The sequence below is a fragment of the Chlamydotis macqueenii genome, chromosome 1, assembly GCF_036417535.1.
Source record: "Chlamydotis macqueenii isolate bChlMac1 chromosome 1, bChlMac1.mat, whole genome shotgun sequence".
NCBI lineage: Eukaryota > Metazoa > Chordata > Aves > Otidiformes > Otididae > Chlamydotis > Chlamydotis macqueenii.
Genome location: NC_141556.1, coordinates 121,949,371 through 122,021,459, shown reverse-complemented (window position 1 = coordinate 122,021,459; position 72,089 = coordinate 121,949,371). Strand labels below are relative to the sequence as shown.

At 41.4% G+C, this 72,089-nt stretch overlaps 1 long non-coding RNA gene across 1 annotated transcript; it reads right to left on the bottom strand.

The window, feature by feature from the left end:
- Positions 1–14,386: 14,386 nt before the first annotated feature.
- Positions 14,387–57,052, bottom strand: LOC147602263 (uncharacterized). Its single transcript, XR_015261033.1, has 3 exons — positions 56,942–57,052; positions 55,345–55,449; positions 14,387–14,440 (listed from the first exon to the last, which is right to left on the bottom strand). It is a non-coding gene; the product is annotated as an uncharacterized LOC147602263 (long non-coding RNA).
- Positions 57,053–72,089: the final 15,037 nt, after the last annotated feature.

Here is a 72,089-nt window from a genome sequence, read left to right as displayed (position 1 = left end):
GTGGTCTTCAAGAACAATCACTAAAAAACCAAAAGTGAATGGGTGCTTTAGATACCTGGCAGGCAGACAGTCTGCCTACGGGTGGTCAAAAAGTTTCATGGCGAACAGCATGGGAGAATTTCCTCAACTCTCCTGCTGGAAGGCCCCCTTTGACCATGGCAATCATTACGTTTGCTGGCCAGACAACCTCCTTGCTACCTTGCAGAAGTTGTCCTTCCCTTTGGTCAATATCACACACTACCCAGCTTCATCCAAGCCTCAGTGTAGTTGCTAGGTAGTAGGAGAGCCCAGCCAACCCCTCAGTGCTTGGTGAGAGGCATATTCGAACACGCCTCATATGGACTATTGCAGCCTTAAAAGCATCTCACAGTCTTACGTCACAAGCAGGACATATGCGAGGGGGACCAAAATAACTCAGAATATTGCTTTGCAATAAAACACTCAGGACTCAAGACTTATTAGACAACAGCATCCACTGAAATCACTCTGTAAAACATAGCAATAGAAACTCTCCAATAAACCTTCAAAGCCCCTCAAAACATGGCAATAGAAACTCTCCTGCAAAGAAATCAGTGCCACTCTGTAGCCATCAGTATTTTGAGACTGCTTACTGGTATGGTAGTATAACAAGTATATAAGAAAATTTTTCTTTATATTCACAGCCTCAAGGAAGGTCAATTCTACACTTTTCCCAAAACAAAAATCACTGATATTCGCTAATTATAGCTTTTACTTACAATGAATAATAAGTTCCAAGTAAATTGTCAGAAGTCAGCCAGAGAAGATGCTGAATCTCTTACTCAAGGATAAAACCAGCATCTTTACCATTATCTGTGCTTCGGGACTGGTCATCCTTATTTATGACACAACGGTATAGATAACCGCAGGTGGGTTTCTTTTACATTTCTGGTTAAATTATTTCTCAGTTACTGTGCATAAACCAAACTCCTCATATGCTCCTACTCCTTATTTTGACATACAATGGCAGAGATTAGCAGGACTTCTGTCTTTCCTTCAGAAGATATACACCGCTTGGTAAAGTTAATTCCCAGGTTTTGATAGCAAATAGCTACCGTTTCTTGCAGGTGTTAGATAGCTTCAGAAAGGAAAAGAACACTTTTCTTTAGCAAAAAAAAAAAAAATTAAAAGGTCACTCTGTATCAATATAGCTCAGAGCAGTAACATTCCCAGCTACTAAGCAGAAAGCTCTCACATCCTGGTCCCAGATACTAATAATGTTTTGAATGTTATTATTATATATAATATAATTTAGTATATTTTGCTATGAGGCTTTAAACTAGTTGCTAGCAAGTATCTTTGCTACCTGCTCTTCTCAACTAGCTCAGTGTCAAATTCAAGAGGGAGCCTACCAGCTAGCTACTTTGGCTAAAAAAAAAAAACCAAAAAAAAACCCACCCAAAAAAAACCCAACCAAAAACCAACAGATTAAGTGTAGAGAGTAATTTTTATCCAAGTACAGAAAAAAATATACTTATGCACTTGGCAAAAACATCAGGGATTTATCTAAACACCACAGATTTTGGTAGAAAACCTGTAAACTCAATGGCTTAAAATTAGTACATAGATTACTAATACTTATTTACTTCGATGGCTTAAGAGATATTTCTGAAAGTAATTATTGAAAACTGAAATTCTGTTTTGCTTTCAGAAAAGTCACACATCCTGTACATTTCTAGAATTGCTGAAACAGTTCAAGAAAAATTGATGGGAAATTCCACTTGAAAATGCCAACACTTGCAAATACAATTTGAAACATGGGATGAGAACATGATCGAAACCAAAGCGCAAACAGTTCTCCATTATTATATATTTTGTTTCTCCAGTCCTATGAAGGAAAACTGTAGGAAGGTTGTGAGGGTACATGGACGACTGAGGAAATTGCAGTTGTAGTCAAGAGCATAATACGCCACCAAACTCATAATAAAATATAGAGCTTTTTTTTCCCTCCACTGCAATTTCACCCCCCCCCCCCGCCCCGTCCTGTTAAGTTTAAAAGGCAGTCCAAGACTATGATTTTTGGTGAGTTCGGAATGGATGCACATGTGAGCGTATAAATGAACCTGTGATTCCTGAAACCTGTTATTTGAAATTTGTCTTAAGGCATGTTCCAGGAGAGGTCTTAACACGGACGAGAGGCAATTCTGATCTTGCACCTTACACACAGCTAACAGGAGGTGTTTGATTTGCATGGATTAGTGAAGCCACTGCAGGCTCGTCTGTATGCGTACAATGACTTCTGCACCCCAGAATCACATCCAGAGGAGGGTCACGGTACTAATGTACACAAAATTAATTTCACACCTCCTAAACGACAAGGCAAGTCTTACCAGTGTTAGACTGTAAGCTTCTTGGGGCTGAGACGGTCTCGTCTGTCTCTCTTGCAGAGCATTAATCATGCTGTGGGTGCTTACGGCTAATAAAACGCGTGTAAATCTATTCTGATGTGGTTTCTTGCCACTTCAGACTAGAGAAGAGTCACACACACACGCGTACCCTCACCTCTCTACCTAATGATACACTAATGTGCCTAATTGAAAAAAACAAGTCCTGATAGGAACAGAAAGACTTTGTTTTTGTTTATGCCACCCAGACAGAGTCTGTGGCTATACATTGCAAATAGTTGGCAAAACCTAAACCGCAAGTATGCAGCAGCACTGTGAGTAATAAAGATAATGTTTGTATTTTGTTTATGAAGAGCCCTAACCAACACAATAAAGCAAGCGTACTGAAACCAAACAATACTCAGATCTTTAGAAAAACTTCAGAGGATCCAAATCATGTAATTTAATCACTCTGTTCTTTAACAATCTAAACATCACTCAAAATTTACAAGCAGTAATTCCATGTAAGTTCTCTAAGCTGAAAAATGGGATGTAGCCAGTCGCCCTTTTCTGTCCCAACTATTGAAGTTCAAACAAATCAAGCTCTATTACCAAGGGAAAAACAAAAAACACCTTACAAAATTCCCCTGCCCCAAAGGTTGAGAAATGCTGTGTTACTCGGCCAACGTGGAATTTCTCCGTACCTGGAGTCACGTGAAACGTACAGATATCTCATAGTCACTTCACTAGGATGAGCAATCTCCATACAACCTTGACAATACACCACCACTTCCACGTGAAGTGCATGGATAAAAAAATGTATTCTGTATTTCTAAAAAAATCCTAGAATTCAGAAGATTTTCCCACTGAAAAAAAAAGAGTAATAGGAAAGGGAGAGATGCTGAGGTAAGACTTTCTACTAAAAGATACATTCCCAATTTGGCTCAATACTGGATGCTAGATCAAAATGTGATTATTGACAAGCATGTTGGTTTTAGTTAGGACAATTTAAATAAATTTTATTTCTAGATCTACACTTGCCAAAGGCTGGTGAGAAAGAGCTTCCTGTCACATCAAAAGTAACAGCATGTTTCCTGTCCTCCTCTTCATCCATCCTTCAACTTACTGCAGCAGGTAATTCTGGAGCCCCTTTGAGAATGGGAGCGTATTCAAGCTTTGCGGATCAGCACTCTCACCCTGCATATGGGGCTCAGCTGACCGGGAACTCAGAAGGCGATCCCCTTCCCGCATGCAGAATTTGCAGGGTTAGGAGGCAGGGTCATAGCTCCTCCAAAGTAATTCACCAGTTCACTCAACCAACAGTGTATTTTGGACTGCAGGCAGGTTGCACTAAAGAGTAACTGCAGGGTGGGAGAGTGTTGTTCGCTACGACCAGTGAACTAACAACAGTCACATCCTGCTGAGCAGGGCTGCATTTTCACTACCCTGTTAACATGCTCCCAGCAACTCTGCGGAGGTTGAATTCCTTGACCATACACAATCAGAATCAATTTGAGAGTGCCCCAACTGGAAGACAGATGGAAAGTCAAGGATCCAACTGGTTCCTCCCCATAGGGTGCACCAGAGGCAGCTTGGACAGCTGCACATCACAGATTGTCCCTGAAAAATGTTGACCAAAACTGCCAACACAGACTTTACAAGGCAATGAAGCAGAGCCTGGTCCTTACTACCACTCTCTCCAACCCCTGTGTGTCACATAAGTGTTCAAAAGAGCCAGCATAATCATTCCTGCAAGAAGTTGCCCAAGGAAATGAGGGGAACCTGGCCCAGATGACAGACTTCACCTAGAAGAGATAGATGTACAGCCTTAATCCAAGCCACTGTGAGCCTTCTCCAGCACAGAGCTGAGACGCTTGGTTTCCTAATCCATGGTTCTGAGCTTCCACAAGCAGCCCAGACCCCTCTGCAGATGCTGCCAACCAAGAACCAAAACCAGGGCTGCCAGGTGACCCAGACCTCCCCAGTAATCAGGTGCTTAACCAGGGACCATACTGGCCTGCTGCTATCTGCCTGAACAATCAGCTCTGGGTATGTCTCCCCATTTTATACCTTGGATGCTATGACACATGACTGTGGCTGAATATCTGCTCTGGTAGAATCACAGAATCATAGAATCATAGAATGGTAAGGGTTGGAAGGGACCTTTAAAGGTCATCTAGTCCAACCCCCCTGCAAGGAGCAGGGACATCCCCAACTAGATCAGGTTGCTAGAGGTAGAACCTCTTTGCTAGCAAAACACGACCAACAAATGACATCTTGAAGAGCTACTGCACACACATGCAGAAAAGGCAAACAAAAAGCACTCCAGCAATACTGAATCTTCTACTCAAAGCCATCTACCTTGTCCTAAGTAAAATCTTCTGGAGATCTGGCTAGGAATGGCTTGGAGAAAGAGCAGAGATTGCCTTATCCTCATGCTATCCCTTTTGCAATCACCACTGCATGGGAGGTTGGGTTGGCTGGGTCCTTGCTTACTGATTTTCTCAGGGAGAGCCTGTGCAAATATGGCACTGGAAGATAACATCCCTTGTCTGATGATCACCCTCCCCTACATAGGGAAAATTGTGAAACAATCCTGTGGAAATTCTATCAACCTGTAGCTGGAGAGGAAGGACCAGCAAGGGATGTGCGTGCTTGTAGGAGAGAGCATGAACAGCAGAGCAGCAACTAAAGACAAATAAAGAAAGCTCCAGGAGTAACTAACAGGTTTGCAAGGATGACTTCTCTGCTTCCATACCCCTAATGCTTTCTTTCTCTTACACACCCACCCTCTTTTTCAAGGGAGCATTGCCACAACCATTACTGCAATTAAACTGACAAACCTGAATCATTCCTTAAGTCACTGGGAACTCTGTACAATCTTCGAAGCATTTGTCTGGCTGGTACTCCAAAAAGCACCACTTTGGTTAACTTCTCATCAAAGCTCTTTAATCCGTGTTTGCTCAAATGCCTAAAGATCTCATTCACAGACCTCCACTGGGAAAACACGTGCAAACAGTTACTAAACCCTTCAAAAGCAGACAAAGAGCGACCAGCGTATCTTCTTTCCTTCATCTTAGGGACATCTTCAGTTCTGTTATTGAACGCACCCTGCCCCCAATGCCCAAATCGCTCTCTTTAACAAGGGAAATCCTTCAGTTAAATCCCTTCCAAGCCAACTCCAGGCGTTCCTGCACATGCGGTATCAACGCTTGGTGCTCACCCACGCTGGTGGCCACGAAGGGCGTGCTGGCCACAGATTCAAAACCTACACATAAGGAGAGGTTGCATATTTAGGTGCTCTGCTTCCACCGTCCTGCCTCACAGCAGCCCTCCCGTGACACAAATGCAGTGAAGTTTGGCAAGAGTATACATACCCTACCACACCCAGGAATCTTTTGATTTCCTGCAAGCTCTGACTGTCCTGAATTTAAGTCCAGGACAGCTAACCACTTACACGCCTCCACAAGTAAATGTTCTCGGAAGCAGGTTAGCTTAAAAATATACTATAACAAACTTATTTAAAAATATGTCTTCTCAGTCAAGTCTGAAAGACAAGTGGTGCTGCTATGTTAAAGTGTTCCTTCTCACATAGTAGCTTAAAAATACCTGATGAATTGCTATTTTGCACTGTTGTGTCTAGAGCCAATGTTGATCAGTCTTACCTCTCAGACACTGAATGGACTGCACAATACTCTTCTCAGAGGAACACTACCTCATTTTTAGATTTTTTTTTTTAAAGTCTTATTCAAAGTATGAACGATGAGGTTATTTTCTCATCTTAAGAAATGATGTAAAACCTCCGGACATATGGTAGCATTTGTATACTTCCAGGCAAGCAGTGATAACTTTCAAATGTTACTTCCCCTCCTCCTCCACTACATGAAACAAATATACTGGAGCCCATTTAAATCTTAGTAACAAACACATTTAGGAGAGACTAATTTCAGTTAAAGTTTCCAAATGTCAGATGTACGTGTTAAATAATTATATTAAAAAATAAAGAGCAGATGAATTCTCATTCTCATCATTGGTTGATAAAGTGCCTATGTTTTTCTAATAAGGACTAAACAATTTCATGAGGCAACGCTTGTGCTTAAATTAGCAACAAATAAACACTGTCAGCTCATACTTATAGGGACATATGACAAGTGCCGTTCATACTAACTCAACAGCTACCAGATTAGAGGATTGCTGCTGCCTTGTTCAGTTATGTAAGTATCAATCCACAACTGCTTCACTTTTCTTTTATTAGTTTAAGATCCACAGCAGGGCTCAATTTTTGAATAAGATAATGATTACAAAATGGCTGAAGACTAAGGGTAAGATTTTTCAGAAGCAGAAAGCCAACAAATCCCAAAATGAAGGAATGGTACCACACGTATCGAGGTACTTCATTAGTAGGAGAAGCCATATCTTCAGACTTTGCCTGTTGTTTTCCTTGGAAAAACAAAGCTGCATTCCCCCAGCAGCTTTTTGCATTTACCAGATTCTTTCCTATTTTTGAAAAACGGGTATGTCCTCCCCAAAAGCACATAGCAGAGTCGTACTGGAATGGTTCAGGCGTCCTCTCTGATTGAATGTTATACTGTCATCCGTTATTACTCAAGGCTGGTCATAATGTGCATTAACATTTATAAAGTTGGAATCTATTCAGCCTGTCCACCCAGTAGCTGACTAACTGGACATTATTCCTTGAAGAATAAGCCTAATAAAAAGGGAAAAGAAAACAACCTGAGTACTGTAACCCACTCTATGCCTGTACTTTGTCAAACCCAAGCAGTGCTAATACTGACTAAATTGATAAGTATTTCATCTATAACAGCTTCTAAGCTTTTTACAGAACAAAAAGAGCGAAGAGTAGGCAATTAACATTAATCTGCACTTTCATAACAGAAAAGAGAACTTCAAATAGGCAAATGTTTTCTACTAGTTAGAGGCAAATTCTTGTTATTCCTTTAAATAAAAAAAAAAAATGCTGCGTGCTTCAGGGGGAAACAGGCACCAGTAACAACAAGCTGTTCACCACTTTAGAGCCAAACACTCGCAAAAATACTGAACACGGACTACAGTCAGAGCCGCAGCAAGACACAAGAAGAACTAAGAACACCAAAAGGGACAGAAACCCACCTTTCTCCACCTTAGCCGAGACTAATTACCCCAAGGTGTTACTTACAAGGCTCCGCTTCCAGAAAGTACTTTTACTTTTAATTTGTATGAAGCTAATGGGAAATCAAAAGCGTCCAACCGCAGAAATGCCCTGCTCCCCCACGGGAGTGGGGGGGTTAATGCGGAGAACCTTTCCCTTTTGCCCAGAACGACTCCTGGGTTTCCAGCCAGGGGAGCGACCGGTGCCGGGCCGGGCCGCCCGCGGGCTCCAGCAGCGCTCGGCAGGAACCCAAGGGGGGAGAGGGGGGACGGGGGGGACCCTGGGCTGCACCTTTAAAAGGTGTCAGCGGAACAGCGGAGGGAACCCTGCGCTCCCCACCCACCCGCGGGTCAGAGCCGCCCACGCACCGCGCCGCACCCCACTCCACCCATGGGAACCAGGGCGGCTCTGCGGGACCCGGCCCGACCCGACCCCCCCACCTCACCGCCCGCCGCCCGCCGCCCCCCGCCCCGCCGCTCCGGCGGGGGCCGCCCCGACCGGTCAGCGCGGCCTCGGCCCCCGCGGGGAGGGGGAAGTTCCCTTCCCGTGGGCCCGGTGCACGCCAAGGGCCTGCGTTAAAGCCTCTGGCAGAGCAGACCAAAAACAAAGAAACCCCAAAGCAGACAATAGCCACCACCCCCAACCAGTAAATTCCCATGTTAACTTGCTGGGCTAAACTATTTTTTTTTCCAGACAGATAGGGTTTTTTCTTGGGGGGGAGGGGGATTTCCCTCCCTATTCTCAGGAAACATTTACATCAGTATCTACGAAGCGTTTTTTGGAACTTCTCATCGGTCTCCGAAAAGAGCATTGTCTTCAATGAAGGAGAATATTCATCTTTAGCACGTAACGTGCGTCCTGTATCAGACAAGGGTTTGCACGGCAGCCACCCACAGTGCAAAATGTTTGGTGACAAAGCTTTAACTCTGTGGCTCGTTTTTCTTTAAAGGGAGAGGAATTCAGTGAGAAGATGAACAGGCTGGGCTGTGGGGAAGGCTCTTTCAACTCCATCTTCAGAGTTCTCACAACAGCACTCAGTAAAGATTTCATCCTATGGGAGACCTTTGAAATTTAGAGAACCACTGAAATGAATTTCTTCAATCTTGTTTGGAAAAATACACAGTCCCATACATTTTTCACATGGAGTGGTCAATAAGAGAGCCCATCTAACCGTTGCTCAGAACCAACTGTAATGTTTGAGCATGCACGGATTAACATACAATTAAACCCATAATTGGCTATTTGCAAGATTTATTGCAGCACTTCAGATCTGGCCTCTCCTCATGAGCAAACTTCCCGTAGGTTTAGAGAGAACAGGACTGTGCACCTCACTCCGAATAGCAGCAATTGTAGCTCCTAAGCAGCTCCTAAGCTCCTAGGGCAGTCTTATTCGGAAAAGAGCAATGAATTTGTATCACAGATGAAATGTAGAGGGTTAAAGGATTAAAACTTCTCTATCATGCAGTGCACCCTCAGATATGTAATAATTACATAAATGAGGAGAAAACATTTGGAAAAGTGGGTCTTGAGCTTCTATTACTATGACAGAAGAAATGATGTGCAATAAAAACAGGCCTCTATATTTTTAAGAAAAAAAAGTCCTTAGGAAAACAACATCTTGAGCAGTGGCAGTGTATAGTACAAACTATATTAACTTGTCATAATATGTTGCTTTTGTTGGTTTGAATTTTGACTGAATAACAAACTAAATATGAGCTTCAGAATATACAGTAATACTGAAGAGCCTGGAACACAGCCCTTGGGAAAGCACCCCCAACGTGGATTTTCTCATTCCTCCTGTTAAGCTGTAAATGATTGCCAACCTCAGTTGCAGGTCACCATTTTGGGGCTTACCCATATTCTCCTCTTAGAAGTGACACAAAAGTGCAAACACAAATAAATTCATCAGAAAAGGCGATTCACCATAAAGCTAGCTATGATCTGAATGAACAGGAGAAAAAAAAAAATTCTCAAGATCCAGTTTGCTTCATTTAAATGGCAGCATTTTTTTCTTCATTTCAGTCTTATTTAGCTTTCCGTGAGCAAGTACTGAGCCCTGATGTTGCTGAAGAATTCTGCACATCATTAGCATCACTTACTAACTCTTCGTATTTCCTCGTCTTTAGCGATTTTATAATATGGGACATTTATGATGCTTGTTATGGCACCTTCTGTGTTCAGGCTCAGAAAAATCCTTCTCATCGGCTTCCACAGAGCGCAATCTGCTGTCGCTGGTCAAAGTGGTGCATGTGGTGGCACCGGGGAGAAATGGCAAGCTGCCAGCGACAAGTCCCATGCAAGCAGTTCCATACATCTAGGTCTTGCACTTTATAGGGTATCCACTTTTATTCTTAGGATGCTCGAAAAGCACAGAGGCATTTTAATATCAAACAAAGTTTCTTGCTTATGTCTTTTTCACGGTGAACCGACTGAATATTCAGTCCATGTAACTGAGGTTTAGAGCGTGTGCTGCAATGACAGCTTTCAACTGAAATACAAGTGTGTTGTGGCAGGACCTTCACTTCTGAATAATCATTCATCAGAAAAAGTGATTAAGTGTTAGAGCTCATGACTATTTTAGAAGCTTATTACTTTTATCAATGCATATAGTTGTAAGAGAATTTTTTTTTTTCTCAACTGCTAAGAGGGAAAGCAAAATAGATTTGGGAAATAGCTCACATATACTGATGTTAAATACTAATATGAAACACTTGATTTAGGAGGCTTTAGGTATTTCTAACATTTTGTTACAGTCCAACAGATTCCAGGAAGTTTACAAACAGCATTTCCCAGTTGTCCAGCCATATGAAAAATGATTCTGCTGGTATGCTTTTGCATCAAGACCAAGTTTGGTTTGCTAACAGTGATGTCGCATTTCAGTAAATCAGAGAATCACAGAATGGTTTGGGTTGGAAGGGACCTTTAAAGGTCATCTAGTCCAACTCCCCTGCAAGGAGCAGGGACATCTCCAGCTAGACAGATGATTAAATAGAGACTACTTAAGCGTCTTCTTTTATTGTGTCGGAACAGTATCAGTTTTCATCAAGCTGGATTTTTTTTTCTAGTAAGACTTTGCACACCATTAATCACCGCTTGCAGTATACTGTATCATGTAATCTGCGCTAATACAGAAAACATGCATCAAATATTGGGGAGAAGCAAGAAATTAGAGGAAGGTTGAACTTGCTAGAGCTGCTTCTAACAGCCTCTTTTTTTCATTTTCATTTTCGGGGGCGGGGGCGTGAAGCCCAGCACACCACTCTCCAATTATAAAGCCACCAACTTCGGGATGGTGCCGGGAGAGAGGAGGAGGGGGAGGCCGAGCCCCGAGGGGTGCGGGTCGGTGGGGTGCAGTACCGGCGGCCCCCCGCCGGGGGGCGACCCACTCCCCCCCTGCCCCCCCCGCGGCTGCACGCCCCGGCGTGCGGGGAGAGTTGCGGGAGGCCGGGGGCCGTGGGGGAAAGCCCGTAATTGCTCTGCTCGGTTTGCAGCAATAACAACGGCTTAAAGCCGTAAGCCTTCGGACTATCTTAAAATTAAAACAAGGCAATAAACTACCAAATAATACGTCTAAGAGGATCTTAAAGACACAAGAAGGATTTTGCCTGGCAGTAGTAAAATTTCACGAGGTTGTTTGAGTTTTAGTAGGCAACTGAAGCCTGAAAAGATTCATGTGAATAATACCAATAAGGTCTAAGCTTCTTAGTTCCTCAGAAGTGGAAAATCCTACTCCAGATGTCTGATGCCTGCCTTCCTAAGTCTGCTCATAACTAGCAAAGAGGGGAAAGAAGAATTTTGGTTTTAAGCACCTAAAACACTGTCCAACTAAATAGAAGTGGGAGACAACACTGAAGTAATGACTGTTTTGGTGTCAAATTAAGCCCTGAAATACATGTATAGAGATCTTACTAAAATGAGTAACATCAGGGTCTGCCCTTTATCTAGTAATCAAAAACCTGAATTAAAAAAAAAAAAAATCTGTGGTCTTCACTCTCCAAAGTTAATAAAAACAAACTACGAGAGAATGTATAGTAAAACACTTCATTACAATAAATATTTCATTAAAATAATGTGATTCAGCTATTCATTCTTGAGATTTTTCTTGATATTCTTAAGCTGATGTTATTTATGAAAGTAAGCGTCTCTGTATTTAAAGGTGTTAAGAGCTCATGTTCTTGCAGGTTTACTCAGTACAGCTGTTGAACTCTTAACTCTTCTTCCACTGCTCTAAGGAATATTAAATACTGCAGATGTTATCCTTTATAACCCCACATACACAGAATCAGTTCCTCATTTGCAGGCAAGTTATTTATTTTTTCCTACTTAGCTGCAAGGCAATCATGATCATTAGGCAATGCCAGGGTTAAATAAACACGACCTAAAGTGATCACAAGTCAGAAGTTATTTGAAAGAGATATTCTTACATCAGTAAGTGGAAATCTAGGAACTGCACCTGAAATATGTCAAATAAACCCCTCTCTTCAGATGCAAACATATTAAAAACACAAAGAAAAAGGTAAAAATATACCTAAAATTAAAATATTTCCTATCTTTCAGACATATTTGAACTAGACAGGCTACCTTGCTAGAAGTTTAAAGATGCTAGTGGTCACAGACAATCAAACCCATAGATTAAAAAGAAGAAAAAAATAAAGAAGTCTGCGATAACTACCCAGTTTTAACTAGATGAAAAAAAAATAAGGAAAATAAATCAGGACTCTCTGAAATAGTTTTATATTTACCCACTCCAGCTTTACACGTCTGATCCCCTCTCACGCCGCAGTAGCGCCCATGTGTAAGAATACGAACTCTCTTGTTTATGCGCGTGCACTGACAGCATTTCTGCAGCACGCAGCCCAGACAAGCCCACCTGCCAGGAATTCCCCTAAGGACAACTGCACGAAACATAAGAAGATTTGCATCCATTCATAAAAGATCAGTTTGCTTAAGATGAAGCCAGTGGAACGGCTTACAGGAACTTGGGGTACTTTCAGACCTGACACCTAATTTTTCCAGAGCCCCAAGCCAATGAGATTCTCAGTTCTCACTGAGAAGGGCAACACTGAAGAGCAAGTGCCTCATTGTTGGCCCTCATGGCAAGTAGATGAGTCTCTTCAGAGCCATCTCTGCTAACCAGTCATTACTGTCTGACACTGTTTCCCTTGACCAGTCTTTCCTCTCCTCATGAAACCTCTCCTCCTCCCATCCCATAAAAAAGGAAAAATATGTCTCAAAATCCTTCAGTACAGAACTATTGCCAGAGAGTATTTGAAACCTAAGAATGCTCTCTGCACCATGATCTAGTATGAAAGCCAACTTCACAGCTTTTATCCCTTTCTGTAAATATACTCTTACCACTATCAACCTCTGATGGTTCCCATGCTTCTTGCAATTATCCTCCCAGACTGTCGCTTGAAGCTGCATGTTTCCTCAGGCTTGCACGTAATAAAGGTCCACTGAAGTTAACAGAAACAGTCCACCTATCCCACTACCCCATTCCAGGATCTCCTTCCACCAGATTAAACGTCAGTATGTCTGAGCATCTAAGCATCAGCTGTTCTAAGACAATACCAACATCCCACAGCCAGCTTGGCACAAGGAGAGATGTTTTTAACAATGCGAAAAGAGAAACATCACAAAATAAAAAGTAATTGGAAAATCATGCATCTTTATCCCTCTTGTGTACAGCACCAGCATCTTATGAAACACTGCATATACTGATAGGAAAAAGTACATCTCAAATAGTTTCTATTCAAATACTGCAAAATAGTAGATAGGAATAAGGTTACCAGTAAAAGATGGAAATTTGTATGACAGCTTTTCAAAATAAAGTCTTCTTCAACCCTAGACCACAAGGAGTTTTTCAGAGCTACAGATGGGAGTTGGGAACACTTGTCTGTCTTTTTCATCTTAAAAACTCCTGAATGCATCTTTCAGTACGACTCATTCAAAATTTCAGAGAGTATCTGAGATCTTTTACTAAAAGAGAAGCAATGGTAAGGAAGAACAGATTACATAGTTATGTTTAAAGAGAAGGGAGTGTGGCACGATAGCCAGGCATACAATCAGCTGAAAACCACTTTTATCTGTCACACTCACTAGATATTTTTATTTTGTAATTTTACACTTACAGTAAATGTACTTATTACTGGTCTTCTGTTTAGTTTTCTTTCTAAGACATTATATAAAAGGAATTGGGGAGTCAGAGCCCTTTGAAGGACCCTCAGCACGTGAGAAGACTCTTTCACCAGGTTCTTAGATATGAACAATGAAAGAAAAGATGCATGAAACTGAGAGTGCCTGAACAATCCTCCTCCCAGTCATCTGTTTAGCCTCTGCTATGTATGTTTTGGGTAATGGTCAGCAAAGTTGTAACTGCTTCAGCTTTTGCACATCTCTGGGTTTTTTTTTTAAGACATATTTAACTACCAACACATAGAAAAGCAGCTACCCAAGGCTGAACGGAGTTTTTATCCTGAACTGTTGTACTGGTCCTTTAACTTATTATGACTCATAGTTTAAGTATTTGGGAATTCCCCTCTAAATATGAGTTTGACACACTTGCATTATGGAAAGTTATTTTATTCAAAAAGTAACAGAATGCAACATTCATGCAATACTCAGGACTATATTTAGCAACACACAACTGGTCTTTTTTTTCCAATAAAGCTTCTAATTAAAGACAGATTTTTTAAAAAACCCAAAAACAAAAATGCAAGAACAAGACTGAATAGCAGAAGTAGCAGCATTGAAAGAAACAATCACAGTCTTACACACCCAAGCAAGTCGGGAGTATTTTTTTTAAACTATTCAAACAATGTTAGGGCTGTTTACCTCCCCCTTCCGGATCCCCCAGTTGCATGTAAGAGTGCACAGCTTCTCTCTTACCTGTGTGCTGAAGTCCCTTCTTGGTGGGCTGACTAGCCATCAGCGATCACCTGATTAAAGCCTGGAAGAAAAATAAAATAAAATCAGCTGACCACCCTTGCTCGCTGGCTTCCAGCTCCTCTCCACAGCACTTTGTCATGTGAGGCAGGACAGAACCAGCTGTCATTGCTTCAGAAAAAGAGAAACGGGCCCCTCCGTTTCCACCTCCTTCCTTCCTCCTCTCTCACTCTTTCCTATCTGTCCCTGCCTCCAACCTCCTCCCTTTCTCATTCTTCCACTTTGCTCATTCACTGCCCGCCCGCCCGGGGTCTCCCAGGGGAAGCCGCATTCCACAACGTACAAGCATTTCCCCTGCATCTTGAGGTTTCTCAACAAGCTGCCTACACATTTCTACTGGGGGGGGGGGGAAATCAGAGAGAAACAGAGAAAAGGCACCACATTCCACAACCCTCAGTCAGCCCTGGCAGACTACGAGGCATTTTCAGTCACACAGCACAAAATGCATTAGTCAGAGCTGAAAGACCACACACTTTGTACCACTACCATGCTAACAGAGAATGGTCTGAGCAGAGCTACAGGAAAAAGGAAAGGAGGGGTTCCTATCGGTGCTTCCATTTCACGCAGGGTAGCCACCTAAATTATATGAAAAATTTGCAGGAAAAGGCCCAAAGCTGACATTGCCAGCAGAAACAATGTGCGTGTGGGCAGCGGGGAAAGCTCTCTGCTCACGGAGCGCGACCTTTGCCGAAAGGACTCCCCCTCCAGCAGAATGTGTTATTCCAAAGACTGCAAGACATTATCTAAATCAGAACTTCTATCTCCCCGATGGTTTGTTCATAGGAAATACAAGCCTAGAAAAAGTGAAAGTAATACTGCATGATTCAGATTCCCCAAAACCACATATACTTTCAATTCAAACTTTTCTTCAATGCTCCTTATAGTTCTGCAACTATATCCATCTATGGAGTTTTCTTTTCTGTACTTCGGCAGTTTCAACCCTCCGTGTACGCGGAGAATCTGATCAGCAAGGAACGAGAAGAGACTTCAGCACAAAAAACCCTCCGTCCTAATCCAAATGACCTAATCGCTCATCTATCTGCTCACTGCTTCCGTCCCCCCCACGCACTTATCTGTTGCTTGAAGGCATTTTAGGAGTACGTATTATGGCTTAGGAGAAAACCCCCCTCCTTTTTAAATCACATCGGAGAGAGCGAGTGTGCTGTACTGGAGCACACGCTTCTGTGCGCTGAGACCGGTACCAGGGAGTCCCCAGCCCTGAATTCCCCGCTCTGCACGGGGACCGTCCCAAATGCACCCCGCTAGGCTCAGGGGCTTCAGTCAGCCTCCGAAAGGGTAGGGGAGGTGGGGGGGAAGCAGGGGGAGAACCCTTAACCGCCTGCACTGGAATTTCTCTTTAGGAAAGTCCATGCTTTAATGAAAGACTGATACTAGATACCACAAAGAAACTCTTATTTCTGTACGCACATGACTCAGAAACATTTTCTGTGTGGGTTATGTGGTTATGTTATGTTTCATCTTTAAAAACTGTTTCAGAGAGACCTTTAAACATTAAGAAAAACTTGATGTGTTTATGTACAATGAGTGTTTTTAAACTGCCTTTTATTGCACAATGCTATACGGAGCAGAGACACTACTGTCTGTTTTCATTATATATATAATTTGCATCTAATACTAAACACAATAATCTGTAAAAATATTTGTTCTAAATTATTTCCCTAAATAGTTCCAAGAAAAGTAAACAAACCGAAGCCTTCAGCAAAACAGACCCTCTTAGTTATAATATTGTTATTCTTCCCCTTTTGTTATATTTTTGATCATGAAAATACATTTATTCGCTATGTCATTGACTTAGATGCATTAGTTTATAAAACAAACGGTAGCTGCTGCTGTGCAGTGTTTCAGCAGAGGAAGGCTATCCAGAACTGCCTCGGAGACCTAACACTGTCTCCATTATAACAAAAGCATTAAAATGAATAATTCATGAGCAGAGGGAGTACCCTACCATTAAAAGGCACCGACTATTTAATGAATTGTCCAAAAGCTACCCCTTTTATTGCCAAGTTCCTCTAACTACTTAATTATTCTTCATTTTTTTTTTTAAATAGCATGGAGTAGTAATTACCAGAAACACATGGACCAGTTTTAGGAGATTTTCCTGAGGAGTAAGAAATGCAAGCTGAAAAGTGAGCCAGAGAGAAAAAAAAAAAAAGAAAAGTGTTTATGTTTGATGATGGATATATTAAGGAAACGGGACTTCAAACTTCAAGAGGCTTTTCCAAATTGCACTTTCGAATCTTAAAAAGGAAGAACACAGCAATCTGTCCTACGCCTTTACGTAGCACCTTCCTTTTCAGGATCCCAAAGCATCATGACAATGCTCAAGAATTAAAAAGCCTCATTAGCGATCACTTGCAAAACTTTTCTCCTGTTTCTAGGTGCAGAACATAAGGCCTCAAGAAGACCAAATTATTTTCTCCAGGTCACACAGGAAGGCTTGGAGACTGAGGTAAGAAAAGGGCTTCAACCCCCGGCTACCAGTCCTATGCCCAACAAAAAGCCTAACTTCATGCTTTATGCTAACAGGCATCACAAGGTTCAACAGCCCTGCAAGTTTTAACCTAATAAAATGAACTGTGGTGCACAGGTATTTTCTGCAGGGATAGGGAAACAATGTGATCCCCTAACCCAACTTGACACCAGAATAATTTACAAACTTAGGCTTTGAATAACATTTTTAAAGGAATTCAGGTTAGAATAGTGAAGTACATCTGTTCGTGGTTTTTTCACTGCTGCAGGAAAAGCACATACTGTGCCTGGAAAAAGATTTATTTATAACATACATTTTCAAACTTTTCAAGATGCTAAAATTTGATACACTAACATCAGTAGAGTTCTCAGATTTCATTTGAGGCAACATCTCACTCTTAAAACAGCGAAATTCAAGAAACTGTATCTCTAAGTCATTTTGCCAAAGGGACAGCATTCTATAAAGTTGAGCAAAAGCCATCCTAAATATGTTTACATACAAGGGTCCCTTTTAGGTGTCCTACTGTCTTGTACTATTGCGATGAACTCAAATGCCATTCTAATTCCAAGGCGCTCGCTGCAACAAGTTCACTGATTATGTAGTAGCAAGCCCATTAATACTGAGATACAAAAACTCGTCCCCAGGCTAGAACATTATGGGTAGAGGCATAACATTAGACGTAATTTTGCAAGACCAGACACTGCCGCTGGTCAGCTTACTGATGGTCCTGGGCTTTTTATTTTTAAACCAGTCAGCTTGTTTGCAGAGCCTTGGTAGCCACTTTTCTGATTGCGACTTTCAAACTTCTAATTCTCAAAGGGACTTTTTTTTTTTTTTTTTTTTTTTTTTAATTCTGATAGCATCTATCTGAGAAAGATGCTCTCCTGATCTGGTATTAGATGGAAGACTTCTGTTCTGCCAAAAATTTGCCCTTCAGTCAACTCAGAGCTGCTCCCACAGCAAGTCCTTACAGGAATAAGGAAATGCTCTTTAGCAACTAGAACAATCTGTACAGTTAAACATATTTTTAGTTTGCAGTCCCCAAGGAACTGTGAGGAGAACTGAACTATAAAACAAATATTAAAAACCCCACATTTGGCTGTTAGATATAATTAATATAGCCCAGTCACTGCAAGCAGGTTTACTGTAACTAATGGACCATTTCAGCACGAATGATCATTAATGGTTTGATAACTGGTAGCAGGAAGAAAGATGAGGAAAAACCATAAAATGCTTATGAAAACTCTTCCAAAGATGCCATGAGAGTTCACTTTAAAAAAAAAAAAAACAACTGCCCCCAAAAAAAGCAGCAAAAGACAGAAGAAATGTTATGAACATTTCGAAGTTTATCTCCTTCAAAAGAGCTGTCTTGAATCAACTTAAAGGAAAAATTCTGTTGATGTAAACCAGCATGAGTACGTCCACCAAACTAGCAGCTTTCACGAGGGCATCCAGATTACTGAGTCACTACCTAAACAGGGGTGTTCTGGAGAATAAGTAATATCAAACAAATTATTTCAGAGAAAACAGTGTCAGAACAGAAAGATTACCACTACTTCTGCCTGGAGCTAGGTAAAAATACAGAGGGAGCAAAAAGGTCTTACCAACCATGAGTAGGACAAAATTTCCAAATGCAGGGGACTTGATCAGCATTTTGCTAGTTAGACAAGCAAGGAAAGCTGGATGGGAAGAGAGAGTAGCAGCACTGTACAAAAGGAGACTTTGGTACAGATTGGTACCTTGTGCAGTATGCATGAGTGTCTCGAAGCTACATCATGGCCCTTAGCAGAAATGAATGAAATGACATATAAATACAAATCAAAGAAACGGTAAGGTAATAATCAAGTGCAAAAAAAAAATTTAAAGAAAGCAGAGAGAAAAGTACTGTCCAACTATCCAAAAATAATCCATCTGATCACAGTATGCCAAAAGTCTGGTCAGACAATGTATACAAATTTGTATCTAGGAGCTTAGATATGTTTAGAGAGTTTTGATATTTGTTTTGCCTCCAATAATAGCTGTTTTCTAAAAGTCAATAAACTGAGTAGACTTAGGTTCTACAGAGCAGTCGTGTTCTGCCATACTAGTGTTCTTTACTTGTATCAGCAATCATCAGTCACGTAGACTGCCCAATGCAGCAGAAATATGGGAACTATTCACTGACCTTTCAGTACTACAGAGGAACAGTAGATCACAGAATGGGTGAGGTGGGATGGGACCTCCCAGCTCAAGGAGGACCACCTAGAGCACACTGCCCAGGACTGGGTGCAGGCAAGCTTTTGAATGCCTCCAAGGATGGAGACTCCAAAACCTCTTAGGATAACCTGTGCTAGTGCTCAGTCACCCTCACAGCGATTCCTGATGTTCAGATTGAGCCTCCTGTGTTTCAGTTTGTGCCCATTGCCTCTTGTCCTGTTACTGGGCACCACTAAAAGAGCCTGAGCCAGGCCATTTTCTTTGCACCCTCCCTTCAGGTATTTGTACTCATTGATGAGATTCCCTCTGAGCCTTCTCTTCTCCAAGCTGAAGTCCCAGCTCTCAGCCTTTTCTCACAGGAGAGATGCTCTAGTCCATCGTCTTAGTGGCCCTTCACTCGACTCTAGTAGCTCCATGTCTCTTTTGTACTGGAGAGCCCAGAACTGGACCCAGCACTCCAGGTGTGGCCTCACCAGGGCTGAGCAGAGGGGAAGGATCACCTTCTTTGACCTACTGGCAGCACTCCTAATGCAGCTCAGGATACTGTTAGCCTTTTTCAAGGCAAAGGCAGATTGCTGGCTCACGGTCAACTTGGTGTTCAACAGGACCCCTGGGCCTTTTCTGCCAAGCTGCTTTCCAGCTGGGCAGCTCCCAGCATGTACTGGTGCATGGGGTTGTTCCTCCCCAGGTCCAGGACTTGGTGCTTGCCCATGTAGGTCTTTCAGATGTGCAGGTCTCTCAAGAAGTTATGAAAGGTGCACACTTGGCTAAGGTGCACACTGCTTTCATTAACACCATCATTTCTTACTTTCAACTACAGGCTGGACTTTATGAAAGAAGTTTCACTTTCCTTCCCTCCTTGACAAGGAATCCCTCAGGTTCATTACTTTCTCGTCCTTCCTCTCAAATACCAGAGTTATTCCCTAGAGTAAAACAGGTAACATGTTAGTGACAGTTCATTTTTGACACCTTGACATTTTCTGCCTCTTACTTTCACAGTTTTTCAGCATTTTGGGAGAATGAGCTTAGAATAGAGAACTTAAAGGAGAAAAAAAAAAAAAAGTAAAACATTTACATAATCAGAAGTAGTAAAGTTGTTCAGGTATTTGTTTGCAGGATGTACTCGTGGTGCTTTTAAACATAACAGAAGCAGCAGGAGCACTCTCTTTGAGTTTGACTGATGAACTAGTAGCATCCCATTGCAGTCTCTGAAGTGTCAAACTGTTATAAGAAACTAAGGAGAGTAGAAAACGTTTTCTTTTGGGTCTCATTATCAGACAATCTACTGCCAAATGGGTTACTGATACAAAAATAGTAACCAAAAATTCTCTTCATATTTTACAGGTGCAATTCAGTTCCTCTACTTCAGGTCTCTGGTGCCATGTCTCCCCTGGCCTCCTGCAGCCAGTCCTCCAAACTCCAAAGGGCTCAAGATCTGCACGCCCCATGCAAAGGCCTGGGACACACTGCAGCACCTCGAAGACCACCACACAATGACATGTAGGCAACCGAAACCCACCCTACGCACCCAAATGACAATGTGACTCTTGTTCATGCATGTAGTTAAATAAGTTGGGTGAGACGTGTGTGTAAAGTGACACTCAGTCCTCTGTGCTGTTAATCAATAACAAGACAATCCAGAGAAGACACAAGTCGAGAGCGATAGGGGAGAAGAATTAGTTAACTCAAGATCTGTGCTCCTGTTTCAATCAACTTCCTTCTTTCCTCCTTACTGCAATAATCTTTCCCTTCAAAAAAGACAACAAAATCTCTTTATTCACACATGTATACACATTGTCCGTCCCAAAGCAAGAGTAATTATGTTCAGTAATAAATTAGAAACTACTTATAATTCAACAAGGAATGGGAGCAAATCTAGGCCATTTTACTGCTACACAAAAAGGGAAACAGACTAGGAGACCTAGTATATTTTCTTATAGCACAAAGTCCACAGAGAACCGTTCAGATACTGGCAGCACAAGCAAATCAGCCAAAACATAACAGGGTTCTGCACCTGTGCCTCATAGCACCAATGAAATTTCATAGAATCGGTCACACAAAAATAATTACATCACCAGTGCCTGGATTTTCCTTGCATCTTTTCCAGTGTCCTCCATATTTTCAATTTCTTCATACTCTGAAATATTTACAGACCCATGACCTTTTCAATTTAAAAGAAGAGGGAAAGGTATCTTCAAGTATTGTTTTCTTTAGCACCAATATGCAAAAAATACAATACAAAAACAATGAAAAGCAGCTCCAGACCAACATGTCTAAGAAAAAGATGAACTCCATCAGTTGGCTCAGACAGGTGCAGGGATACTGGAGCTCTGAGCTGACCCCTCGGGGACCAGCAGTGCAAGTCCATTGGCATGTATTCTGCTTCCTCAGAAAGGCCAATCCAGGGACACAGTACCAATGACTCCTCTCATTTCTTCTGCGGTGTTATCATGGCATGCTGTAGTTCCAGGCTTTTGGTGTTGTGATCTTCTGTTTGACATACAATATTAATTTTGTGATTGTGGCAGGAATGGATATCCTTAAAGCCTCCTTTTGTGGCTTAATTGCTATTATGTGACATACCTGTGAATAATCTCATTCTGCTGTACGTAAGCACATGGACAAGGGGACAAAAATATTTCTCATACTTGGACTGTTCCTATGCAAGTGAAATCTTTGTTCCATGTATATAAAAACAGGAAGAATGTTTGTCTTGTATTTGTCTGTAGGAACATCTGCTTAGTATTTTTCGGTATACCAGTATCTTGTTATGAAATCTCAAGTAATGATTATACTCAAAATGAAAAGTCCTGCAGTGATTCCCAGTAGAAGAGAAGGTGGAGGATTTCAGGGGCTCCCTATCGATTATTCTTGTTCAGTGTTATCTCACCAAGATTATTCAGGACATCAAAAACGTAACAGCATACACACAGACTGATGACCAGCAATCAAGCACCCTAGTCTCTGAACTTGTTAGACCAAGCTGTCACAGCTATTCAATGCTATAATTAATAAGCAGTGATGTTCTGCACAAAACCTAACTTGCTTTTACTGGTGCTGTATCAAAAAATTAAAGCATGTTACATAATATCAACAAAATTGTCTTTTAAGAAAAAATATAAATAAACGAGAGTTGAAGTTCTGTGGTCTTTGAGGAACTGCCATTAATTTTTTCTCCTCTAAAATGTTTCAACAGCTTATTTCAAAAACTTATCCTCCACAAATGTGAGGCATTAATTAAAATTCAAATAGCTTGTTCACAGTTTTCATGGCTAGAAGCCTAACTTTTTCAATAGCATGTCACTAGTTAAATCAAATCCTGTTTAATTTGAGAATCACAGGAAAACAAAAGAAAGGAGAGGACCTTGGCAAACAGAATGAAAGCCAGCTTTCAAAACAAGGATGTAGAGGAAGAACAGGACAGAGAGAAGGAAGACAAGTTTTAAATCCTACCAAATGTAAAGTTTGTTTATTGTAGTCTTCTATTGAGAGATTATCTCAACTACTTTCTAAATCTGTCTTCTGCATTGTTAACTAGATGGAAGTACAGGTGGACTGGCCTGGAGATCAGCTTTTAAGAACTCTTTTTAGTAAGTTGTATCAGGTAAGCTCTATCACTGAATTGGTGTTCCCAGTTAATTCATGTTTTTATGGAATCGTTAACAAGGTAAAAAGGCACGCAGATCTGTAAAATACTAATACTTCTAAAAATGTATGGTGCACAAAAAGCTATCTTAAACAGAGTGAAGTTGAGGACTCAAAGGCAGATGGGACCAGACTGAAGGACACTTGTGCAACCTTAAGTCCCTCTTCCTTTATGCGTGCACATTCCATGATAACAACCTTCAGTTATTGTTCAAAACCTAGGGTTATTTTTCTTGTACAGGTCCATCTCATTCAATGCACAAGATCATTAGCTGTTTATTCAACTAGCAAAACGTTATTTTCAATTTACTCTGCCATTCACCGCATGGCCACAGACTTTCCTTTTGTATCCTGTTCAACTCCAGCTTTGAGAGAGCACAAATTTCTTAATGGGCTTATCACCACTGTATGTATACTGTGAAAATGACTTCCATAATATTTATAAGCACCATCTCCCTATGAAAACAGGAACAAGAGTTATCTTCATTGCACACCTGGGGAACTGAGGCGTAAAGAGAGTAAGGCTTAAAGTACCACTAGCATTGGTCATCCAATTTAAGCTACAGCAAAGAAAATTAGAAACGGTGCCAGGTGACCTTAACAGGCTGAGATGTAAACTGCAATGGTTCAGCAGCTGCTTCATAACCACCTCAGCCATCCCCACAGCAAGACACCCTGATGGCTCTCAGCTAGGCAGCAATCATCTCTGAGTAAGTTGTCTCCAGCCAGGAGTCAGAGACCTTCAAAATGCAACTACCACTGACCTTGCTGAAGGAAAAGACTGCTCAGCACTGCCAACAATCGAGCGCAGTCAGGCACTCTGAAAACAGCAAAAATTAATAGGTAAACCAGGTTTTCAACAGCAGTGAAGGACTTGATGGAGGATGTCTCTCAGAGCTGAGTCCCTGGGCAGCACTCGGTTGCCCATTCCTTAAGTCATTCTTTCTTTGCAAACTTCTCTCCTTCACCACACATCTTTCAGGGTCTGTAGCTATCAAATCTGATGCATCCCCATGCAAATCCACCTGATGTAGTGAGCGAAGGAAGAAATCCCTTGGAATAAGCAATATGGGAATGTGTAATTAGGTCCTCTATTATGACTATACAATCAGAATTACAGTAAGCTAAGATAGCATTGCCAAAACTGATTTTGAGTTTGGTTAATTCTTAGCTCCTGACTTTACTATTTTATTATTCACTATATTTTATTCAGTATATTTTTAAAGCCCTAGGAAAAAAATGTAGAACAAATACTTTAATATGAAAATGGCCTGACCACAGCGTGGAATGGCTGGATCCACACTACAGACCTCTATAATTTGTACTAATGGAGGGAGTAACCATAGTAGTAAGATGCTCTCTTCCTTATAAGGCCTTATTTTGACAGTGGGTCAGCTACAAATTATATCTGAACAAATAAGAGATGGTAAGCCATGCTCAGAAATCTTTGGCTCTTCACAACAGAGAGCAGTGTACTTGAGTTGCACAAAACTTTTGACCTATTTCCTCAGCTTTGATGTCTTCTGCTTTTACAGCCTTTGTTTTTTCCTTACAAGATTTGTTCTTCATTCACTCTTAAGCTTCCAAGCACCGGCCCTCATCACTATTATACTCTTCCACTCTCTCCAGTTCTTCATTTCATCACAGCCTTAAGTCCGTCAGGTTTCCAAATCCCAGTTTTCATATCCCTCTTGGGACTTCTTGCTTAAATTCCCTGTTCTCCTGCCCAAGTGGCCACTCCCACCTCCCTAGGTGATCTCAGTTCCCTTGCTTCTCCCTCATCTCCCTCATTTCTCCTAGAATTCTCAGGGCCCTTGTCTCAGTGTTCTTAAACAGATAAGCTTCAGCCCCAGTATACTCAGTCCCCATCAGGACCATTCTTTCCCCAGTTTGTACTTCAAAGTCCACCTTAAGTGTCCACTGCATAAAACTCAGGATTTCTCTAGCAAAGCTATAAGATTATCTTAAAGAGGTTCCTTGATGTCAGTTGAAAGATCCAGAGTCTCCACTACTAGTGCAGCAGGTTATTTCATGTTTAGGTACACTTGTTGAATGCAAAGTAAAAGGGCAGTGCTTCACCTCCAAGTTTCAAATGCCTATCTTATAAGTACCGGCGAAACAGCAATAAAACTACAGAAAACACTCACAAATAGCTGAACATATTTCACTTGGCAATTTAAATCCTGCCCTTTCTTACCTTGAACAAAATGTGCCCCAGGCAGAGATGTGGCATGGACAATCTATGAGGAGTGGTGGAGTCATGCTCTAAAGGAGAGCAGGCTCCTGTGAGCAGAGATACTGTCCATCTCTGCCTCTTTCCATCCTTTACCCCCTATCATGATCAATTCTGCTCCATGCCCTCCAGCATAGACAAGGAATGAAATTGGCATGTTAGGCAGCGTCAAGTGTAGCCCTCCAGTAGTCATGCAGCTCAGGAGTTTTGGTTCGCACGTCCAGTTCCACCAACCAGACTCAACTGATCTGCAGTAACAGGCCTCAAAGAGCAGTTGATACATGCAGCATTCAGAGGCATGGCTATTAGATAGTGATGGATAAACATAGCGCAGTAGGCATGAAAAAAAACCACTTAACCACTTCTTAACAGTTTCCCTTCCCTGGGTCCCAGAGCACCGATCTGCCCTGTCCCTCTCACCAGACTGCTCAGTCCCCACCCCACCTTTCCCAGCAGAGCATTTCTGAATCGCTGGTAGGGCAGGGTGAGCTGGGCATGGTCTAGCCCACACCGTCTAGATACCTCATACCATACGTCTTGATAAACATGGCCGGGGAGAGGAGAGGATCTTCCCAGATATTAGAATGGAAACTCTGAGTTGTACAGTGGTCTTCTACTTCCTGATTTGCAGGATCAAACCAACAGAGGTGTTTACACCTAAATCCTAGGGGATGTCTATAAGTGAAAAAGGATGTCTCCTAGTTGAATTTTACAGTTCAGATTTGCAGCACCATTTAAAGCAGGCTTTTACTATTTGTTACAATTTTTATTGTATTTTGTAATCATTTTGTAATATATGTATTTTTGCAAAATGCCGCTATTTTACAGTTTTTAATGTACTCAAAAGCTGACTTAAAAGTTCACATGAATTAAATTATTTGGGTTACAAAAAATACACTTTTATTCTTTTTATAAGAACTCTTAATCCACTTGACAAAAAAAAAAAACTTTTTGTTTTAAAAACCAAAAAGACTGAGCCAAAATATGCAAGATATTGTGCTGGCATTCCACTTTCAAAAAAGAAAAGCTAAGTATATTTCTCTAACAAAGCTTTCACAAATTATTCCTACTTTAATTAAATCCCTCTTTGCTGGAAACTAACAAAATGCCATTAAGAGCTCAAGACAGTTATTATCTTTCAGTCTTTTTGCTTTTTGTATAATACAATATTACCTAAGTTTCGGCGATTCTTGCTGTGTTATCCACCTCTCCTTTAAAGAAAATACTCTGTAACCATAGCAATACTTTCCCACCCTGGTATTATTTCCCGCTGGGTTGTTCTAGGCTTTTGAACACAGCAACCACAGCAATTCTTGGTCCAAACTGTCAACTTCTTGGCAACTCTTAGCAAAATTAGCGTATCTGTAAACTACCAAGTATGCGGCTTTACATTTTCAAAACCAGATTAATACAGAATAATTAATAAATAAGAATAAATTGAGTATTTAAAATCGTAACACTACTGCATATGATATTCTAGTACCACAAATACTAGACGTTGATATTCTAGATGCTATCTTCTAGTTTTACCATTTTCTACAGAGGAATGCATCCATCTCTCCTTAGATGAAAAGCAGGATGCAGCTTTCTAACATCTCAGTATTCACTGAACTTGCAAGAAAACATTACGTACACACTTCAAACCTATCCCATTTTTAACTGAAGTCGTGTAGAGGAACACCAGCTATACCATCTATGCTTGACCAGTTGGACTTCAGGTTCAGGAACCCAGCACAGATTCTGCAAGGCCTGAGACGTGCTTTAATTTTGACATCTAAGCACTCACAAGACTTACAAAAGTCACAGTAAGCACCGAAAGATTTGACGACTGTGCTACAGAGGGCTGATCTTAGCGATGTGCATAACTTCTTAATGCTACATGTGTAAGCAGCCATACTTGCATGACTTACATGTGTGGTTATGTGCAGAAGGATGCACATCAGAAGTACAGCAAGTCCAAGTCAAACAGCCCCAGATTCCTTATATGATTTCACTAGTCTTCATCGTGTAACGGCATCAAGTTTCTCAAGTTTGAGTTGACTATCAGTGCTCTTCCTGATCTCTACTTTACTGTAGAATCTATAACTGAAGAGAAACTTTTTTTTCAAAAAAAAGTTAAAGCACATGACAGAAAAAGATCCTAAAGAAACCAATTAAAACTAACCAAGGTTGATTTTGTTGAACACCTTTTTTAACAGTATTTTAACTTGTTCCATAATAATCACAGCAAAAGTACCAGTATAATTTGAGATTTATCTGAATTTTGCTACTAATTGAGTTACATTTCATAAGCTGAATAGTAAAGTATAGTCAATGAATCGTGGTGAAGCAGCACAAAGTATGTTTGGAGGCAATCATGATTCAGTATCTTAGTTTATTACTGTGCATCCTCTCCCCACACATTCTCATCCCACAGGAGTCAACAGGGTTTTTACCATTGACTTCTGGGTCAAAATTTTATCCCTGCTCTTTATTTGTTCATAAGAATCACCCAGCGATATTCCCTTAGTACGTTCTCAGTAGGGCTAGTTCCAGAAGAGGAATTAGATATACAGGACAACTACATTTACAAATCACCTACTGAGAGAGGCATTACTATTAAAGAAAAAACATTTTATCTCAGTCACAAGGATAGAAACAGCCAGAAGAAGCTGGATAGGTATCTCATATATAAATGTATGTGTGTATATATATGTATGTGTATGTATGTATACACATGCCCCCTACATATTTATATATCTATACACCACCCATATATTTTTAATATACATAAACACACACATATATAAAACATACGGGACATATATAAAATAAATATTCAAGTGGCCTAATACATTTGAGAGAGCTGGCAAAAAGTAAAGATAAAAAAGAAACGTTACTCACTAAACCAATATCAGCTACCTAGCTTTTTTTTTTTTAGTCTGAAATACTACAAAATAAAACAATGGTGAAAAATAATTTTTCCAGAACAATTATTCCAGGAAGGAGAGAGAAGACTACAGATTATTGTTCAATGCCTACTGTTTTAAATGTTGTTGGGTTAAAGCATATTCTAATTTATGGATGCATCACCTATCCATATATGTGCAGTTCCTCTACAACTATGAGCCAGTTGGAATGCATCAAAAGCAGCGTGGCCAGCAGGTCGAGGGAGGTGATTCTGCCCCTCTACTCCGCGCTGGTGAGACCCCACCTGGAGTACTGTGTCCAGTTCTGGAGGGCCCAACACAAGAAAGATGTGCACCTGTTGGAGTGAATCCAGAGGAGGGCCATAAAGATGATCAGAGGGCTGGAGCACCTCTCCTATGAGGACAGGCTGAGAGAGTTGGGGCTGTTCAGCCTGGAGAAGAGGAGGCTCTGGGGAGACTTTACAGGGGCCTTCCAGCACCTAAAGGGGGCCTACAGGAAAGACGGGGAGAAACTCTTCACAGGGCCTGTTATGGCAGGATGAGGGGTAATGGTTTTAAAATAGAGGGAGGTAGATTCAGACTGGACATAAGGAAGAAATTTTTTACGCTGAGGGTGGTGAAACACTGGAACAGGTTGCCCAGAGAGGTGGTGGATGCCCCATCCCTGGAAACATTCAAGGCCAGGTTGGACCGGGCTCTGAGCAACCTGATCTGGTTGGAGATGTCTCTGCTCCTTGCAGGGGGGGTTGGACTAGATGGCCTTTAGAAGTCCCTTCCAACCCAAACTGTTCTATGACTCTGCTACACAGTAGGCTACACACCCTAGCCAGATGGCCCAATATATAGGATCACACTCCTGATGAAAAAAAAAAAAAAAAAAAAAAAAAAAAATCTTTACATAATTGTTGCCGGTTTGGTTTTTAAAAAAATGAGTTATATCTTTATGTGTACAGAAAATAAAACAGGAGTCTAGATTTGGAAAAGGAAAGGAAATAAAGTGATATAATTACTTTTATGATAAAATCTACAAAAGAGACAAAAGGAAGTTGCACTTTGTTATTTTAGTACTTTGCCTAGCAGAGACATATGTTTATGAGTAATCTTCATAAAATTGACTTTGGCTTTCTTTTTAAAGAAAAAGGTGAAAAATTGAAATTAGTGTTTCCTATAATTTAGCTATGATCACTAAAAGATTAGCAGAAATATAGAAAACAAATGGTAGTTTTATCCCCAGAGAACCTCAAAATTAAGACTGTTATAACTAGGAGAGTAGAAAAGTGCCCTGTCACTGTGCAGTAAAATACTACTTTGTACTTTACCAGCTGTTATGCTCAATTTGTGGGAGGATTTCCAGACAGAATCCTTCAGCTGAGGATCAGAAATTATAAGCAAAAAAGGAGACAACTTCATTTTATTTTTCCATCAATGAAGAAGGTAATCAATCTATTAAATTCTAATTAAAATCATGGGTTTTTTTAACATGTTGATCAAATGCATCACAAAACCCAAACATTACTTGCTTTGTTTAGTTTTATGACGATACAGTGGGAAACGTCATTCTCTCCCATCAAGGATTTTCTGAATGTATTGACTTCATCAGTCTATTAATAACAAATGCAATTACATTTTACTCTAAAATAATCAAATACACTCTTCCTTGCTATAAAAGCTATTTTGTTTTGAAGGTACATGTTTTGGTTAAGGTTTCTCATATCACAAAACCACTATTTTCTCAAATTCACCATCCTCATTTAGAAAAGTGTCGCATTTTGTTGACTCTTCATTTGATCTACAGAGAGACTTAAAGGGAATGGACCCACTGAGATCAATTTTACATTTTGAAATTATAACTCAATCCACAAGGCTAAGGAAAATACAATTTAAAAATATATTACTATTTCCTATAAACTTATGAAGTATTTACAATATTTTTATATAATAACATTTGTCTAAGGTGCTCTTCTGTTAGCCACAAGAAATGACTTTGAAAACTTTTTCAGGAATTAAGAAAAAAGAAATTAATACTCTTCCACTTGTAAGTCAGGTGAAAACAATGTATCTTTTAATTTTATTTCTGTTTATGATAGTTCAGGTTGACTGAAGTTTAGCAAGAATCCCAAAATTTTGTTAATATTTTAGGTACATCTTGTGCCTCTTCTACAGATAGGTCCTTAATTACACTCTTTGTTCCTTGCATGAAGTTGCCCTTTCTTCTTCTTCATTCATGCATTTTAGAGAAGTTTAATATTTTTTCCTTAAGAGGATAACTGTTCAGAGGCCTATCTTTTGAAAGGGGTGAAAGTCTTACCTTTAATCTTTTTTGCAAATTTTAAAACTAGTAAATAGCGTGTGTCTTACTTTTAATTGTAAAGGCCTCATGACAGTGACCTTTCAGACCCAACTTAAATGCTTCCCCATAAATTGAGTATTGCTTTCATGCTAGTCTACTTAAAGGATGTTTTTTCCTTTCCAGTTTTCCGAAGTCTCAGAACACTCTCTCAGAAGGTCTGCTGTAACTGGATCTCTTAGAGGAACAGCAAATGATCCAATAACCACTGGAAAAAATAAAGTGCTAAAGGAATCAAGATGAGAGTGAGCTCTATGACAGATAGTAGGTATTTGGGGAAATCAGAGAACATTATTTGCTTATAAATCTATTACTTAAAAAAAAATTCCTTTGCATCCCACTCTTACTGGAAATGTGTGAACCAAACCCACAAATAAACAAACTTTGAAACCTGCAAGCCCAAATCTCAGCAGAAGGATGTCCTGTTTGGGACATACACATTAACCATTGTGGATGCAGTGTTCCTGTTCCAATATACTATCACACTGTATCCCAGTTTATCAATCCTGGCCTCAATTCAAATATGCAGCTAGATGCCTTACTAAGTGCTCCGCTAAACTGAGCCTTTAATGCTATTTAAAACTAACTTAATATAGAAAAGAGCTATAGATTAACTGACACATCTATTGCCTTTTTGGTTGCAGTCACTTCTATTTAAGTGCATCGCTCTCTGGGGAATATAAAAATTGGGGGGGGGGGGGTGGTGGTGGATACAAAATCTCAATAAGTTGTGTTTGACCTGAAATTGCAAATTCAAACACTACACCATTCCAGACCTCAGGCTGTCTGATTCTTCCCATCCCACGTAATCTATTCAATAGTTAAGTCTCACTCTCTATTACTCCTTAATAGGGGCTGTGCCTTTTATTGAATTCCTCACGGCAAATCATCTAAAACTGGCTTTGAATGGTCATGTGGCTCCTGGAGTTGATTTGGAAATCCAGAAAACAAGACACACACCAGCATTTGAGCAGTTGGCCACAAAATGACAGCTTCGTGCAGAAACTCTGTGGTACAGGCAGTAGTGCCAGAATTCATCGCGCTGTCATACCATCTGATGTCTTAGCCCTGAGACCCTCCTCTGTCCTTGTCCAATGCCCTATGTCATTCACACTTACCCACTCTTGTGACAAGAAGAAATTTAGAGATGAGATGTTGCCAAAAGTACAGTACACGCACCATTAGTGGGATGCTGGCTCCTTCAAAATGATAAATGAAGGCTGCCCGCACAGCCCAGCACCTCCTTGGAGGCACACGGGAAGCCTGTATGAAGCCAGGAACTGCTGCCACGCTGCTGGCTCACTGCAAGGGTACAAAAAAGGGAAACCCCCTACCTCTAGGGATTTTCTAAGGGAGGGCACTAAACACATGTAAGCCCCAGAGGTTGTTATTGCCATGAGTGCCGTTGCCTAGAAGAGGGGAGTTGCAGATCGAGGCACCCAGCAGGAACCCCTGGGAGGAGGAGGTTGCCTAGGGCAGCTGAATGTCTGCTACAGCTTTGTGCAAGCAAACTGTTTCAGGAACATCTGTGATCCTCTCATCCACTACATAACCCCAATTCATCCTGTAAACACCATTGTTTCATCACAGGCATGTTTCTTCCAGAAAAAAAAAAAAAAAAAAAACCAATACTTACCATTTATTAGAAGATTTTGCACCAACGCATACATCCAAGGAAGCAGAATTAAAGTTACGCATGCAACCCTGATTTCAGCATTTCCCAGTTCTGGTGACCTGGCTTTGTCCCCTTAACATGTCTTTTAAAGTCCATTGTGTACATGCAAAGTTTCTTCAACTTTAGGGGGGGGGGGGGGGGGGGGGAGGAAATAAGCAAACCAGGCAGTCAAATTCCTTTTTTTTTTTGTGGCAACCTATTGACAATTGCACACCTGAGAGACAGAGTAAGAGCATTAACACCCATCTCTGTTGCTTGAGTCAAACAAGAAACCAAAACCAGTGTGTGGGTATAAACTTTTGCAGTGCCCCAGACTAGGGGAGAGAGAAGAACCCAGGAGTCCTGTGTTCCAGGCAGTGTGCTGGAAAGCAGCAGCATCCAACAGCTGATGACCTCCCTCTGGCTGCCCCTCACCTACTGCCATCTTGTCTTCACCAGTCTGCCTTCATGTTTCCCTTTCCTGTGTTCACAGCAAGTCTGGCCCCATTTCTTGCCTGTTTTGCTCCTTCTACTTGATAGGCAAAACAGAACTGCAGCCAACCTCCACTCACCCACCATCCTCTGCTGCACGGTGCTTAGGAGCCTGCCAGGGTCATGGACAAGCATGAGGGGATCCACCTTATCCATGCATCCCATCCTCCAGCTGAAATCAATGGGACACGCTGGTGCGTTTAAGATCAGATGGGTTAATACACAGCAGCATGCAACACAGACTGAGTATGTGAGTGTTTCTTCAACCTCATGTCTTCTACCTTTAAAGGGGCTTACCTCCCTTTACTTTTACTCTTTTTTTTCTGGCCCTCTCTGCCAATCAGAAGACATTTTCACAATCAAGTAACTCCATATTCCCTGAAATAGAGATTGGGGTTTTTTGAGGACCAAACAAAAGAAATAACTTCTTCCAAGTGGTGCACAGTGCAGTTCTGGAGTCAGGGCAATTATATCTACAGCTGACAAAAGAAAATGATTTCACATCCCAACTGAAAAGAGCCCATGGAACAAAATGTAATGGAAGAATGATACAGCTGAAAACAAAACAAAGACATGCTATTTTTCATAACAATGCAGATGTTAAGATATTGAAAATATTTTTAGTATGTACTAGGGAACATAGAAAAGAAAAAACCTATTGGGAATAGCAGTCCAGATCTACATTGTTCCCCTATTTTTTACAACGTATACAATAGTGCGATTTTCACCCTTCCACGAATTTAAACGCTTAGCTCTGAAACAAACTCTTCATTTTTACAGAGAAATAAAATAATCTTCACTATTTTAAAATATATAAGGACTGTCTACACAATATTACCTGAAGCAACCAATTCAACTCTCTTCAGCTGGTTTTCTGCTTTCAGAGGCCTGAATAGTCTGTAGATGGACCTCACCTTCATCACAATGTCTGAGCTTTCACATCCCCACTCCATCTTTATTTCAAGTTCTAGTATGCTGCACACTTAAGTCTCAAAAACTCAAAGTAACATAACCCAAAGTGTGCATATCTTATTTTGAAGTCAGTGTAACACTGCAGAAGTTGATCATGTATGCTCACTCCATTCTTTGTTTCCCACTGCCTTCTTCTCCAGAAATTGATTTTATCTTTAGCTAGGCAATCTTCAGTTGTGGAAAAAGGTAACTGCTCCTTTTCCTTTGTGTGGGACCTGGCCTTCTGCATACACACTGATAAACTATACAGTGAAAGAGGAAGACCCACTACACCACGACAGTACTGCTGCAGTCCCAAGCCATAGCAGATCGTAAGACCTTGTGCCGTGCTTAGTGTCACTCTGGGCCATCTTGCCTCAACACACTGTGCATGATGGACCCGTCGTGCATTTGGGTTTGTCTCTTCCCAGCTCCCAATGACAAGAACAGTTTCTTGCTTTGCAACTCTGTTCCCTTTCTCTAAAGTGGAAAAAAATAACCAAGCACAAATGCAGCATGTGTGGTGTTTCTGAATTCCCCAAACCACCTAAAAATGGTTTACTAGGGTAAGCAACTTGATACAGGTCAGGACTAAAAGGAGGACAGGGACAGGTGACATTATAGCAGCAATGTCTGCTACAGGCCACCCAACCAGATGGAAGAACCAAGCAGATAAGGCCCTGTATAGACAGATAGGAGCAGCTTCACGGTCACAAGCCCTGGTCATCATGGGGGACTTTAAGCATGCCGATATTTGTTGGAGGGACAACACAGCAGGGCACAAGCAATCCAGGAGGTTGCTGGAATGCATGGATAACTTCCTTCTCCAAGCGATAGAGGAGCCAATGAGGAGAGGTGCTATGCTGGGCCTTGTTCTCACCAGCAAGGAGAGGCTGGTGGGCAACATAGAGCTGAAGGGCAGCCTTGGCTCTAGTGACCATGAAATGGAGGAGTTCAAGATGCTTAGGGTAGCGAGAAGGGCACACAGCAAGCTCTCTACCCTGGACTTCAGGAGAGCAGACTTTGGCATCTTCAGGGATCTGATTGGCAGTGTACCATGAGATAAAGCCCTGGAGGGAAGAGAGGCCCAAGAAAGCTGGTTAATATTTGAGGATCACCTCCTCCAAGCTCATAAGCGATGCATCCCAACAAAGAGGAAGTCAGGCAAAAACACCAGGCAGCCTCCATAGATGAACAAGAAGTTCCTGGAACAACTGTAAAACAAAAAGGAAGCCTACAAAGGGTGGAAGTAAGGACAGGCAGCCTGGGAGGAATACAGAGAAATTGTCTGAATAGCCAGGGATTAGATTAGGGAAGCCAAAGCCCTGATAGAATTAAATCTGGCACAAGAAAAGCTTCTCTAGGCACATCAGGGATAAAAGAAAGGCTAGGGAAAACATGTGCCCTCTCTGGAAAGAAACAGGAGATTTTGTTACATGGAATATGGAGAAGGCTGAGGTACTCAACAACTTTTTTGCCTCCGTCTTCACCAGCAAGTGCTCTAGCCACATCACCCAAGTTACAGAAGGCAAAGGCCGGAACTGGGATAATGAAGAACTGCCCACTGTAGAAGATGATCAGGTTTAAGACCATTTAATAAACTTGAAGGTGCACAAGTCTACGGGATCTGATGAGATGCATCTGCAGTTCCTAAGGGAACTGGCAGATGAGGTTGCTAAGCCGCTATCCATAATATTTGAGAAGTCATGGCAGTCTGGTGAGGTTTCCACTCACTGGAAAAGGGGAAATATAACCCTAATTTTAAAAAGGGGAACAAGGAAGACCTGGGGAACTACAGGCCAGCCAGTCTCCCCTCTGTGCCTGGCAAGATCGTGGAGCAGATCCTCCTGGAAACTATGCTAAGGAACATGGAAAATAAGGAGGTGGTTGGTGCTAGCCAACATGGCTTCACTAAGGGCAAATCATGCCTGACAAATTTGGTGGCCTTCTACAATGGGTTTACAGCATTAGTGGATAAGGGAAGAGCAACTGACATAATCTACCTGGATTTGTGCAAAGCATTTGACACTGTCCTGGGCAACATCCTTCTCTCTAAACTGGAGAGACATGGATTCGATAGAAGGACCACTCGGTGGATAAAGAATTGGCTGGATGGCCGCACTCAGAGAGTTGCGGTCAATGGCTGGATATCCAAGTGGAGACTGGTGATGAGTGGTTTTATTCAGGGGTCAGTATTGGGACTGGCACTGTTTCAACATCTTTGTCGGTGGAATACAGTGCACCCTCAGCAAACGACGACGGCACCAAGCTGTGTGGTGCTGTCAACACATTGGAGGGAAGGGATGCCATCCAGAAGGCTGGAGAGGTGGGCCTGTGCCAACCTCACAAAATTCAACCAGGTCGAGTGCAAGGTCCTGCATATGGGTCGTGGCAATCCCAGGCACAAATATAGGCTGGGCAGAGAATGGGTTGAGAGCAGCCCTGAGAAGGACTCGGGAGTGCTGCCTTCTGTCCCAGCCCCGTGTAAGTCTTGTGAGATCCCAACAGCATCACCCTTAATTCGCACATGAAGGTTCTGCACATCTTAGCAGCATGAATTCACATCAGTGCAACATGATCTGCACAAATCCTGGATGTTCCTTCAAAGCCTTCCTGAACATACTTTACACAACACAGTCTGTATCCTCATCTGCGCTCTGGGTTGGGAAGACAACTGCCAGGAATGGGCAACTACTTAGATAATTCACACTTCTGACAAGCAGCCTCAGTTATCTCCAGCAACAACTCACACATAGATAAGGAAGGGATCCACACAAACTGAATTATGCTGGTGGTGACAACCTATCTGCAGGCATAGCATTTCCTGAGGAGCAATATGTAGAGTGACAACAGAGGGGCTGCAGGGAAAACAGTGCAGTAACAGGCTGCTATCTCCAAATCCACGGTCTGCATTGAAGAAGCCTTTGGGAAAGAGCATTACGTGAACAGTCCTGTCAAGTCATGTATAGACCTCAGCAGCTGAGCAGCCCTAGTCTAGTTTATATTGAATAGGAATACAGAATACGTTTTTGCATGAAAAAAAAAGTATTTAGACTGAAGCTCTACAGTGCTTTTTCTTGGAGCATAACTTGCTAAGGAGAACCACTATACACCAGCAATACTTAGTGGCTGCTAAAGCCCATCATTATTACAACATACAAGAGGCTAAAAAAAAAAGGAGTTTAAGTAGACAGAAAGCCAAGGTAGCTGAACAGCTCTGTGATAGAATCATAGAATGGTTAGGGTTGGAAGGGACCTTCAAAGGTCATCTAGTCCAACCCCCCTGCAAGAAGCAGGGACATCCCTGACTAGATCAGGTTGCTCAGAGCCTCACCCAGCCTGGCCTTGAACGATTCCAGGGATGGGGCCTCCACCACCTTTCTGGGCAACCTGTTCCAGTGCTCTATAACTCGCATAGTAAAAAATTTTTTCCTAATTTCTAATCTAAATCTACCCCCCTCTATTTTAAAACCATTACCTCTCATCCTATCGCAACAGGCCCTACTAAACAGCCTTTCCCCATCTTTCTTGTAGGACCCCTTGAGGTACTGGAAGACTGCTATCAGGTCTCCCCGGAGCCTCCTCTTCTCCAGGCTGAACAGCCCCAACTCTCTCAGCCTGTCCTCATAAGAGAGGTGCTCCAGCCCTTTTATCATCTTCGTGGCCCTCCTCTGGACCTTCTCCAACTGGTCCATGTCCTTCTTGTGTTGGGGGCTCCAGAGCTGGACACAGTACTCCAGGTGGGGTCTCACCAGGGCAGAGTAGAGGGGGAGAATCACCTCCCTCAACCTGCTGGCCACGCTTCTCTTGATGCAGCCCAGGATGCGGTTGGCCTTCTGGGCCACAAGGGCCCATTGCCTGCTCATGTTAAGCTTCTCATCCACCAGCACTCCCAAGTCCTTCTCCTCAGGGCTGCTCTCAATCCATTCCCCACCCAGCCTGTATTTGTGCCTGGGATTGCCATGACCCAGGGGCAGGACCTTGCACTTGGCCTGGCTGAACTTCATGAGGTTGGCACGGGCCCACCTCTCCAGCCTGTCAAGGTCCCTCTGGATGGCATCCCTCCCTTCCAGCGTGTCAACGGCACCACACAGCTTGGTGTCGTCGGCGAACTTGCTGAGGGTGCACTCTATCCCACTGTCCATGTCACCGACAAAGATGTTGAACAGGGCCGGGCCCAGCACGGACCCCTGAGGGACGCCACATGTGACCGGTCTCCACTTGGACATTAAGCCATTGACCACCACTCTCTGAGTGCGGCCATCCAGCCAACTCCTTATCCACCGAGTGGTCCGTCCATCAAACCCATGTCTCTCCAGTTTAGAGAGAAGGATGTCGTGCGGGACAGTGTCAAAAGCTTTACACAAGTCCAGGTAGATGATGTCAGTTGCTCGTCCCTTGTCCACCGATGCCGTCACCCCGTCATAGAAGGCCACCAAATTGGTCAGGCACGATCTGCCCTTGGTGAAGCCATGTTGGCTGTCACCAACCACCTCCTTGCTCTCCATGTGCCTTAGCATGGTTTCCAGGAGAATCTGCTCCATGACCTTGCCAGGCACAGAGGTGAGGCTGACCGGCCTGTAGTTACCTGGGTCTTCCTTATTCCCCTTTTTAAAAACTGGGGTTATGTTCCCTCTCTTCCAGTCATCGGGGACCTCACCAGACCGCCACGACTTCTCAAATACGATAGCCAGTGGCTTGGCAACTTCATCCGCCAGTTCCCTCAGGACCCGCGGATGGATCTCATCAGGTCCCACGGACTTGTGCACCTTCAGGTTTCTCAGATGATCCTGACATGTCAGATGTCCAAAACAGATTAATAGTTCCAACTTTATTAATGCAGAAGCCAACACTTCATTATCACATCATAAGGGAAGAAATGCTGTTTGCATCTCCTCCCAAATTCCTCAGGCAGCTCTGCTAGGACTTGTAGGACATTGCACTGTTAAGAGTCTCTGGTATCTATTTACCTGCCACTGCCATCATCCATAACACAGAGTCAGGGATATACTAGACTACTTATACAAGAGAAGGAGCTTTGGAAAGCCTGGTTTAGTCTGACTCTGTTTAGTTACAGGGTACCAGTCATAGATTTCAGAAAGATCTGCCAAGATCAACCAGGAGGTGAAGGACCTGCAGAAGAAATGAATGTCTGCCTTAATTTAAGATGACATTACATTTCCAAAGTAATTTCAATAAACCAGAGCTTTTGAAGAGAGTTATTTGACTTATAAGTAGCTCTGAGCAGGTTTTGAAAGGCTCCAGAAAGTAGTTTTATAAATACAGAACATAACCTTGGTTTAGTACAAGGCGCTAGACACCATGGAGTTACTTCATAAGACAGCATCCCAAAATATAGCATACGTATCAGATATGAACAGAAAGCATGAAATGTCAAACAGGCACTTTAACTCTCCTCCTCCCACAGTCAGGAGAAAGAAGACTACAGGCAAAATGGGGCCTGAATGCCAAGCACTGCAGCTCTCATCCCTTCATGGTCTCCAGAGAAACCAGTCAGTCAGCCAGGCTAGTACCCGTACCCTCTAACAAAGGCATCTCAGATACGTGACTGCAGGTGGTCAAGATCACAGAAGAAGGTGACAGTAGCCTCTCTTGGTGTCCTCTAACTCAGGAAATAAAATAATAATCCAACTTAACAGAAAGATGAGAACAGATTGCAAAGGGGCAGGAGGGGCAGGCTGGGAACAGGGGATCTCCCAAGAGCTCCTAGAGTTTGTAGGAAAAAAAAAAAAAGTAGTTTTTCCCTACGTAAGAGGAAAGTACAATTTGACTTAATTGCAAAACGTAATGTTAAATGTGAGTAAGCATACATATAGATGACTCATTTTTAAATAATTACAAAATACCAGGAGTTAGAGAAGACACAGTTTAGGACTGTTTTCCTACTCTTAAGGCTCACACAGTAGAAGTGGGTCTAAAGGAGTGCTACAAGACTCAGATACCCTATATAAGCAGGCTTATTTCCAGTCAGGCCTGGTATTTCCCCAAATTCCCAGCTGCATATACAAATTACACACAGTGAAGGCAAACTGTAATGCAAATGCAAAGTCATACTCCTCTAAGAACACAGACAGTTGGTGCATGTCTGAAACCCGGGACCATAACCTGGATGGCAGCTACCTTCATGGAGGTGTTAGATCACTAAAGAAATCACTTAACGTGTGCCTTGCAGGCATTGTTATGGCAAAAAAAAAAAAAAAAAAAAAAAAAAAAAAAAAAAGGATTAGGGCAATCCCTAGACACCTAACAGAAGTCTTGCTTTTTCTGTGTATGGTGAGATCAATATTAGAATACATAGATATTGGAACTGTCTGCAGAAGGTGCTAAAAAAAAAAGTGGACAAGAAATAGAAAAAGCCTCAAGTGATTTAAGGGATAAAAACGAAGTGTCTTTAAGTGAGACTTAAGGATTTAGGTCTGTATAAATTATCAGTGAGAATGATTTGTTTGAACAGAGTACCAGACCAAGCGGTGGATGTTGTCACCCTCTTAAGTTTTTTTGCAGGATATTGAACACAGCAGAATCATTGCTAAGCACACCGCTCTGTCCTTTGGCAAACAGGAGGTTTTGAAAGATAGCGTGAGGATCTTTCTGGCCTTGAAAACAAGACTCTGAGGGCTGTGATAAAGCTGAAGACTGAAATCTAAAGAAAATATTTAACATTTTAAACAAATAATGTATTTCCTATTTAAAGAAAACGGCTTTTAAAAACTAAGCATTAAGAGTGGGAAAGCACAAGCATTTCCAAATGCCAGGTTAGCATGACAGAAATTTTAAGAAATAAGTTAATTTCTATGAAATATTTTGTGTTCATTCTGTAGTTGGGGAAAATTCATGTGAATGTCAGTCTCACCTCCTACCAATTATGACCAAAATATTGCCTTTTGCTTCCCATCAGTGACACATGAGTACTGGCATTTTTATTTCAAAATTTGTATGTGAGGACAAAGTGAACATATTAGTAAAGGTTGTGGTTAGTTAGGTAAACTCCCCGTGGTAAATTTAGTTATTTCCTGATCTCATAACTTAGTAAGACAGGAAAGTCTTCTGCCAGTCTCTACCTTCTCAACATATGGCAACTCATTTCAAACCAAGAAGAGATACAAAAAGCTCCCCTTTTGCAATAAAGTAATTAATCACTGTCTGTTAGCGTTCTTTCCTACTTTTTATCACTTTTTAAAGGAATTCCCCATGTTCTTCTTCCAAACTTAGATTTTAGGTATAGTATTAAGCACATTATTAACATCAAATAAGCAAATTTAATTCTATGCCTCACAAGGCCATGGTTCTCTGCACACAGAATCATAGATTCATTACAGTTGGAAGAGACCTCTAAGATCATCACGTCCAATGTCAACGCAACACCCCCATGCCTACTAAACCATGTCCCAAAGTGCCATGTCTACATGTTTTTGGACTCCCTCACTTCCCTGGGCAGCCTGTTCCAGTGCCTGAACACTTTTTCAGTAAATAAATTTTTCCTAATATCCAACCTAAACCTCCCCTGACACAACTTGAGGCCACTTCCTCTCATTCTATTGCTAGTTACTTGGGAGAAAAGACCACCTCATCACATCCTTTCAGGCTGTTGTAGAGAATGATGAGGTCTCCCCTCAACCTCCTCAGACTAAACAACACCAGTTCCCTCAGCTGCTCCTCCTAAGACTTGGCTCTCCAGACCCTTCACCAGCTTTGTTGCCCTTCTCTGGACACATTCGAGCAACTCAATGCCCTTCTTGTACTGAGGGGCCCAAAACTGCACACAGTATTCGAGGTGCGGCGTCACCAGTGCCGAGTACAGGGGGATGATCATTTCCCTACTCCTGCTGGCCACACTGTTCCTGAAACAAGCCAGGATGCTGTTGGCCTTCTTGGCCACCTGGGCACACTGCTGGCTCATGTTCAGCCAGCTGTCTAACAGTACTCACAGGTCCCCTTCCACCGGGAAGCTTTCCAGCCACTCTTCCCCAAGCCTATCTTCACATACTACACATACTGCCATCCTCAATCCTCTCCCAGTATGTGTAGAAAAATTAACATAGAAAACAAAAACATAAAAAAGAAAATTAAGATACATGTAGAAATTGGGGGAGGGGGAGCAGAAATCTTTAAAAGAACAGCAAGGTCAAGAAGTGAAATATTAAACCCACTCACATTAAAAACTAAGAAATGCAATTAAGTTAATCAACTTATAATTCAGTTTTCAACAACGGGTTTCTACATGAATTACACAAGACAACAGAAATATTACAGAGGTGAGTTTGGAATTTAGCTTTAAAATACACTAGTATATACACTTGAGGTAAACTTTCTGAATGAGATTAGATAGACTAACACCCGATACGATGGGAAAGATAAAATAGTGAATTAAGAGAAAGCAAAAGAGCACACAGCAAAGGCTTCATCTTTTGTCTAGTGTCCTTTGTATTCTACAAAAAGCTATTTTAGAGCAGAGACAGCATTTTCTTCTGAAAGTCCCAAAATGTATGCATTGTGAAGCATCATGTATATCCTTAGTAGCAAACCATAATTACTGATTCAATAATAGCCAGCAGATCCCATGCAATCACACATAAAGGGATGAGGAGGAAGGCCTGCAAGGTCTCAAAGGTAGCTTTGTTTCCACAGAAGTCTCAACTTTTTCCAGAACAAGAACAAAGATGGGGACATACTACAAGAACTAAATTTCTTGAGTTAAAATTACTTCATCAGTGTCAAGTTTGTAATAGCGCCACATAATATTTTGGCCACGTACCAGCTTCAAAAGTCTGTTCCATTCAGGTAAGACAGAAATATAGTTTTCTACCTGGCAAAACAGAACATATTTTTTAGAACTATGATGAAAATGAATTACTACATTATGAAGCCAATGACACCAGTCACCAAGTATTTGCAGTCCAATTATATGAGAGGCACCCTGAGAAAATCCCAGCTGAACTGTTTGCATTCTCTAATTTTCACCAGTTCACCAAAACCAGAAACACAACTCAAGCAGTGAAATGCTTGTAGGGTATATTTTGTATCAAGTGTACACAGTTTAACCCAAGATAAACACCCATGCCCTGTAACCCAACAAAAAGGCGTAATTCTCAGTCATTCATGTTATTTCTCCTCTCACGATACATCCAGCTACCAAGGGCAGGGAGATCCAGCTCTTCACCAGCCGCCATCCAGTCCAGCCTTGCTGCAGCTACCGGAGTCAGAAAGGAGCCTCTGCCCCTGACTTACAGGGCAGCAGAAACAGCAGAAGGAACACTTCAGCTGGCACCATCCACAAAAGCCCTAGCTTTCTCTGGAGGGCAATTCAGGAAAAAAAAAAGCCTAACTTGGAAACTCAGGATTGCCCTAGAAACCCCAATCATTTTCCATTAGCCAGGGAGGAAACGGTATTCCCAGTAGACTAAAGATGTGAATACTCCACCAAGGTCATCAAAGCTAATGCTCTTCAGCTAATACTCTAGCAGAAAATAACGCTGCCTAAAAGAGGGGGAAGAAAGTCCAGCCTGACAAAGTGGGGACATAAAATGGATTTATCAGAGATGGAGGAAAAGGATGATAATAACGAACATTTCAGTTAAACCAGCTTGTGAGAGATTAACGTTTAGTGCTAAAAAAAAAAAAACCCAAAACAATATAGTGAAGTGACTGCCTTGGAAGAGAAAAAACATGCTAGATTGTCACAGTGTCATGCAGGCTGAACGTCTTTATCACTAGACTTGGTGGAAGACCTAGGTGACTAAATGGTAACCATGTAACCAGCTTGTAAAATAAGAGAAGCTTCTTTGTAAGGGTCTTAGATTAATACAGGTTGGAGATGGAAAAGGTAGAGAAGATTTCAGACAACGAGAGCAGGCAATAAAAACTGCTATGAACTTCAATAACAAGACAGCAGCATTTCTTTCATCACGTAACCGAGAAAACACGCAGCTGCCACTCAAGGAAAGTCCTGTGCTATTTCAGAAACATTTGGTCTAAGAGACAAAACTTTTTATCAGTTCTGATACGTTTCTGTATAAAATACCAAATTTGACAGCTGAAGATGCATAGCACTTTCTGAATAAAACAGTCCCCTGTTCAAATACGGACAATTAGACAGACACGTTTTGACAGAGCATGACCACTGAAGAATCATAGGAAAAAAAAATCCTCAGCAAGCAGGTAGCAATCAAAATTCAGATAAAAAACAGGAATCCTGTAACAAGACTTGTTTGATAAAATGACTATTAAATGGACCTTTTAAATTATATCTATTTAGTTATTCAGCCATTATGTCTTTGCCTGGGCTACCTTTTCCTTTTGGTTTTTTTTTTTTTTATTTCCTAGACCTTTTGATAAATTTTTGTCACAACCTCTGCCTGCATTAAATGTAAAGAATCTAATGGACATGAAATCTAGGAAAGAGAACACATTCCTCTTTCCCACTGAGCAACTTAACTCCTACTGCTGGATTCAAAGTTCTTGTCCAAGTGCCACTGCTCATCCAGCTACTTAATGTCTGTGCTTTTGATAACAGCTACGTGTTTTTCTTTCTAAAACTTCATTTTTTATACCATACTATTCCTCAAAAGCCTCACAGCTAAGTTTGATTTAATTCTAACTTCCTAAGAATTTCCCAGCTTTATACTATCTTCACTATGTTCCAAGACATTACTTAATTAATGAGAAGTAAAACAAAAGGAAATTTCTGTGGGACAAAACTTTCTTCTAACTTGAATCATTAAAATGAAATCAAACTCAAAATAATTATTGAACCAGTCACAGTTTATGAACAGTTTAGCAAAGTATTTAAGCAAGTAAGTAGTCCATCTGGCTTCAAATTCTTATGAGCTTTCTAAGTTTTGCTGAATCAAAGGACCTACGGTAGACTTCTCGGAATGACTGCTACTTTCTGAAGGTTTCAAAACTCAGTACGACCACTACTACCACTCTCTCCCATGCCCCAGTACCACAAATGCAAAGTAATCCTTTTATAGGCTGAAACTTTCCAGATCTGTTTATGGAAAAAAAAACAAAACAAAAAAAAAAGGTTGTTTGTTTGTTTGTTTGTTTTTAAGTGTTTCTTTTCGGTGAAAGACTTCATGAAAGAAAAGATTCACAAGATCTTTTTGCAAGCAATTCTTTTTTGGTTCTGTAAGACAATACTGGAGCTCAGACTTGAAAGTTATTATTTTAAATAGAAGATTCTCTCAATAATAGAGCTGTGTATTTCATCCAAAAGAAACTAGTCCTGATTTAACAGTTTCAAGAGCACTGGAGGCAAGGGCGGGGGGAGATACACACAGAAAATGCCACAGAACTTTTTACAGAAATTACCAAGACTTCAAGCCCTGAAGAGTCTTATTTACATACTTATCTCCATCCTGCTTAGTCATAATGTCCCACTTCATATGAAAACTCAATGGCTCTATGCTGGAATGGGCCAACTTTTATATGCTGGAGTCTTCAATGTACAGCTAAATAGTGACATTTGGCAGAGCTGTGAAATACATCTCTGATTTTACTAGATCCTCTCCCCTCAACTGCCTGCTATTTAGAGTTTGTTTTTTTTTTTTTAATTCAGAAAATTACACCTAACCAGTCATTTTCCCTTTTGTAACATTCACATATAGACCAGGTCCAAGTAGGAAGGGAAGTTACAGTTCTGTTCTTAGTCTTTCCATTTCAGTCTCCATCTACAAGTCATAATCTGTAGTGATGAAGTAAAAAAGCAACGGCTGCAATGGAGGCATCAATGGACAAGGATTTACACAAGATCATTGGGACAATGTTCAGCAGATCTCAAGTTATGGCTGGACACAGCACAGATGTGAATTACTGGTAGTCTTTGGGACTTAAAAGCTAAGAAACCTAAGGCTGATGAAAAAGGATGAGGAAACATATTACCCCAGAACAGCTACTGTCTCTGGATGCTGCAGCTCCTTGAAATTTCACCTTGCTGACACTGGTCCAAACGCTAGATGAAATAAAAGGCTCCGATACAAGCCAGACACTGCTGCTCCCAGCTGATAGCAGACTGGTCCCCAAAGCAAAGCCAGAGCCATGCAGTAGATAGATGGGCTCCTTATCTAGGCAGCAGGAAGAGCTAGGTCTCAGGAGGATAAACCAGAGTGTCTGCCCAAAGACGCAAACAAACCAGGCCTTACCAAGCGTAGACTCTGATCTTAAATCCTGCCTTAGCCTGGACCTTGTGCTGTAGGCAAGGGTCTTACTTCCACTTGCTACCCAGAACCATCTCCCAGGGTCACGTACATGTCCTCATTCTTTCGGCAGGTGAGTGGGACACTTTCCAAGTGGTCTGAAGGGAAAGATGAGTAAGTAGCTCAGGTACTTCCCTGGCAGGACAGCCTTGTGACTACAGCACAATCACAGACCAGCCCCACATCTCCAAAGACGCTAACTTAACCCTGAGGCTAGCAGCTCTGTGGGGTGAGCAGCCTTGCCTTTCACTCACTGCTGAAACTGTACAGCAAAGAACCGGACCTCAGAAAGTGAAAGTGAGTGGAGCCATGACAGGCACTAACGTGGAGAAATCAGAAGATTCTTCAGTTCTTTGTTCTTCAGCTTTTTCCAAAAGCCATGTTTCCAGGAACATTTTACATTAAACCAAGCACACAACAAGAGTTTATGAGCTACTTACACTACAGTCTTAAAAACTACAAGCCAGTCAACAGAACCCCTGTCCCTGTTCAAAAACATCTTCACCATACTGGACAACAGCTTACACCTTTACAGATTCCTAATTTAGCAGGCAAATGCCCACACTAGCAAGCATTCAAGATAACATGGCTTAAGAAGTTGCCAGTAAAGGCTTGGTCTCTGTAAGTGATCATATGCATGTTTGTCTGGTGAGGCAAAAATGTGTTAAACTGAATAATCCCGACAAAGCACTTGGCATCAGAAAACTGATGCAGCACACTACTACTTAGGGTAGTCCAGCTTATTTTGACTGAACTAGCAAAATAAAAACTTGTTTAAACTTCACAAAATTACCAGATTTGGGTCAATGCAGATAGCACTGTTATGTCTGTAACTTTAATATGCTGTTAAATATTCATTCCAATTAGAACGTATTTGTGCGTGGAGTAAAGGAACAAAGGAGACAATGTTTACAAGTTTCAGGAAACACTGAGATAAGGCAGTTTTTTTAAAAAATATATATCTATAACACTTGTGTAATTAGGTTATGATTAAAGGTAAAACTACAGAGAAGCAAAGAAAAAAAAACAGAGAAACAAAACCAAAAAAGGCAGCACATCTAAAAGCAGAAAAAGCAAATCGACAACAGTTTCAGTCTCTGAAATTAGAGGACTTGCAATTTCTTTGCATTCTCAGGAGCCAGCAGGATGCAATGCTGTAGGAGGTGATGTCACAAGTACGTCTGTCCCTGGCCACTGGGCTCAGCAAAGACTTGATAAGCAGGGTTTTTTATTTTGCTTTGGGCTCTGGCTTCCATTTTATTTAATGTTTCATAAGAATTTACAACTTCATTTGTGAGCAACACAGACTTCATATAACTGAAATCTGAGTCAAGGACAGCATGTGACTTTCATTTTGACTTCAGAATTATTATTATTTTTATTATAGAGTGCATAGCCACCTCAATTATCAGGAACACTAAGAACAATTCAGATAAAAACTAACCAGTACAATCAAGTATTTGTAAGGCATTAGAGAATAACTACAGAGCCAGCCACCCTTCTCAAAAGAAAAAGAGAAATACACCAGGTCTAGTTGATATTAAAGAGGGAAAAAAAAAATGGTACATATGCAGAAGTTTCATAATACTGAAATATACAACCTGTCTTCTCAGAGGATTTTGCATTAGAAAAATATAACTGAAATAGTTTCCAAAGAACTGATTTCATTCAATAAAAAATATATACAGCAGTGTCCACTTCCTGAGATAACACTGGAATAAATACTGCATGAGAAGCGTGCTATGGCTGGTGTATTCTCTTATCTCATTAAGACCATGTATTATGGTTTAAAGTATGATTTTAAATAGATGTGAAAGACTAACTCTGAGTACTTTACTAGTTAAGTTCTGTTCCATGGTGTCAGGTACCAAATTACTTTTGGAAAAAAAAAAAAAAAAAAAAACTTACTGTCAACTGTGCTGACCAAAATCTCCTTTAATGTCAGATTGCCACTGGTTCAGCTTCATTATCTAACTACATTAATTACAAAATAGAGAGGTAAACAATATTTTTCTCACACTTTTTTCCATTAGTATCATATTCAATTATAGGAAATTAAAATGAAAAAAAATATTCTTAGAAGTATTGTTGAACAAACAGGAAAACTCTAAAGAGCATTCAAGGATACAGTTGAAATAACTGAGCTAACAAGAGGGTGGTGGGGGTGTTTGGTGGGGTACATTATTAACTCCTTCTTTCAAACAGGCTCTATTACCTACCTTGTAGTTTAAAAAACTCCTTATGATCTCTTTTTGTATGACTTATTTTTTTATTTCAGAAAAATCTTTGATTTTACTTTTTTTTTTCTTAAATAGAAAAGTATGTTAGTCTTATTTTTAATACAGCTCTTAGCTTTGTCAGGTAAGTATAGGAAACTTTGTAGGACAATCTGAACTTTAAGAAGTATGAAAAAGGCAGTTCTTCATGAAACCTTTAAAAATGGGTTTAGCTAGTATTGTCTTGCTATGTATTTTTATCACAGTACAACTGGAAAAAAAAGTGACCTACTAAAACCTCTAGAAAAATCAGGTCTAACACTAACATATAGAATAAGTATTTTCAGAGGTGAACTTTGATTTAGGGAGGCCAGTCATCTTTCTCTTCCTTGTCAGTCTGTAGCCAGCGTGTACAGAGAAAGCCTCCTCTAGAGGGAGGCTTCTCAGAGCAGAAACCGGCTTGGCCTTCTCCATATCACCCAATGGAGAAGCTTATTGTTACCAACCATGGGAACCCAAGGAGACTAATTTTCCTGGGTTAGAGTTAACATTTGGACTTAGCCCAGCATCCATTTCTGTAACTCCATACAGGTTGTAGCACTGTGTTTGCGCTGATTCGGTACCACACGGCTGCTTGTATTCACATAAGCTCGTAAGCCTTACCACTGGGAGACTCTTCTTTCCTTTCATTTGTTACTGGGTTGGATGAGTACATAATTCTTCTTTCATAACTTCTACATCCTTTTAATATTTAAATGCTGTTTTCATGTCTAGCAGTCAAGTCATCCTTTATAACCTATTTTCTCCAGGTCCTTATTCAGTCCAAAGTCTAATACAGCTTTAGTCCTTGTATGTTTCGATAAGGAAAGAACCTAGGTGTAACCTCACCATATGTACAGGAAAAGAGATTTCATTTTCCATGTTCATGACTCAAAAACTGTATTTTTCATTTTATTATACAGGTAGCCATTTCATTACACGGGTAAGCCCGTTCCAACTTCTCCGGTTTATTTCTGCATTTAGGTTTTTAATTCAGTCCATCTGAAGATAAACTGCAAGGAATAACAAATATCCAACTTTGAGCAATGACAGAATTAAAGCTGAATACTGACAACTCAGAACAAAGAACCTCAACTCCCTGTATAGGCACTAAACTTCACGTATCAATGTGGTATAATGAGGACTGGTACAGTCTTCAAAGAAAACTGATTTTTTTTTTTCCTTCAGGAAGTTATTAGGCCCTAGAAAAAAAAAAACTGTCCTTCTCAACAGTTTTTCTTCACCAATAATTCTGTTATGCATCTGGAGTGGCATGTGGTCAGCATTTTCTTCAGGGGACTGCAATTTTTCTTCATCTTACATACTAATAACCATATTCAGTCAGACCAAAAATACATCTATCCTCATATTGTGTCTTTAGCAAAGGCTGAGAGCAGAGGTTTGGGGAGCAGCACTAGGACAGGTAAAGCTTCCAGGGATGCACCTCAGGATCCCTCCCCAGTCTTCAGGGACTGGGTTTTGTGTTCTTCTAAGCAAGAGGTGATGCTTTTGCACTGAAAGTCCACATGCAAATAAACTTTTAGTAGGTACAGTGGCTCACAGTTAAATTATGCACTATGAAAAAAATATAACCTCTTACTTGTTCTGAATCTGTCACTTGATAGTTTTATTTGATCCCCTCTGGGTCTTGTACTACAAGAGACAGTTAATGAGCATTCCCTGTTCATTTTTTCCATTACACTCCTACATAGATTTTTATCATTTTCATCTTTAGCTATTTCTTTGCCAGGCTGAAGATTCCTAATCTATTTAATTGCTCTTTATCATCACTGCCACCCATTTCTAGTTCTATTATCTCTCCTTTTCCCCCCCTCACCCTTCCTTTAAATATGGGGATCAGAACCACATCCAGAGGTCAAAACAAAAGCACAGGCAGTTTATAGACTGGCATAGCAGATTTCTGTTCTGTTGGCCAGTCTTCCTTTTTTTTTTTTTTTTAACCAGTACTGAACACTTAACCAATGCTTGGATTTATCATGGTAAGCTCTCTATAACATTGCTTCCTTTGGTGCTAATAGTTTACAGTCTCAGTAACAGCAGGATGGTTCTCCTCTGGGCGTATTACTTCATAGTATCAGCAGCAAGCTCCATCCCCAGTTACTAAGCATCATTAGCTCCCTCTTTGGCTCTTCATAATTAGCTTTCATTTTTGCTGCCCTCATTAACTTAGAATCACTCTGCACTCACTCTTCCAGAACATCAATGCATACACTGACTAGTGTTAAACCTAGCACAGATCCATGCGCAACTCTACCGGAGACTTCTGTCCCCTCTGTGAAAACAGGTCATTTATTCCTACCCCATCTTTTAACCAACTATCAGTCTAGGAGAGAACTTTCCTCTTATGTCAGAGCAGTTTCATTTTGCTCAGCACCTTTGGTGAGTAGTTCTCAAAAGACTTTCTGAAACCCAAGTGTACTGCATCAGCTAGATCACACTTACTCACAACCTCAAAAGCGTCTCCAAAGAACTCTGCTGGACCTGTGAAGCTGTTCTCACTCTTTCCTGGTGTATCAAATTTGTCCATGAATCCACTAGTTTTCCTCTTCTTCACTATATTTACCACCAAATTGACCAGTATGAATGCCAGTCATACTTGTCTTGTTCTTTCCTATACACTTTCTGAAAGCCTTTTTAAAAACCGGCATCACCTTTAGCACCCTCAACTTCACTATTACCACAGCAGTACTGTGCTGTTAAACACCACTGTTACCAGTTCAAAGACTTTATACTGAGAGATCTTCCGGAGGTCTTTGATGCACCCAGAGTTGGCAGTTTGCTGTACCTCATTTTTATAAATTTTATTCTAAGAAAATTGTCCCAGCACCACTTTGATTTGGAACAGGCACCTCAACAGGACCTGTGCTTCTCTCCCCACAGAGAGGAGATTTTATTGAGGAATCTGAGCTCCTGCACAGTGAACCTGAGTATCTCATACTCTTTCAGCTACAGTGCAATCTTCTTTGAAGCTCTTTCAGATCTTAGTTATCTGTTGGCCCAATGGTCTCCCTGTTTCTGATGTTTTTGAAAGAGCACTTATGACAAGCTTCTCTGCCTTTTACAAATCACGTATCAGGCTTTAACTTATTTTACAGTATATTTTATGTTTAATTTGCCTGGTTTCCATCTTTATTTTTTTGATGTAAGTTTTTGAAGGATATCTTTCTGTTCCTTACAGCCTGCTCAGACACGCTAATTGTTTTTTTTAAACCTTTTTATAGGATCAGAGAAGGAGTTGTCACGGGATATGCATTTGTTCTGAGTTTCTCCACACTGACTGCAAGCATTTTTTCCTTTTGACTGTTCCTCTTACCAGGCTTTCCACAGAAACCATGAGTGTCCTGCTAGCTGTCTTCTCTATGGTAGACCTATGCTGTCAATAACTTACTTTCAAACTAGGCATTCAGTCTCTCCATTTACCTTCTAGTCCTCTAGTATTTGCACAGAAACACTTCTCTTCTGTGTTCCTGTCAAAATTAGACCTAATTTATTCAGGCAGTTCTTCACTGTTTTGTACAAGACTTTCATCAACTTTTGTCCTACGTACAGCCATGTTAAGGACTTCAACCCCGGATGCTGTGTCATCTTGACCTGTGTACCCTTTCTGCTGTCCTCATGTAGGGTACTGGGACGACAGTGCAGACTGATGCTGCAGAGGTCTTTATTCTTAACCTTCTATCTAGCAACTCAGATGTTGTTTCCAGTGCTATTTTGGTAGCTTATGTCACCAGCACTTCTTCACCAGCTTTTCCAGCAGCAAAAGATAGTCTAGACTCCTTTTGTTGTAAGCCACCTTGGTGTGTAGTTGGAAGGTTACTATATGCTCCCTTCCAGCACCACAAATCCAGTTAGTTGCACTCTACTTAACTAAGTGGAGCGCAACTCCACCATGGCAGGAGATGCGTTGGACTCTATAACTTTAAAGGTCTTTTCCAACCTAAAATGATTCCACGTTCTTCTGTCATCTAGAATCAACACCATGCAATGGCATTCTTAGAGCAAAAGGATACTTGGCCATTATGTGAGAGCAAGGTCTCATCTCCAGGAGGTAATTTCAGGATTGTTTTACCTTCACAGGTTTGATGTCCTCCTACATTAGGACTTACTTCTCATAGAAGGCCACTGGCAGCCTGCCCAAAGACAGCAGTGGGACTATATGCCTGGAGATTTACTTTGCACATTTGCTAATTAAGGATACTTTCCTTACACATGTGCTTAGCATGTTGCTACTTTCACAAGAGTCCACTTCAGTTATAGTAATCTACAATGGGCACCTTGCAATGTCATAACTATCCCTTTGGTTTAACAGCTGTATTAATACTGTCGAGATGAAGAAAATGCTGCTCTCTTCTAACTGGAGATCTGGTATCAACCTCTAGCCTAAGAAGCCAAAGTGTCTAAGCAAAATGGCCTCAGACACAGTCCTTCTGTTTTAGGCTTACTCTCAGGGTATTCCACTTGAAATTTTCACTTTGTGCCTCCCTCTCCAGAGACTTTGATTCAGACCATCCTCATCCTCCTGACAGACAATCTATCAGTTTTCTGAAAATCTGCCTTTGATACTGGACTGGTTGTTACCTGTTATTTCACAAAATAAGCAGGCATAATAAAATCATTCTTCTGTCTTCTGCTCAGCGTCATTAGTCACAGGCCTAGTACATTCACCAGCTTCCCATGAACCATTTCCAAGACAATCCTATACAAGTACTAAGGAGTGAGAAAGTTCAATTTTTCTTATGTAACAGACATTTCCAATAACTGCGAGGCAATCATGCTTTATAATCTAACAGATTACAGCCATCTTCATGATGGTGTGAAATGACTGATTGTGCAAGCCCTTAAACACAGTTTTCGTAAGACAACAGAACATGTAACCAGCCACAACTTTCAGTTCAAAGCAGACGCGTAAGACAGTTTTCTAAGATGCAGCATCTGTTGCGCTGTTAATAGAGGCTGTACTTACAAATACATCCTGCATTAAATCAAATAGCTTTCTATATAACCAAGATTTGCTGATTCAAAATGGGACTTTACACATTTAGATTCCAAATTTAGATTTCTTAGTATGAATTCTACTTTCAGTTACAGCAAATCCGCTATATTTTATTAGCTATAATGTACACAACTTTCAACACAAAATAAGTCTTGAGGGTTTCTCGCACAGACACAGTCACTGCTGTATTTATAGGCAAGATGATTAAACATTTGTATTTTATTGTAAGGGATAAATTGCACTATATAGTAAAGAGAAATTCAATACTGACTAACTGATTCATAAACCAGCTTGATTTTTCAGTTGATAGAAAATGGTTCTCCTTCCCTTTCCAGCATCAAATCTAATTTAAAGTAACCCAGTGTAGTGCAAATACATTAGATACTTAGTAATCTCCGTAATGGCAGGGAAACTCATCAAATTGCTGAATGTTATGAATCATCTTGTGAACACATAGCTGCTATATGCTGCAAAAGGTGCTTTAACAAGTAGTGTCATTCATTTATGTCAATACTTCATAATTAGCACAGAGAAGTGTCTGTAAATTGAACTCTTGAGCATCACACTGCTTAGTTACCAGTTTTCTTTACCATTTTGAACGCTTGATGTAATGGAAGACCCCATTAAAATTTTATACCAATGACAAATGACATTTTCATTTTCTGTTCTAAATGTGTTAGCACAAACTAATGAACTCAATGTTCAACAAATCCATAAGCGTATGCTGACCTGTAGTACATAAACGGTTCAATTGACTTTATCAAGGCTATTAATTTAAGTTTTTAAAGTATACTTAACTGTTTTGCTCAGTAAGATATAATAATTTAAAAACTACAGGGCTGTACAGAAATCAGTGCTGATGCTTTTTTCTCCCCAGCTACACCCGAGTGGGTCCTCACTCAGGTGTAAAAGGTGACAAGCAACAACATGATGGTCAGGCAAAGATGGTTAGAAGAGCTTTCCCCTGCAAGAACAGCCCAGAAGATCTAGATTTATTCACTTTTTTTTCTTTTAAATTGAAATTAAGAACTGTGATAGCTCTTCAGGGTACTCTATCGAAGGCATACTGTTTTTTCAAAGCATTATGATTCTACCCACAAACCCCACTCAGAGATCAGAGTCTTGCTATTCACCAACAGAGATACAGCCTCTCCACAGAGAGCTTACAGCTTCAGGGCTTGGGTGCCCAAAGCTGTACCTGAAATATAGTGTCATGGATGTTTTTTTTAAGCAGTGGATAGGAAAAAAAAAAAAAAAAAAAAAAGCATTCTGATCCGGATTCCAGAACCACAAGATGCCAAGCTACTATAATTTTAACAGTTTATCGGTGAGGGCTGGTTGGTTATACCTAATGGGATGTGTGCTCTTTAGCCCATTCTAACAGTGAAATAAATCACTCTGCATCTTACTTTGCAACTGGGGATAACTAAACCTGTGCCCAAGGCCAGTTACTGCAGGGCAGCCGACACAAGGCTACTTGTGGACATTCGGGGTATAACTACATTACCTGAGAAGCAATGTAAAGGTTTAGACAAAATGCCTTCTTAGACTAGGGTAAGAACAGCCAAACACAGAAATAAAATATTTAAACAAACACAGCAATAGTTGCACTTTGACACTTCTTACCAGGATAACTGCCCACTCATCAGTTCTAAAAAATCCTCAAGCTCCAATTCTGAGTTTGTCCCATCCTCCATGACTTCCCAGGAATGCAGATCCACGGACTAATTTCTACAGGCTGTGCGCATTGATGTAAACATACAAGAAAAGCTTTGCTTCCCTCCAACACTACTAATTAATGAGAAAAATTAATTACTAAGGTAATCTAGTATTTCCCTTTGCACTGAAATTTGAGAGCTAATCATGAGCTCTTTTTAGGTACTGCTCATTTTACTTTTTTTTTTTAATAGAAAACAGTGTTGTAATACTTTTTTTTTTTTTTAAATCTTACAAGATTTAACACTTAACATCACATATGCATGACCACTGGATAGTGAATTTTTAAATTATTTGAAATTACATCTTCTTCATTACAACTCTGTAATTCTCCTCATGCTTTCAGTTCTTCAGTGCTCATAAAAATAGTACTGATAGGACATCCAACACATCCAGACATGCAAATTTTTCTATTGTACCTAAAGTTTCTCCATTTCAAGTCTATTCAGGCCTGTAACTGCTGATAGCTTTATCATTCTGGAATCTATTTATTTATTTAGAGGAAAAAAAAAAACAAACATTTTCATGCAACTCAGTGCTCTGATTCTTTATAGTCAAAATAAACCATTAAAGAGTGGGAAAATCCCACCTCTCCTTGCATGTTGCCTTAAAGTATTTTTGCTCCTTTTAGTAACCAAATATAGATTTTTCCATGACATTTTGATTAGGCTCTTACTGTGAATACATTAAGTGATAATTGGTCCAAAAATACTTATTGAGCCAGCAACATCAGAATAGAGTAGCTACTGGGAGCACCATAGGCAGTTGTATGAATCACTTCACATACCTGTGGTTTTCCAGGTTCCTGTGCTTAGTCATGAGTATACTCTTCATTTTCTCGTACACAGAACAGAACTTCTGCCAATTTTGTTCTTGGCTTCTACACTGCCACCTGTAGTCATACAAGAGAAATTAGCCATATTTTATGCTGCAAATCCTATTACCACAATGTTTCAGCTCACTTGTTTTTTCTATACAACCATTCTATATCATTCTCCTTTCCAAAAGGTGTGTTAAGATACTCAAACTGAACTATTTATATTTTTCTCTTTAATAAATTTCAGGAAGAAAAAAAAGCCCAGTCGCAACTCAATTTAACCCAAGAGAATATTTAAAACTCTTAAAGACAGATATAGGCTTTACAGATTTTTGTTATCCTTGTTGTTAAGTGGACACATCATAACCTTGACAGAGCAAGGCGACTTCTGAAGTGGGAATACAAAAGCCATCCACACTTAATTACTTGGTAAATACAAACACTAATTTGATTTTTTTCCTTCCATCTGATAAACGAACATAGTTTTACAGAAACATGATTTCCACGCTTGGCTTAGTTACCTTATATAGGTTGTAAAGAAATGCACACAAAAAAAAAAAAAAAAAAGCTAGTATTTGGAAGAACATCTCATAGAACTAAAAGTGATTTTGAACTTTTTTAATGCCATGAAAGCTACTCGATTTATCCCAGGCTTACCGTGCTTTGAGCAACATGCCACAGATTCTGCCAAATTAACCATTTACATCAAAATCAGATCTGAACACACAGTACCCAGAGCCCTCACGTTAATCCTTTCCTGAAAATACAGTAACACAGAAAATGCAAGCCTTCCTGGAAAAAAAAAAAAAAAGCAAAGCTTTCCGGCGTTCGGAACAGGGCTTTCGCCGAATAACGAAGTTTCGGAGCGCAGGCTCTGGGCGAACGCGAGCTTCTGGTGCGCATCCAGCTCCCACTTCTCAAAAATTGCTCCTGTCACCCCTGGAAGCAGCCGCCCCAACGCTCCCACCGCCTCCCTGTCTGGAAGGACGCTCCCCAGCCGTCAGGGGTCGGAAAGGGACTCGTTTGGGCACGGCGGCCCGGGCACCTGCACCCCCGCGCTACCCTACGGCAACAGGAATCGCAGCCTCGACCAGAAACCTCAAACTGGAATGGAAACCGAAATTAAATAACAAGGGGCTCTTAAAATATTTTTTTTAATAGCAATAAATAAATGAAATCCCCAACGTGGGCGAGGCTGCCGCGCCCCGAAGCCCAAGTCCAGGTAACCCTGGCACCGCCACCGCCGGCCGCCCCCCCCCGGGCGGGAAGGCACCCACGGCCGCGGGGACACCCTCCCACCTCGGGGGACCCCCCCCTCCCCTCCCCTAGCCTCTCGGGAACCCCGCCACCCTCCCGGCCCGGCTGCGGCCGCTCAGGTGCGCGCCGGGCGCTGCCCCGCCGCCGGCCTCCACCAGCCCCCGCCTCACACCCACCGCCCCACCAAGCCCCTCACCCCAGCCGCCCCTCAAGCCCCCTCACACACGGAGGCGCCTCCCGCCGGGACAGGGGTGACCGCTTAAATTCAGAGGGCCGAGCGTTGAGGGGAGCGGGCGCTGCCAACCCGTACCTGTGCTCGCCGGGCTCCTCGCCCCGCCGGCCGGTGCCGCAGGATGAGGCGGAGGCGGTGGCGGCAGCGGCGGCTCCTCCTCAGCAGCGCGGCTCCCGCCCTCCCGCCGCCGCCACCGCTGCCGCGCAGCCAGGGGGAGCCGGGCGCCCCGGGTGCCGCTGCGCCGCCCGCCCGGGACTCCTGCGGGAGGGCGGGAGCCAGCTCGGCACAGCCTCCCGCTCTTTCTTCGGTTCCCTCCCTCCCTTCCAAGCACGCTTCTACCGGTGCCGGTGCCGGTGCCGCCGCACGGCGGACCGGCAGCGCGCGCGCGCGCGCGCGCCTCCTGCCTCCCGGCCCCTTTCCCTTTTTATGGCGACGCCGGGGCTCCCACCGCAGCTACCGCTGCCGCTGCCGCTGCTGCCGGGCGGGGGGGCGCAGTGCCGCTCGACAGCCGCGCTGCTGCCCACCCACGGCCGGCCCGCCCCCGCCGCCGCACGCTCGCACCGCCCGCCCGCCCCCCGCCAGCCCACCTGTCCGCGGCGCGTCGCGCTGCGCTGCGCTGCGCTGCCGCCGCGGCCCACGCAGCTTCACCCTCCCCACGCTCACCCGCCCACCGGCCGCCCACGCGGCCGCCGGCAGCGCCCCGGCCGCTCCCCCCACGTCCCCTTTCACCGCAGCGGCCCCGGGCGGGGGGAGCGGCGCGGCGCGGCGGGGCTCTGCGGCTCCCGCGGCCGGCGTGGGCTGCGCTGCCGAAGCGGGGCCGCCTCCCACCCGCGCTCCTGTAGCCGCCGGAGGTGTCCGCCCCCCCACCCCGGGGCAAGGAGGCGGCTGTGCGGCACTTGGGGAGCGCCGGGGGCCTCCTTCCTCTGACACCAGAAGGGCCTCGCCTTGTCCCCTTTTACAGACCGTTTCCATGTTCAGGAATGTGCTGGAAGCCCGGTTCCTGATGGCTCTCTGACAGCTGATGGCGAGAGGCGACCGAGCTGGAGGTGGCCGGCTCTTAAAAATTTGGTTTGCGGTACTTGCAGATTTTACGAAAGCAGCAGGTAAATGCGTAAAAGTAAGTGTGAGGAAAACGCCCGTATTGCAACTCAAGCTGCAGCGGAACTTCAGGTTGGGCTTGATGTCCCAATGGAAGCACAACCCATCCCTCACTCACGGTTCTGTCGTTCTCTGACTTTTGCCTGATGTGTTTGCCTGTCGGAAAGAAAAAAATGCATTAAAATTATTGTGTTTGTGTATATATATATATATTTGTTGTTGTTCAAATGGGTTTCACAGTGATACTGACATTAGAAGGATGTGCTAGCACGATCCAGCAGTCCAACCAGGTTGAAAGAGGGTTGGGAGGAGTTGAGTGCATTGATGCAGTTGTACTGACTGATACTGTTTTCAGATTTATACAGTAAAAATCTGTTGCATTCATTCTTTTCACAGCAATAGATTCCACTTTGGCTAAGGCAATCTTTACCTTTCCCAAACGTCTTATTCCAATTCTGTATTTTGGGACCCAGCCTTTTCAAGGGTAGCCAGAAATCCATGTAGCCGTGCTACAAACCATGGTATCATGCTGTAGTCTAGTGATACTATGAAGTAAGCTACAAAAATGAAATCACTTGCCTTTGTCTAGTCTTCTGCAGAATTAAGGCTATTTTCAGTTCCTCTTCTTGCATCTCATAAACGAGACACCAGACTATCTGAATATTTAATGAGTAGTAAATCAGAAGTCTGTATGTAGTAAAAGTAGCAAGTGTAACGCACGTTTTTTTTAATAGCAACATAGACAGGTACTTATCTGAAAGAACTTTAAACAATTTAATTTCACAAAATTAATAAACATTAATTATATGTAAGTACGTCTGCAAGCTATTAATAATGTAAAATGATCAAAATCAAACAAAGCTTTCAAAGTATAAATAAACCTGTAGAGATGAGGATAAAAATTGATACAGGCATTTAGAAAAAAGCATTTTGACTCCACTCCAACCAAGAAAATGGTTCTGGCCTTTCACTCCAAAACCTAACAGCCTAGTGGCACACTGGTGCAATAATTTGGAAGATAAGGTGAACATTGAAAATTTGGGTGCCATAATTCTGCTTACAAAGGCAGTTGTTAAACATCTAGCAGAAGCTTTTACATCTAATAAGTAATAAAGAATATTTTATCTCTAGATTGAATATTTATCCTCTTTCTCTTTGAATTTATAATACATGAAACATATTAGAAAATATGATAGGTTTTCCATTTTTCCCTCCTTACTTAAATTTTGATTAAATGCAACCAGCAGATATTAGGAGTTACTGACCAGTAAACATCACTCTGAAATTCCATAGTTACCTACAATAAGATCTGCCAGTGACTTCAAGGACTGACTTGTCCAACTGTGTCTCTTCAGCAGTAGAGACAATGCTGACATGCCTCCAGTCTAGAAGAATTCAGTCATTTTCCACTAAATCCTCCATAAACTTATTGTTTTGTCTGCAGGTGTCTTTCCTATAACTGTTACAAGTGTATTAAATTCTAGAAGAAAGTTCTTGTCTTTTTCACTGAAGCATGTCCGCTGCACCGGCTGTTCCCCGTACAAAAAAAAAAGTCATCACTCCTTTCAGGTCTTACGCAAAGCTGCTCTTAAATCTAGCCCACCAGGGGAGAAATGCTCTTTTTATTCTGATTTTCAAACCAGGAAAACAAGGATTTGGTCACTTCACAATGAATATTAATCAAATGCTATCGTATTTTTCTTCAGTTTATGAGATGCAGAAAATTAGATCAGTCATGCACAGACTCTCCCTTCTCCCCCCCTCGGCCTTTCCCAACCAACTCCCAAACAGCTCTGCCTATTTTTCTTCAGCAATTCACGTTTGTAAGAATAAATTCTATTGTTACAATGATTCAGAGACAAACTGAAAGCCAAGTGAAATATTGTTCTCCCAAATCTGACAGGAAAACTTATAGGATGGAAACACCCAGAAGATAAAACCCACTTCTTTTATAATATGCTCCAAAAAACATTGCTTGTCACTTTCCCCCTGCTCCTAGAATATATACAGGGTTGCTGTAGTACTGAAAATTTCCCGTTTGCAGATGATGAGCTGTGACTCAGTACTCCTACTGATATACCTCAATGCACCATCCATTTACTTTATGTGATGGTAAATCATCTCTCACTTTCTTTCCACCAGAATTTATTAAAACACCATCTTGTGTCTGTGGGTCTAATCTACCGCACCATGTTCTACCTCATCCATCTCAGACCAGATCAGGTAAAAGGTTTTCTACTGTAGCATTTTTCTGGACCAGCTCCTTATTTCAGTTGCTACCCAAGTGTGCTTACACCTCTGAGAACATGGGCTGTGCAGGTCAAATGCCGCTTTCTCCGCTGTCCAGCCTGGACCTCACTTCCGTTTATTGGCTAAACAAGTCTGAACACAGAGCTCTTTCACTTTGTGTCAAAGAGGTTTCTAGAAACTACTTCTGGGAAAAGTATGATTTTTTTTCTCTATGTGCAAAATCCCTTCGAAGAGTCAGTGAGGTGACGAAGCAAATTTTGATCCATTTATAATCAAAATAATTACTTCAGTCTGTGCTACGGAAACCAGAATTTGGCATAATAAAGCCAACAGCTGGTTGAGGAAGAATAACAGTGTGGGCTCTTTGATGTTTGCAGATGAAGATGCACAATCAAAGAAAAACTTAGGATAGCATATGATGGTTCTGAGTAGTAGCAAGGAGTTAAAACATTTTTGTAAGTACGTTTACTAAGAAAATATTTTCTTACAGGAAAGCTATTTTATTTATTGCCCATAGTAGCTGCAAAAATGCCATATAAAACATTTAACATACAAGAATACTATGCTAAGGAGAAATCTGTGTTAAATAGCCCTTATGAACTATGCATTGCAAAATGTATTGCAAGCAGCTGGAAAGTTATCCTAATTGCAGGCATTCCTCTTGCTTTGATTTGCTGTGTATAGTGAAAATCAACACAGCGCAATGGGGGTACTTCGATAACTTGAACCTCTGCGAAAGCTCTACAGCGTTCCCAAACGAACATCAGAGACAAAAGAAAAATGGGCAGAGCTACGGCGTTCAAGAGTAAAATGATGCTCTGGTTGGAACTATTAATTTAGGATTAACATCTAGAGACATTCATTCGTCAGTAAGCACTGAAATTCAGCCCAGAGAGCTGGAGAATAGCGAAGGAAATGAGCTAGCAGTGGGAAGGAATGGTTCGTGGTGGTAGTGAGACAAGTGTGGCCAGACCTCTGCAAGAGTAAGAAGATGTTACAATCCCACATACTACGCCTAAGCAAATGACACCACAAAGGCTGTGTCTCCAGCCAGGGACAGAAAACCCAGAAGGCAGCAGCTGACCAGCTCCCCTAGAACAAGTTCTCCCTTGAAGAATCTGCTTTATCTGAAATCACTGGGAATGAGTAACAGTTGCCTATAACAACAACCAATATCCTCACGTTACATCTTCCCTCTCAGGTTAAATTATCATCCTTCTATTAATAGGACCCTCAAAAGCCTTTTTCTCCCTCTTTGGAAAAGAATATCTGAGAGTTACGTTCAGTCATAAAATGCTAAAAAAACCTGGACAACATTTTAAGAGACTAGGCTTTAGCGAAATCAGCTGTTTCGATTTGATGTTGTTAAAATCTTTCCAAACTCTTTTTTTTTTTTTTGAGACACAAACTCTCCAATTATCAGCTCAAGAAAAAGAGATTTTTCTTCATATCAGTTTCTTCATTACTGACTATTTCTGACCCCTTCAAAATGAATATGATCATGCTAGCAGCCATCCATCTTGAGTAGGGCTAGAGTGTCAATTCCATGGAAACACAATCATTTAGTAGAACTTCTGCTCCATGTACTGCCCCTTAACAAGGTTTCCTTTGCAGTCTCTGTGACAGGTTCATCATCAGTGCAGCTTGTAAATTAAACACATGTAGTAAAATCACCAGTATTTCCTAGAATGTTCTTCACCGTAGGTCTGCTCAAGCCCTTACCATGCTTTTCTCCCAGTGGATTTGAGTAGATCTAAAGTCACTTTTTTTTTTCACAGAAAAATATGCAGGTTTTGCTGGAACTGCCTCTAACAAGAAGCCGAAAAGCAATGCAATTTACATGTAGATTCCAAGGCCAGTCTTCAAAGAACTGTATTTTTCATTTAAAAGAGAAGAGCTCTGTTCTGGCAAACTGGGAAATGGTTAGATATTTTTTATCTACTTTGCAACTGGTCGTAGCTAACTATGGAGTTACAAATTAGATAGCCATGACCACATAACTCCCTTGGAAATATGTCCATTTTTGTCCACATCAACAGCTGAAGTCATATTTCTCTCTGCATTTATTAATCTGCTTCCTAATGTGACCATTTCCCTGGACCAGACCTAGTTAGAGGCACCGTTTTAAAAGCAATGTCAATAAAACTGACATATATTTCTAAAAATTGCTGTGCAAATCAATATGATTTCTTCATTGGTTAACCAAATAGCTGCCATGCTAACGAGTCATTGCAATTCTCTGTAAATGTCTCTTTCTGCCTGGTTACACTTCTTTAGCAGCTCCATAGCTGGATGGAAGAGAAGTTACAAGGCCCCTCTTTCTGCTCCCTGCGGTCATTACAGCTCATAACACTGCAATTTGTGGATGACCCCTGTCTTCCAGGGGTTTGGATCTCTTTACAAGCCTTTAGAATGTTTTCTTAAAATTTATTTCTAATGACTCTGCCTCTAACTCTCCATACAATATATACATTTATAAAGTGAGTATTTTATGACAGCAATGAATAGGATAATCACATGGTTAACTGCCTAAGGAAGATTTGTAGAACACCTTGGAGAGAACGCGCTAGAGAAATCCCAAATTTTGTATAAGCAAGTGCCAAACTTAATTATGGATCAGTTTGATATAAATAAACTGCCAGCTCTTTCTGTGATAATGCTCTGAACTCTCAAGTTGTGAAGCTGAGTTAACTCCAGTGCAGTGATATCTCTTGTTGTGTAAGTACCAAAGACTTACCACCATTCAACAGACGTCTTCCAAGATATGAGTAACTGATGCTCTTAAATGATGAGAATAAATATCAAACACTAAGCAAAGACAATCTAATAGAACTCTTACAGCCGGAGTGGCATCTCAAATGATAAAACACAGCCTCCTCACTGGCAATTGTTTCGGTTAGTGAAAACAGTTTTGTCAAATATATGGTGTTTTGCCAAAAAGAAAAGGCACTGATACAGCTTTTTATGGTTTCATGCTGGATAATTTGCCACTGTTTGAGGCGACATAGTATATGTCTGAATTGTCTTTCCCTCTCTGTCAATTCAACCTCGTTTGCTGGGTTTTAGATTTTAATTTAGCCCATTCAAGAGTGAAGCATCAGCCACAAGGTTCAGATTGTGACTGGGTCACAGCTTCCTCGGAGTCTGTTGAGTGTCTGTATTGGCGCTTGTCATTTAGGATCCTCTTTAGACTTCCTCTTTCCTATTCACAATCAGAAGGGGGCAAAGAGAGAGGTGGTATCTCCTATATCACTTCTGGTCAGGTTGAGCTGGGGTTGCATTCCATTTCCTTGCTTGCTTGTGAGGGCTGCATCCATGATGAAAATCAGCACAGCTATGTAAAAACATGTACTAATGCTACCTAAACAAAAGTTGGGCTTCAGATTTAAGAGTGTCCCTTTCCTAATAGTGGATTTTTTTCTTTATTTCTCCATGCTGAAGGGTTGTATCTTAAATATGTTAACATAGAGGGTATTCCTCATGTGAAGTGAGTAATTTAATCCCTAGGTCTAATATATGGTTGAAATTATTTTACCACCCACATTTAATCATGGACTCATATGCCCCAATTAATTCACAAAATTAAGGTGCACAAAAATATCAAAATGAATAAAATTCCCTGTACATGGTTCAACATCCTTTTCCAACACTTCCACATGCTGAGTTTCCTTTTGTTGTTAGCAATGACGGATTTTTAAACAAGCTATAGGATGAGATGGAACATTTTATTGCCAATTAGAAGATGAATGAATGACTCCTGAAAACAAGTTGGCCAAGTTACAAGGCACTAGCTGGTAACCACTTCATCAAATAAGAAAATCAGTCCACACACGAAGAAGAAGAAGAAGAGGAAGAAGAAGAAGAAGAAGAAGAAGAAGAAGAAGACGAAGAAGAAAAACAAACCAGGAAGAGCAACAACTTGCAATTGGTCTTGGAAATTACAAGTCTTAAAAGTAAAATCTTCAGGTTCTGTTCCTCTCCTGAGATTAATTTTCATAAAGGTTAAATCAATACAATCAAGGGCAAAAAATGAAAGCTGGACAACAAATGTCATCACCATTTCTGTTCCTTAGAGTTGCTATGGATCTTCTATTTACTCTTTCAGCCAGTGTAGGAAAAGTAAGATTGTGAATGCCACAGGAATGTCTAGTGGTTCGTTCTGTTCCCTTGACACAATGGGATGCCATTACCCAATGGCCCTGAGATATTACTGCAATGAACTTTGTTAATAACAACTAATAATGCACAAAGATGACCTATCAAGCTGTATCTATAGGACCATAATATCATATGTCAGAATAGAGGATCATAACTGTTCCTTTTTGGTTTTAACCTCAATGGAAGAGCTTGGATCTGATTCCATGAGTCTGTCACCGTGCAGGTCCTTTGTCTGACTACGGTATGTTGGAAATCGGGCATTTAATCGTAAGGATTTCTTGAGGAGCTCAGAGAGATAAACTTTTCTACGGTCAAACCTCTCAGTTTTCCCAGAGTCACGGAATGGTTGAGGTTGGAAGGGATCTTTGGAGGTCGTTTGGTCCAACCTCACTGCTCACGCAGGGCCACCTACAGCCCATTGCCCAGGATCATCTCTAGATAATTTTTTAATACCTCAAAGGATGAAGACTCTACAAACTCTCTGGGTAAGCTATGCCAGTGCTCAGTCACCCCCATAGTGAAAAAAAATATTTCCTGGTGCTCTGATGGAGCCTCTTGTGTTTCAGTTTGTGCCCATTGCCTCTGGTCCTGTCACTGGGCACCACCAAAAAAAGAGCCTGGCTCTGTCCTCTTCTCTTCAGCTATTTGTATAAATTTATGAGATCCCCCTGAGACTTCTTATGTCCAGGCTGAGGAGTCTTTGCTTTCTCAGCCTTTGCTCATAGGAGAAATGCTCTAGTCAAACATCTTCATAGTCCTTCATTGCACTCCCTCCGGTAGATTCGTATCTCTCTTGTATGGGGGACCCCAATACTGGACTCAGCACTCCATGTGTGGCCTCACCAGTGCTGAGTAGAGAGGAAGGATCACCTCCCTCCACTTGCTGGCTCTTGGTTAATGGTGATTTTGCATCAACATTTTTTGTTCCAAGCATTAAAATTAATTTGGAGATGTCTTGGTATCTTCTACTCCTGGGAAAAAGTGCAGAAGTAAGATATCAGCAATGAACAGGGGTGAGCAGTGTCAGGGCAGGGGACGTCAGAGACCTGACTCTGTGGAATCTCTGGAAGAAATGAGGAGGCACGTTGCTGCTGGCAGCTCCATCACAGCCATCCAGATGGTGCTGACTGCAGAAGCTGATGATCTTACCTCACTCCCTGTGCATGATTGTACTAGAGTTTTCAAACAATCCTGGCAGTTTTCATTTAGGGAATTCATATTTTGCTTCCAAAATTGTTTGGGTTTGTTTCTTTTTTAATTTTGTCATTTTTTTTTAAATTTATCAAGAAAGCTGAAGGAAAGAGAATTATTGTCTAAATGTCTCCTTCCTATGGTATCTTCTTAAAAATGGCTTGAACAGGGAGGGAAATGTTTATATATATACTTAATATATCAGAAGATTATAAAAAGCACTAACAACTTCAGCACAGGGAATTTTCAGGGAAATTAATGACTAGCCGAGGTTAATGGCCCTCAGCTTCACATTGGCCCATCAACTCTCCCAGTCAGTCATTAATTCCCAGGAAATGCCTTGTGCCTTGATTGTTATTGCTTTAATACATTAAGTTCAAGTTAAAGGCTTGACTTAATGTTTAGCCACTATAAAGCAAAACACAAGGAAGTGTTCCCACTGGACATATTCATTGTCAAATATATTTTTATTTACCTTATTTTCTATGGGTATTTAAATAGAGGAATTGAATACTCATTTACCAATTTGCTTTGGTTTTACTGCTCGTAATAGTACACAAAAAATCCTCCATACATCTTTGTCATTTATTTAATATTTCACTAAAGATACCTGAATTCAAGTATGACTGAATCTGCAAAATATAAACATGACTATATTTAATGATAAGATGAAGAAATAAAAAATTGATCAGAACTAGTTTTGCTGTGTCTAATTAGTATCATACTAGTTTTATTATCACAGAAAAAAAAAAGACACTATGATTATTTAAAAGCTCCAGCAGAAAGTGAAAAATCAATTACTGTTTTGGCCCCAAACCAATGTGAAAGGTGGAAATCTGATGATGCCAGTTGTTCTTGTGAAATTTCTGCCATTGTGACCTCCCTCACAGAGAAAAATGCTGTGAACAGGATTTTTTTTCTGCCATGTTCCGATAAACTTGAGTTGGATTAAAAAAAAAAAAAAAAGACAAACCAAAAACAAAACAGGGAACCCTCTACTTGAATTTAGAGTGAATTCTGATCTAAAAGCATGGCTTCCAGCAATGCTGAAAATGTCCTAGTTTTTTTTTTTTCTTGAGTCATTTTGTGTGTTACTTAATTACTCTTCAGATGTGCTTGGCCACAATTTTAAACACAGCCAGTTCACTTTCCTTCAACACATGAAGAGAACAGATGAAGAAAAACCTTACTTTCTTCAATATTACATTCAAACTGTTGGTGTTTCTGTTTCATTCGATGACCAAATAACAAACTCTTTCCACTATGGAAAATAGTTGCACCTGGGCTGAAAAAAACATGTTTTTGAAAGTTACTTTAACATTTCATAGACAAACTTAGTTTCTGGTGCTGCCTCATTAAAGCCACCAGAGTTATGATGGGGATAAATCTGACTTACTGTAATATAACTGTCTACTAAAGTGGGGTTTGGTTTGATGTACATAAAAGCACATCAGAATCACTACTAGATTTCTGCATTAAGTTTTCAGGGGTCTGGCAAATGTCACACAGCCACTGTTATGCATTGTTCACAACAGTATACGCTCAAAAGTCCGTGGGATGATGCTAAGTCAGGCCAAATTATGAGAAAAAAAAAGTTGCTTATAAAGGGATTTAGACAACTTAGTCTGTATTTTGATGGATACTCTCCTGATGGGTGACTTATAAGTCACCTGAACTCTCTCTGCATCAATTTCTCCAGACTGTAAAATGAGAAAAATGCTCATAAGGTAAAGATAGGTGGGGGGGAAAAAAAAAAAAGGGTCATTGTCACTTTGAATTTGATACTCCACACTGGCAGTCCTGCCAATGCAATGCTTGTAGTGTAATTCTGTGCTACAATCAATTCCCTGTTCTCTAGGATCAGGGTCTGGGACAAGTTGCGCGCTGGGATCATGCAGGTGTTGGAAGCAGAGTGCCACCCACACTCTTCATCTGTAGTTGGCTCTGAGTTGGAGCCTGGGAGGATTGCTAGAACAAAAGTGGTTTGTGCAGAGCCACTGGCTATCTCTTCACCCAACTATAGACGATCTGGATTGCTCACCTCACATAACAGATAGCTGGCTGCAATGGTGATGTGGCAAAATTTCCCAAATGGCCTGGTTCAGCTCTGTTAAAATGTACACAAAATGTAGTCAGCCTTTACTCATCCCACCCCTGCAGGAGGAGAACTGAGAAAAAAAAAGTCACAGAGAAAGAAGAAGAAGAGGAAAAGTGACAGGCTTCCTGAATGGGGATGGTTTGCAGCCACAGTGAGCCCCCCTGCACAGGTCTGCCTGCAGGCTCAGGAAGATGTCAGTGCGTTGTTCCACCACCTGCCTCTCATGTGGATGGCACCTTCACACCTGGGAAGAGCACTTGGACTGCGTGTCAGCCAAGTGGTAGCTTCAGATATGGCGCATAAATATGAGGTACCTTTAAAAATCCACAATTTTGCATCTGCTTTCCTAATTGAATAATCTCACCATACAGGACAAAACTGCTCTAAATTCTCCATTCTTGAAACAGTGTTTCTTGCCTTTTCTTGATGAAACCTTTGAGATGTATTGGGTAATCTGTCTGGACATTTACATTACTGGTATCAGCTGTGCTTCTTCACAAATCTAGCAACTCTGCTTTGGATTTGTGCCACCTTCCCCTGTCTCAGCCGGCTGTTCTTCTCTCACCTTCAGTACCATCCTTACCAACATGCCCTTGCTCAGCTAGCACATAGGATAATGGACATGCATCACACCACGGCACGGAACAGGGGAGATGGTGGTGACTTTGGGCCACATTGCAAAACACAGGCTGTCCTGCAGGACCCACGTAAGCACCCAGCAGGAGATGCACGTTCCTGGCTGCATGTCTGGCACTGCCTTGCTCCACTCGGCAGATGCACCAGGTCCTGTGTCAGAGCCAGCAGCTGGCCCTCGCAGGGGGCTCTGAAGCAGGACAGGGCCCCGATGTTGCAGATGTGCAACAAGATGTGGAAGCAAAGAAAGTTTGGGAATAGAGGATACAGGAGAGGCACAGAGGATAAAGTTTCTAGTGAGAGTGGGAAAGAAGTTGACAACAGGGGGACGTGGGTCTCGTTTGGAGAAGTGTAGTGAATGCAACAGCTCTCAGCACCTGAAATTTTTTTAATTGGTTTGCAGTGGGAAAAAGTGGGACCATACTGGAAACTAACCCACCCATTCTTTTTCAGACTCTGCCTTCCGTGGTGATGGAAGCAACCCTCCAGACATTAGTGAAGCAGGAGCCCAAGGTGGGGAATTATGCCCAGCTCTTCAGACAGCCTGGAGTGCAGGCTCTCTGCATGGCTGTAAGCTGATCCCATTCGTCTCAGTAGGGTGTTCAGGCTGAAGGCTAATGATGGTAATTGAAATGTTGACATTAGCTATCTAATTGCACAGCAAACAAATATCATTCATCTGTATAGCTTTTCTACATTTATAAAAAGAAAGCATTTCATCTACTGTGGTGGGCAGATGCAGTGTCAACGAATTGGTAGAACTGCTACAGATCTTCACGTCAAAACTGTGTCTGAATCAAGGTATTGCTTAGTTTGTACAAAAAAAACCCCTCAAATCCTCAATTTTCCTACACATACCACAAATGTAAACTTTTCATAGTGGCTAAAATTGCTTGCTATCTCCCCAGCCAGATGCAAAAGTATTCACATTTAATATTTTTAACAATTGGTTATTATTTATTAAAATATTATATAAGAAATTTTAATAATTTATCCTAGAATAATTTACTTTGTAATAATTTCTACAATATATTGAACTTTTCCTCAGTACAAATAATGATGTCAAGCCAGAAACTGAAAAACAGGGGGCACTCTGAGGCAGGGTGCATTGAATCTAATAAAAGCTAATAACAATAATAAACAAACAGCACAGCTACACCCTGAAGGCACTGAATTGCATAGGGAGCGATGAAAAAAATGCCATATATGAGATCCTATTTCGTAATTCTTCAGTTTCTCTTAACATCAGCCATGGCCAAAGTGTTGCAGGGTTTTTCAAACAATACTACTGTGTCTAACTAAAGCATAGTCCTGGCTGATCCAAAATGGGGAGATTATTTCCCAGGAGCCACAGGGCATTGTGGCCATCTGGTCTTCCCACTTTGGGAGAGCAGACTCTGGTCCAGAGGGGTGAAACGATGGCAGGGCTAACAGTGCACTGAAGAGCCAAGCACCAGCAGCACACCTCTGCCATCACCTTGGTGTCCATTTCAGCTCCGGTAGGTCCAGGAGCTTTAGGAGGCACCTGTTGCAAGCACATCTCTGTGTCTTACCACCTGTTTTGAAGCCAGGTTGCTGTGACGTCTCATCTTCAGTGTCTCACCTGAGACTGCAACCCTGCATCCCACCAACCCTGACAGCCATGATGGGAGCTGACGGGCTGCAGATGGGACTGGCTCTCCTGCTTTATTTAGCTCAGGAAGGAGATCGCTGCCACGTGAGTTGTGCTTGCAACCATTTTATTAATACAATTTAAAAACAACAACTACCACAACCTGGCCCCCCAGGCCCTCATTCAGTAACCCACCATCAGACACCTTTCTCATCCTCCCTCTCATTTCAACCATTCTACGTTTTTCCAAAAGATCAAAAGTTGGTAATACTGCTGGCCCAGTCATATTTTCTTCTTGTCACCTAGAACTATTTACTTAGTAGACATAGAGGATAATATCTGCTTTTCTTTTTTTCATTTCAAATAAAACTTTGCTAAATACAGCCTGAAATTGCAAATAACTTGCTGTGAAGCTATAGTAAGCCGTTCAAAAGAGCATTCTGGCAGTAAAATTATTTTCAGCCAATTACGTTCTCTGTCTCTGTCTCTCTCATTATTGCCACCACTCTTTAAGCAAGCTGCTTGTTAACATTTCAGAAGTAGCACACAGGGGCCTTGATGTGGTTTAATGTGCTCTTTGCCTTCTAAGGACTTTACCTGCAAGTTTTGCTTGCATACATCTCTCGTTAGGCTAGGTCATGCAACACCAGGGTACTGTACAGCTCGCTCAATAGCCTAATATACATTGTTATATTGTTTTGAATTATGTTTTTTAGCCTGTGTCCTGCCGTCCATTACCAACATCTAGGCAAGGACTTTCTGAGGATGCTGGCGTGGCGTGATTGAAATCTGCTTTGACAGATTATCTTGAACAGAGAGTTTGTCTTCTAGGATCCTTTAAATGAAAACAAAATTCTAACGTGTGCTCTTTCCAGGTGTCTAACACATTGCTGATCTGTACCACAAGTCTGCCCTAAGCTTCCTGGCACCGTGCTGCACTTTGGCAAAATCCAAGTCTGAGAGTGAAGCTCAGCTCACAGTACCTGCACACGGTGGGTTCACTTCCCTGGTGAAGTTCAGTTCCATCCACAATCTCTTTTCATACCTTCATATTTGCACAAAGGCAGCCTTCATGCTCCCAACTCCATTTGATCTTCCACATTGTCCCTCCACACAGCTTAGCTCCTTTTTATTCAAATCCTCCCTAAATTCACTTCCACAGTGCATTGTAGATGCAGTGCCTTGGCATAATGAACTCTCTCACAGCTGTAGAAATTACTGTTGGATTGTCAGTTCTGTTTAAAGTGACCCAGCTGGTCAGCTGAGCAAGAATAGCTACCTAAACGGGGGTGCACAGGAGACATGAGACATTTCTGCAGGGCAGCCAGACCGCACCAGGGTTTGCTAGGTTGAGAATGAAAAACCATGGTCGCTTCCTTTCCTGATTAAGTGCCACCTGTGTCCTACAGATATATAAATGAGAAAATATGCTAGAAAGAATCTGTTAACCAAAGAAGTGGCTCAGACTCTGCAGCTTCAGGATCTGTAACTTTTCAAAACAAATATTCCAGTTTCACAATATTTGCAACACAGCCTGATCAATGCTTATGCACGGCTTCGTGTATGTATCACTGGTACTGAAACTGCTTTCGCTGGAATTTTTGATCTAGTTCTACTCAAAGTCCATAAAACACATAGAGAATCAGAATTTTGAAACCAAACGTTTTTGAAAATGGGGAAGCACAGATTTCTGGTTTGGATCCATACTCAGTCTGGAAAGAACACAGTGGCTTGAAATGGATTGACTAATGCCATTAAAGATATTACGGGCCTTCAGTATAAATAAGTTCTACAAATCTTATGAAGTTTCACCCACTGTGAGTCTTACTATAGCATTTCCTCTCCTAGAAAAGAGATCGTGATTTTGAGACATTTGTCTCGATTAGTGTGCTTGCCAGTTTAAACATTTTTCCCAGTCTAAGGTAATGATGTATAATTTAAAAATAAATTTACAGAAAATAAGTCCTATAAAATTGGTTGCAATCAATTTAAATAGTTAGCCATAACTATTATAAAATGTTAGATTTATAGTATCTGCAGATATATCACTCTATCAGTGGGATGGAGTGCACCCTCAGTGGGACAGAGTGCACCACCAGCAAGTTCGCTGATGACACCAAGCTGTGTGGTGCCGTCGACACGCTGGAAGGCAGGGATGCCATCCAGAGGGACCTTGACAGGCTGGA